Source organism: Astatotilapia calliptera, chromosome 13, assembly GCF_964374335.1.
Source record: "Astatotilapia calliptera chromosome 13, fAstCal68.1, whole genome shotgun sequence".
Classification (NCBI taxonomy): Eukaryota; Metazoa; Chordata; class Actinopteri; order Cichliformes; family Cichlidae; genus Astatotilapia; species Astatotilapia calliptera.
In genome coordinates this window covers 2,507,331-2,578,639 of record NC_137434.1, presented here as the reverse complement: position 1 = coordinate 2,578,639, position 71,309 = coordinate 2,507,331, and the positions used below count along the sequence as shown (strand labels likewise).

Sequence of the window (71,309 nt, the reverse complement as noted above, 5' to 3'; positions counted from 1 at the left end):
TGCCAGCCTCCCAGGGTTATATACCACACTGAGGAGGAGAGATGTACTGCAAGGTTAAAAAGATCCCCCCCTTGGTCTTTGGTGACGGGAGTGACTGGGAAGCTAGCGAAATCTATTTCGACTACCCAACTTTTATTGTTGGGGACACAAAGAGTAATCATTCTAGTCGTGCTTGGGGTACAGGAGGTAACCGTGTCTCGTTTCTTTCTAACTGGATCGGGCGTGGGCAAAACTGGAGAGGAAGTGGTGGGCAAGACCCTAGGGGCTACATTTGTCAGATTGGGACTGTCAGAAGGGGGCGGAGCTTTTGAACTTGAAGGTGTCAGAAGTGTCGGGGGCCCTTCACAGATCAAGATTATGCCAATGGGAATGAGACCCAGGGCCAGGAAGCAAACAAAGACGCAACATCTTTGCCTGCCTGTCATTTCAGGGGGAAAGGGCCAAGACATATTTACTTAGCTTGGATGTCGTCTAATAGAGGATGATGGGGCACAGAAAGGTGGTCCAGTTCCCCCCACCTCGCCAAGGGCGTGTTCTAGGAGTTAAAGAGCAACAAAAAGTATCAGTGACACAACTTTAAATGAGCTTTCAGCGGTTAAAACTATTGCAATGTAAAATGTAAATCTTAAAAACTCAAGCCAATATAAAAGCAAAGTCATAAAAGATGTTAAAAATAAAAAAAATGTTTAGTTCAGTATGAAGAACACCCCCTTTTGTAACCAGCCGGCTTGTAGGTTGAGTCTTGGCTCCCTCAAGTGGTTGGTGATGCTGTTGCAGCTCCTTCTGACAGGTCCTTCTGCACCTCTTTCAAGGTTCTTCCTGGTTCGGTGGCAGCAGCGCACTGTGTGTAATGAAACCAGGTGTCACCTTTACCTTCGAGCCTGACAGCGTGGGAGGTCCGCTCTGTTATGCGGTAAGGGCCTGTCCAGCGAGGCTCAGCCCACTTTCTCTTTGTGACTTTCAGGAGGACGTAGTCCATTCCAGGTGTAGCCGCCTCTTTCAGCTCTTGCTGGTTTCTTTCAGCGACCTGTGAGGAATACTGGGCAACAAAACTGCGGAGCATGTTATAATATGTCCTCGGATCGAGGTCTAAATCAGCTTCATCCGACATTAACAGGCGAGAGGAGGGGCCAGGAAAAGGCCTGCCATGCTCCAACTCAAATGGAGTGTAACCAGAGGTTTGATTTACTGAGCATCTTATGGACATTAATGCAAGAGGCAATGCCTTAACCCAATCTAATTTGGTCTGTGCACAGATTTTAGCCAATTTAGTTTTTAGAGTTTGATTCATCCTTTCCACTTTCCCCTGGGACTGGGGGTGGTAAACTGAGCCAAACTTATGTTTCAAACCTAATGCGGCTTCAACCCTCTGCAGATCGTGGTTCCTGAAATGTGAACCATTGTCCGACCTTATGACCTCGGGAAACCCATGCTGTGGTATATAATGATTAATCAGACACTTCACCACAGTTCTACTGTTTTCACTTGCTGTCGGCCAGGCTTCTGGCCAACCTGAAAATGCATCCACAGCCACCAGCAGGTACCTGTAACCACCCACTCTGTCCACCATGTCTGTGTAATCAATGATTATTTCTTTCCCTGGGCAAAGTGGGATGGGGAAGTACCCTGCTATTGGCTTGAAGGCGGGCTTGATTCCAAATTGGTTGCACTCCTTACAGGTTTTAACCATGTATTTTGTCATGTCTTTTAGATAAGGGTGCCACCAGACGGCTAAGTTTCTCATCATTTGTGCAGGTCCCACATGCCCCACGCCATGTGCCTCTTCCATTGCTGTCTGTCTGACCCCTGGCGGCAGAATGGGCCTTCCATCTGGGCCACGCCAGACATCTGTGTTTGTGGCCCCTCTTGTTACCCATAATGATTTTTCCTGGGGGCTGGCTTTGTCCTGTAACTCTCTGATTGTGGCTAGGCCTAGTTGTATGGGTGGTCTTTCTGGAGGGGGTGTGGCTTCTGGGTCCATTACCATAATCAGGGAGGGTAAGTAACCAGCTGTCTGCTTAGCTACTAAGTCGGCCTGTTTGTTACCTAATGCCACTAAATCCAATCCGGCACTGTGTCCTTTGCATTTTACCACTGCCACCTTAACAGGTAACAACAGTGCTTCCGCTAATTCCCTCATTTCTATCTCATGTTTAATAGGCTTTCCGCTGGCTGTCAAAAAACCAGCTCTTAGCCACTGCTTGAGCTCCACATGCACTGCTCCCACAGCATAAGCTGAATCACTGTATATATTCACTTTCTGTCCCTTTCCCATCCTTAAGGCTTCAATCACCGCTCTCAGTTCAGCTCTCTGTGCAGACTGTTGTCCTGTCAACTGCTCTGCTTTCACTGTTTTCCATCTCATGTCTGTCTGTTCCACTATTGCCCATGCAGCCTTCAACATTCCACTTTCAGTTCTGAAACAACATCCATCTGTGAACCAATCTTTTTCTGCATCCATTAGAGGTTCTGCCTGCAAATCTGGCCTGATTTTCTCCTGTACCTGCACAACCTCTTCACACATATGTGGTTCTCCTGATCCCATGTGATCAGCCATGTTTATGCCTTCATGTGAGTAGGTGATGTGTGGTGCTTCCAAAATGGTACTGAGGCGTCTCTGCCTGAGTGACGTGAGTGTGAAGGCCTGTGAAGAGACGTAGGCCACCACACTGTGTGATGTCAAAATTTTTAGTGGGTGGTTCATCACTATGTGTGCTGTTTTCTGAATGATTTTTGCAAGTCCAGAAACGTGTTGTGTGCACGGTGGGTGGCGTTTTTCAGTGTTGTCAAGCATTACGCTTACATATGTCAACACTTTTCTCTCTCCCCCTTTTTTCTGGAACAGGATACCATTAATATGGGTTCCAGTTCCAGAAACATCAAGATGAAAAGGCAAAGCATAATCTGGCACAGCAAGGTCAGAGGCGACAGAAAGCTGTTGTTTTAACTTTATAAACGCCTGTTCTGTTTCTGTAGTCCATGAGAGGGGAGCAGAGAGGTTTCTCATGCCTTGTTCATTTACCAAAGCGCGCAAAGGGGAAGTAAGGCCAACATAGTCTGGGACATAGGTCCTGCTGTAACCAGTCAGGCCCAAAAATGACAACATGTCTTTTACAGTTAGAGGTTTTGGATGGTGCAAAATGGAGTTCCTGTGTTCTGGGGACAAGGAAATACCGGACTGTGAGACCATGCGGCCTAGAAAAGAAACCTGTTTTCTTGCAATCTGTAGTTTGGTTTTGCTCACTTTAAAACCTGTGTTGGCCAGGTGTTGAAGTACCACTCTGGTGGCCTCCAAACAGATGTCAGCCGTGGGGGCAGACAGCAAAATGTCATCCACATATTGTATTAACATACAGTCAGATGGTAGTGGGCAGGTTTGTAAAAGTTCTTTCAAACACTGATTAAACAGTCCTGGGGAGAGGGCAAATCCCTGTGGTAAGCGAGTGTAACGCCATTGTCGGCCTCTAAATGTAAATGAGAAAATGTCACGCAGTGACTCACGAAGTGGGAGGCAGAAAAAGGCATTAGCCAAGTCAATGCAGGTGAACCAGGCATGAGATGGTGGGAGGTTGGTCAAGGCAACATAAGGATTAGGCACAGGCAAAGTAGGAGTGCCAAGTAAGGCATTAATCCTTCTCAAATCATGTGCCATTCTGAACTTCCCCGTGCCTTTTTTCTCAACGGGTAGGATGGGCGTGTTCCACTTAGAGCAGGAGGGCTCCAGGACACCGGCAGTGACCAAACCAGAAATTGTTTCTGCAATCCCAGCCTCAGCCTCCGGTTTGTGTGGGTACTGAGGCTGCCACAAAGGGGTAGCAGATGACAGTTGAAAAGAGACTGGCTCCACATCAACTAAACCTACATCTGTGGGTCCAAGGGACCACAAACAATCTGGAAGAGAGTCGAGTAAAGGCGCAGCATCACAGTGGTCTGTGTGTTCTCTGCCATGTGACCCGCTGACTACTCCATGTTGCAGTGTTGCGGAATTAAAGCAATCATTTAAAATTTGGTATGTCTTGGTAGATGGAGAAAACAAAACCTGTGGGAGTGTTGTAGGTGTCCAGTCAGTGGCCGCAAGGGAACGTTTAACCATTCCACCCAGCTCCTTAGCCTGGTGTCCAGGATGTAAGGCCAGTGACACATGGGGAGCTGCCTCATCAGACATCATGTACCACTGTAATTGATCTGTTGTAAAAGTAACCGCTGCTGCCACTCCCTCCGGTGCCGCAAAAATGCACGACATGTTCAAAGACCAAGCCCGCCCCTCACACTGCTCTTGGAACATGTGCTGGTACCAGGTGGTGTCATGCCTGTCATAAAACAGTGTAACATGAGGTGGGTCAGGGGGAGGGACATAAGGATGCAGGAGTGAGAGCCACGGCCGCCATTGCTGAAAAGCAGTCCAAACTCCTGGTTCAGCAGGTGTTTCAACTTCCAATAATGCCCAGTAGATGTCAGCAGAGTCCGCTAAACACGAGGAGGGTTGCAGCAGAAACTGACCACCTCCCTCTGGCCCATCAGAACAGGGAAGCACAACACCAGTAGGGAGAGTCACAGTTAGGCCTTGTGAAGAGCAGAGTATTGTGGCTCCTAATTTAATCAACAAGTCTCTTCCCAGTAAATTCACAGGCGCCTGTTTTGAACAAACATAGCTGTGTAACAAAGTCTGATCTCCAACCGTTGTGGGGAGGGGCACGGTGTAAGGCAGAGTTTTAGGTTCCCCAGATATGCCCACCACTGTAATCACTGTGTCAGTAAGTCTTTCACGAGCAACATCCTTAATGGTGGAGTACGTAGCTCCAGTGTCCACTAAAAAGCTGCTTCTTCTTTTATCTACAGTTATGGACAGCATAGGGTCCGCCGTTGTCCCTTCACCGTCCTGGGCAGTCTGTGGGGTGTCCTATAGCTGGGGACCACCCTCGTAGTACTCCCACCCCATCACAGGCATCTGTGGGGCCGGGGGCACTTCAACTAAAGCACCACGAGGTCCACCTCTGTGGCCAGGATGCTGATAGGGCCCACCACGGGCTCCCCTGCCTCTTCCAGCAGCCGGGTTCAAAGGGCACGCTTTAGCCCAGTGTCCAGGTTGTCCACACCGGAAACAAACATACATCTGGCCTCCCCTACCACCTCCCATCTGACCTCTTCCCCTGAAACCACCTCTGTTTCCTCCAAATGGGGAACCTCTCTGCCCATAAGGGGCCGGTGAGTGATAAGCACCATACTGGGGGGGCTGTGGATCAGTTGGCCATGGGTTCGGATACAAATCAGGGGCAACTGGACCAGGAGGGGGAGCTGCAGCGGCCACAAGCTGCTTTTTAGGCTTGTCACCTTTTCCACCCAGGTCGTTTTTAGCTTTCTGCAGCTGAACCTTCAACAGTTGCAACTGTAAATCTTCGACGCTCTCCGCTTTATCATCAGACTTAATCTGCACTTTGTTAAGATTAAAAATCAAATGTTTCTTCCAGATTGCAAAGTCACAGTCCTGCAAATCAGGATTATCCTCCATTTTCTGGCTTACTGACTCCGGAACGCCCCTCAGCACCGCCCTTCTAAACCACATGCTCTGTGAACAAGTCCTACTGGGGTGATGACCTGTATGGTTCACCCAGTCTTCAACAGCCTGATTTAGATAATGGGTGGGATTTTGCTTTTCCTCCCATTTAAATTTCTGTAAGGTGCCTTGATTTTTGGGTGGGAATTGTTTGCGCAGGGCCGGTCCAATAAACCTCAAGGCCTGCATTAGTGGCACCTCGTTCTCATGCGTGGTAGTACCCGCATTTTGTTCCAGATCCGCTGCCTGAGATCGGGATGTGCACCTAGTTATAATAGCTCTAAAATCTCCCAGTGCGAGGTCCTGTCCAGCTGTGTATTTATCCAAACCAGCCAGCCAGGCATTCCCTCCCTCCATTATGTCAGGGAGTTTGTCCACTAGGGCCTGGACATCTCCGAATGAATAAGGTTGATACACTGGTCTACGTTGCGCTTTAGTCTGGACCAGGGGAAACATGCCTGGAGGCTGAGGCACAGGGCCCTTAGATCTAGTCTGATATCCTAAACTGTGAGGGGTAGAGGGGGGTGTATTGTTAAGGTCACTGAGTTCATCATCAGTATCCTCAGTTTTTCCCCCGCCTGGTGGGGTAGCAGTGTCAGCAAAAGCGTGGGCTAAACTCATCTGTGTTTCCGGATCCTGACGGCCCACCAAAGACATGGTAACTGTGACATTTGGTGAAGTGCCAGGCTCAGTTTTTGCAGTAGTGGTCAGATCTCCTTTAACAGCGACAGGAGTGCTGGCAAAGGGGTTGGACTGGGAAAGAGGGGCTGACGCAACACGATTATTCACCTGGACCACTGACCTATGTTCATTTAAGCAGCTGCGTAATGCTGCTTCTAGATCAGTTAATTGTTGTTCAGTGGGTTCCTGTCTGTTCATTCGAACCGCAAATGGTGCGCTCGCAAAGGGGTCAGTTAGGCCCTCAGATCCGGTTCCAGAACAATGGGACATGGAAGAGGGGGCTCTACTACTAGCTGAGGGTGTCGCCGACAGAGAGGAGCTCCCTGGGCAAAAATGCTTGGTATCTATGGGAGTTGGAGCTACGGGCGGTTCTTCTCCAATAGTCATTATTCCACCAGAGATATTAAGTACCGGATATATGCCTGCTGAGGGAGGAGTCTGGACTGAGGCAGAATAGGGAGGTGGCTGAGACCTATTTTTCTTCATGTGTGGTTTTGCAGTTTCCCATAAACACACCCAGTGATTAAATTTAGCTTTGCGGCCTGCGTGCTTATCTGCTTCCTTTCTGTGTCTCACCCCGCTTATCACACCTGCACCTGCTGCTGCTGAGTTGGCTTCTTCCTCTTTCTCTTTTGCCTGCATAGCCTTATTCTGCCAAATTATTCCCCAATTACCACTACTCCCCTCATTCTTTCCCTTTTCTTTCATTAACCTTTCAGCTGTTTTCCTCAATGACTCTTTCTGTTTTTTTGCTTCTTTAGGCTGGTGTGTGGAGTTGATGACTGTCTCAACACATGTTAATTGTTCTCCCAATGTGCTAAGAATAACACCGGGACCCCAACCATCATCATTAGTTTGTCGATCTAATTCTCCATCCATTTTACTGTCAATGGAGGAGTGTTCTTTTATTGATTTTAAAGGAGAATTTGGGCCAGCTGGGTTTCTGCCTCTGTTAGGCACTAATCAGCTGGGGCGCTGCTTTAAAGGTGAGTCAGCACTGAAATATCCCTTCAGGTGTTACCAAGCTTCTACCAAACCGGAGTCTGGCGGGTAACCTTGCCTAGAGCTTCCTGATAGGGGTGCTAGTTGGTTGTCACCTTGTTCACACGTCTCATTCACACTTCATACATTACCTGCAGTCACTCATTACCCTCCTTATGTATGTAATAAATGTGTAAAAAAAATTCTATGTGTGGTGTATTATTTTAACCAAAAGAGGAACCTAGTTCCTTTAATTGTGTAATCTGTGAACACGGAGAACCAAACTGTCCTGCCCAGTGTTCCACAGCAAGCATTCAGCGTGTATTTATGTGTGTCCAATATCAAACAGAACATCAAAACATTTAAAACACTAAAATCATCGGGGTTTTAAGAAGAGATCCGTTTTCTCCTATTGATCAAAGGGACCCCTCCTTTGGACTCCAACCAGTACTTCTCCTTTTAAGTTTTAGAGGATCTTTTCTAATAAAGTCCTCTGGGCCTTCCTAACCCTTCTGTAGTTTAGAGAATATTACTAAAAAATATTCTCAAGGCCTTTAACCTTTTAATTTGTTTAGAAAGGCGTTACTAATAAACCCTTTCAAGGTCCCAGACCTGCACTGAGGTATTTATCCGACACCGGAGAGCAACCCGTCGGCTGCAACCGTGGCCAGACCTCAGTTCACTCTTATCTTTATTCACTTATTTCTTATTCACTTATCTCTTATTCACTTGTCTGATTCTCAACAAGCCTTAAGTAAGCCAGACAATTTTGGTTATGAATTACTAGGAGTTTGGACACTAAGTATTTTATAATGTTCAATATAGCAGAAATAAAAGGTCTGCTTACCTTGTTTTTGTGTGCACACAGCTTTTGTCCAAACTCCGTTCACTCAGACCACTGCCGATGTCCTCCCTCCGTTCCAGTTGCCCTGGAGCGGATCCTGTTCCGTGACGCCAATTGAAGGATATAAAAAAAACAACAGCAATAGAATAATATTAAACACAAAGTGAACCCGTCTTCCTTCATTAAATAGGTTCTTTTAGATGTTAAGGAGGAATTGACTTAACCAGGCTGGCGGAGAATGAAGACAACCGGACACCTGCAGCAGATGGGGGAATCAGTGAACTTTTATTGAGACAGAGACAACCTCTCAAACAGCTCACATCAGGAGATTCCTAATATTTGCTGTGAGGATGGGTATATATTCTCTAAAACTTACAGGAGGGGGTTGTGAGGACAGTGCTGCATTAGCAGAAAAACAACTCCATAAAAGGAAAGCGGCCTTGGGTGTTCTAGTCTCTTCGCTTGCAGATATCTTGCACCTGCAGAATGAGGCGATCGCTTCTTATCGCTCTCAAGGCCAAAGTCGTGAGCATATTTTTATTACACAGTTGCCCAGTAACTTTAAAGCTGAACAATATTTAAAGCTGAATAATGTTTGATCAGATTATATTTTCTTCACTACCCTTCTCACCTGTTGTTGTCGTCACTCGTTTGTAGGAGGAAGTGATACGGAGCAGAAGGTTGGAGAGAAGGAGCCCGCTGGATTAAGCTCTCGGAGGAGAAACACACTTGGATAATCACTTGGGAGACTCACCTGCACACCACTGGGAATTTGGAGATGATCACCGTTGAATTTTTGCACTTCGCTTTGTGTTTTGAGACTGTTTTTGAGCACTGTAAATAAACGCACTGTTTGCTTCGCATCCAGAGCTCCGCGACTGAGTCTGTATTTCCCCATTACCCGTGACACATGAGGTGTTTGCAATGTAAATAAAATTGTACATGCACAGTAGGTCACTTCCTCTTGTTCAACAATGGAGGCACATTCTAGACAGATGTGTGAAGTGTAGTAAATGTACCGTTGGTAGCTATACTCTGGGTTTTGTCCAACCTAAATGCTTTCACACTTGCTGCAGTAAAGTGAGTGTGTTAAAGGATTCTACACGTTCTTTGAAGATAAGTTGGAGCTGGACTAATGTCCAAGCACTTTCTCAGGAATCACAGATTTGCAGGTGTGTGGAATTGGGCTTCTGATAATTGCCGACCACAGAAAATGTGATAGTTTTATGGTTATAATAATACTATGTAATTGATTTTGGTTACACTTTATATTGTAACCAAGGCCTAATTACTGCTCCCATAGTATATTTAGCTTACTTTGTTTTTGTTTAGTTTTTTATTTTTAACAACAGTAGCACAAGACGAGGACATACAGTGGGGCAAAAAAGTATTTAGTCAGCCACCAATTGTGCAAGTTCCTCCACTTAAAATGATGACAGAGGTCAGTAATTTTCACCAGAGGTACACTTCAACTGTGAGAGACAGAATGTGAAAAAAAAAATCCATGAATTCACATGGTAGGATTTGTAAAGAATTTATCCGTAAATCAGGGTGGAAAATAAGGACTTAGACTGAGGTCTGCCAGCTCTATTTTTACTAGAACTAATGGATGTTTTTATTACATTACTTGCATTAAAAAAAATTCTATTATTAATAAAACTGTTACCGCAGTTGTACCAAATATATTGACTGCACTGTTTACTTCTCAAGCACACCATCATACCTACAGTAGAATGGTTGACAAAAGAATGAAAGAACTGCAGTGGTAACGCCTGGTAAAGGTCCAGACCTCTCCTTGAAGGAGTAGTAACAGATCTAACAGTTTATGATAATAATAGTAATAACTGGATGATTGTTTACAAGTGCTGCAGCCTCTGCACTGATAAGGGTAACCCCACAGTGCCTGCATCTGCACTATACAACCTTACTGTCACGGTTCTGGGTCCGTTGGACCCAGTATTTTGAGTTTATTATGTTTTGGTTTATTTTTGCATTATGGATTGTTTTCTGATGTTCTGGTGCTTTGTTTATTATTATCATTATGGATCTATTTCTGTTATTCTTGGTGAGGGATCAGTCCTTAGGTTTTGGGTTCTCATGTGTATTGCAGTTTCTGTTCAGTGTCATGTCTGCATCTGGTTTAGTACTTCTTGTTTCCTGTCTTATTGTGAAAGTCTTTGTCTTATGTTAGTGTGTGTGCAGCCTAGCTCCCCCGTCTCGTTAGCCCTGATCTCCCCCAGCTGTGTCTCCCTTCTGTGGCCCATTCCCTCATTACTACCCTGTGTATTTAAGCCCTGTGTTTTCCCATGCTAGGTGTCGCGTCGTGCCATCAGATTATGCCTGTGTGTTTCGGTTCTCCATATTCCATGTTCACTTCATGTTTTGCTTTCGTACCGGCAATAAAGCTGAGCTCTTTGAGTTTCAAGTTAGTGTCTGAGTCCTGCGTTTGGATCCTCCTCTCCGCCTGCCCGCACACAGAGCCCTGACACTTACAGTCTCATTAAAAATAATCATCACTGGCTCATAGTAAAGCTAGTTTCCAGAAACATTACCAAATGTGGCCACAAGATGGGACTCGTTTACAGGACGGCTGGAGCAATAAAGCACAACAGAATGATTGAGGTTGTCTGCAGCATTTGTTTTGCTGAAAAAAACCCTGCAAGATAAAATTAAGGTGGGCCGCTCTGCAGCTGTCACTATAGAAATGCTGTTTCATGAGTCTTTGTGCTAAATGTTCTGTTGGTTTCCCTTAACATTCAGGTTCTGTTTCCTTTTATTTCCATCTACACATACAAACATCCAAAAAATTCCCTTTGCTATGATCATGTGACATCAGGATCTTGATGCTGCATCTCTTTATTAAAATCCAACACCAGATCATTTCTGTTCACATTCTTCCTGAGCTCCATTTGAAAGCTCGACGATGTAAAGCAACTGGCCAACAATCCATAAGGAAAAACCTTCATCTTGTGTCTTTCTGCCTGGAGCTAAAAGACTGTATGTTATAGAGCTCTTCTCCCTGACTTCAGCTCTATGTCGCTCTGTCTGTATTGTGCTGAAGTCTTGAGAGGACATGATGACTCCATGTTTTTGAAGGGGGACCTCAGAAAGCCAAGAATATCCCCCTGAAGCTCCTGGTCTTAGCGACTAGGGGCTTTCTGGATCTCCACGAGTGCTTCTCACCACTGTAACCGAGTCAGCTGTTCTGGAGTGGAAGAAAGAGGAGAGACGTGTGTTTGGGTTGGTGGCATCAATTTATTTACTTTTTATTTATTTTAACTAAAGACCAGAGATGGGCAGTAATGCGTTACTATAATCCGATTACTTTTTTCAAGTGACAAATAACGTAAGGGATTACTATCGCACACTATAATTAGATTACTGTTGCTTTCCCGTAAGCTGCCTTACTGCGTTACTAAATTGCCATGATTTTGTTTGTGAGAGTGTCATGAGACACCCTCTTCAATTCTTACCTCTGTACAGACACGGCCTGCTCAGTTTCAGCCATATGGAAGGTTTATTGGACAGGTCTTCACGGTGCAAATGACAATGACGAAAAAAGCAACTGGAAAAACATCCATACACTGCAAAAGATGGACGAATCCCCCATGATGTCACAAAGTTATTGCTCAAATCTAGTTGTGTAATCTCCAGGTGAGCATTTTAAAGGCTGTGACTCTGGTGGCTTGACAGGAGAGGTATATTACGGTGGCTGGAAAGTGCAAATCGCAACAAATTAAAAAACTGCAACAAATTAAAAACCCGCAACAAATTACAAAAACCCGTAACAAATTACAAAAACCCGTAACAAATTACAAAAACCCGTAACAAATTACAAAAACCCCACAACAAATTACAAAAACCCGCAACAAATTTAAAATCCTTGACGGAAAGGGATTGTCTGAAATACCGGAAGTGACACAACGATTAGGCTTACTCCATATTTGTAGCTCAGAAAAGTGATTTGGGAACGTCGAGAAACGCACTCCTCACAGCGCTTCCTCATTACCCTGACGGTGCTCGCTGCACTACATAGAGAACCGGAAAATGTTTTGCCCGTTTTGTGGCGTTAGCTTCTGCCTCTTCACCCCTTTTTGTGCTTCCTGTGGACGGTCTCTGGAGCTTTTGCGGGACACAGACCAGGCCGAAGGATCAGACAAGCTACAGTACTGCATTAAATATTTCAACGAAGGTCACTCATATAGTGTTATCATGGACATGATGTTAACTTTGCATGGTGTAAAGACGAGTTTAAGGAGTCTTAAAAGTAAACTCAATAATGCTGGACTTTACCGAAGAAAACATTTTCACTCCAGAACAACAATCATTAACGCAATCAGAGCGGAGCTTCAAGGACCTGGGCGATTGTTTGGGTATCGAACAATGTGGCAGGTACTTAAACAAAAGCATCATCTTAAAGTGAAGAGGGATGATGTGATGAAAATACTCCGGGAGCTTAATCCTCATGGATGCCAGATGAGAACACGCAGAAGATTCATTAGGAGAACCTATCATTCGCTGGGACCCAACTACATGTGGCATGCTGATGGTTATGACAAGCTCAAACCATTCGGTTTGGCCATTTCAGGGTGCATTGATGGATTTTCACGCAAGGTTTTGTGGCTAGAATGTGGACCAACCAATAATAATCCAGTGGTCATAGCTTACTATTACTTGTCATGTGTTGGGAGCCTTGGTGTTGTACCGATGAGACTGAGAACTGACCGTGGGACAGAAAACGGCATTATGGCTGCAGTTCAGTGCGCACTACGTCACCATCATGATGACCACTTCAGCGGAGAGTCCAGTCACATGTTTGGTTCATCAACGAATAACCAGCGAATTGAGTCCTGGGCCCTGTTTCAGGAAGCCGGTTTAGTGGAAAAACTGAGTAAGTATACCCTGAGTTAACGAAAACTCTGGGTTTTCGGTTTCACAAAGCGAGTTCAGCTGCAGCCTGAGTGAGTCACTATGACGACACACTCCGTGAAGCTAACCTGCCCCCTAGCAGGTTTACTACAACTAACCCTGACTGTCTCCGCCCCTTTGTCGGAAACCTGACAGTAGGAAGTGTCGGACATGGCGTGCCACTTCCTTGAAGAGCCAGTAGATCGTGAAGCCCAAATTCTCCGCAGAGCTCTCCGCCGGGAGAGAGTGATCAGAGCGCGTTTGGACATTTTATCATTTCCTGATGATTTTCTGTGTGAACGTTACCGTTTCTCAGCACAATCTATAATTTATTTGGATAACATCCTCAGGCCATATATTACGCATGTGACACATCGCGGACATCCTCTCAGTTCATTGCATATTATTTGTATTGCACTTCGGTTTCTTGCAAACGGGAGCTTTCTGTATAATATTGGTGACGCTGAGCACGTTTCCAAGGCTACCGTCTGTCGGGCAGTCAGGAATGTTACAGTTGCACTGAAACGTCTCCTGTACTCGTCTGTGGTGTTCCCCGGTCATAGACCCACAAGATTTATCAAAGAGGGATGCCACAAAATTGCAGGTAGCAGGATGAACAGAACTTAATTCATGATGTGGTGATACTTGAACTACTACTTAAATTTTACATTTATTCCCACGGTTCCCAGGCGTGATTGGCTGTATAGATGGCACTCACATTCCAATCATTGCTCCTTCAGTAAATGAAGGAGACTATGTGAACAGGAAGTCTTTCCACAGCATTAATGTGCAGGTACATAGTTCCCTGTAGCATGTCAAACTAACAAATTATTTCATTATAGTAATGGATGCTAATTTGTGTTCTCTGCACTGTGAAGATCATATGTGATGCTGCCAACATTATCACAAATGTGGAAGCCAAGTGGCCAGGCTCTGTCCATGACTCACAAATATTCCGTGAATGTACACTGAGCACAAAATTTGGACATGGTGAGTTGAGAATACTTTAAAATATATAAAGACCAATTGCTTCAGGGACATTTGAACTGAAGTGTACCCTTCTGTCTTAGGAGAGTTCACTGGCTACTTGCTTGGTGATAGGGGGTATCCATGTTTACCCTATTTGCTTACCCCTTACCCTGACCCTGAACCGGGCCCACAGCAGTGATATAATCTGGCTAATTGCAGGACAAGAGCCAGAATTGAAATGACTATCGGAATGCTTAAGGCCCGGTTCCAGTGCCTGCAAAGACTCAGGGTCACCCCAGAAAGGGCATGTGACATTATTGTGGCATGTGTGATTCTTCACAACATTGCCACAATTAGAGGAGAACACTGTCCTTCTGAACCAAACATCAGCAGTGATCCAAACCATGAACATCCTGACCCTCCCACGGACATACAAGATGGAAGCGCAGTCAGAGACACCATATGTCACAATCATTTCTTTTGACCCATCACCTCAACATGTTGAAAGAAGAATAAACAGATTTCTTGTTCAACTGGCTTTATTGGTCGCCTGTATTTCCTGTACACAAAGTATTAAAAGATGTAAACCTCATAAAGTGTCTCTGTTGCTTCCTCCTCTGTAACAGCTGTCAATGTTTCTTCATTATTTTCCTGTAGTAAAGAAATAAACAACATTGCTGTTCTACTGTAAACTCATATAATCTGTGGAGTATTACTCACAACTGCATGTTGGTCTGGCTCAACAGGAGGCTGCACCAGATGCAGTACACCATCACCATCAACTGATAGAATATGAGGTTTATACAGGTCACTTATAACTTACAAGGGACCAAATGGCAATTAACAAACATACCAAGCACCTTACACTTCATTGTCATTATGCTCTCAAAGACAACCAAGGCTGAGGGAAGGCAAAATCAGTCGGAAAATAACTTCACTACAAAATAATTCATTATGGTAAAGAGTTTATCAAATGAATGAGTAGCACTGCAAAGGTGACTGTGAAGAAAGGATGTATGCACATCATGTATTATTTTGAATTTACCCCTTATGTAGGCACTTGTGTCTTGCGGGGTTACTGACTCAGAGGATGTCCCCGCAGAGATGCCTTCGGCCACAGGGCGCCCACTGTTTTGGCTGAGGGCCAACTGCTCAGCCTCTGTGAGTGGTGGTGGTGGAGGACCCCCACCTGTTTTTCGGGCCTCCGCTTTTTTTCTGTTGGCTATAACGGGCCACATTTGAGCATACAGAGTAAGCAAATATGTACTTGTAATGTGCTCAGATAATTTCAATAAGTGCTTACAGAAAGAAAATTAATGTAGCCTCTAACTGCAATTGATTTACATGGGACAAACAGACCAAGCACTATGGCTCATAATACAATTACACCTTACCTGTTTGGACTATATTTTTATATTTCATTTTTACTTGCTGCCAGGAACGTTGGGGGCCTGTTGGGTTGCACCTGCGCTCACATCACATCACAAAATAAAATGTATAAAATAACAAATAAAATAACATATGATCAAATAACGTGTTAAATGGGTGGAAATCCCTCGATCAATGTTTAAATTAACACTCATGCATTGACTCTGTCGGCTATGTTTTGCCATGCATGCTTTTGCAGCTGTGGCTGTGTTACTTTTTTCCGCGGAATTTGCATGTTATCAGCATATACTGCCATTAGAATTTCGGCCTCAAGCGCTGTGAAATACATTGACCGCGCCTTCTTTCCCTCCGTCTCCATGGTGACTCGCTTAATCTGTGCTCCGCTTATCAGGGCTTTATGTATCCTCGTCCGCGCGCTTCACTTGGGGTTAAAGCAACTCCGCGTTGACTGAACTAATTGTTATCAGCCTTTCTGAAACGGAATATTCCGAGTTGGACAGTTCGGGGTTACTCAACCGTGAGTGTCGTTTTTCACTCTGAGTTTTCCAAACCGGCTTCCTGAAACAGGGCCCTGGTGGTCCATATATCGAAAAGGAAGGTAAATATAACATTTAAGTTTGCCTGATATTTAAAGGTATAACAAATTTGAATGTTGTGCAAAAGTTGATTTATAGTCAGTCTGCCCCAGGGCAGCTGTGGCTACAACTGTAGCTGCCTCCACCAGTGTGTGAATGTGAGAGTGAATGAATAGTGGAATTGTAAAGCGCTTTGAGGGCCTCGAAAAGTGCTATATAAATGCAATCCATCATTATTATTTATTATTATTATTATTATTATTATTATTATTATTATTATTATTTCAGTAATTCAACTTAAAAAGTAAAACCGATATTAAATACTCATTATTTGCCAAACTAGACATTTTTAGCCCATTTAGTAATTATGATGATTATGATTTTGAACTTAAGAAAACCCAACTTCAAAACCAGAATATTGTGAAAAGGTTAAATATTTTAGACTTAAAGTGCCACTCTACTATGAGCTAATTAATTCAAATCATCTGCAAAGGGTTCCTGAGCCTCTAAATGGTCTTTCTAATTTAGGACGACTCACAGGATGGACATGACTGCTGTCCTGACAGCTGTGGGGGAAAAAACACATAATTGACACCCTCCATAAAGAACACCTTAAAAGACATTGGCTGTTCCCAGAGACTATCAAAGCACATTAATAGAAAGTTTTGTCCAATGTAAGTGTGGATGAAAGGGGTGTCACATAGTGTAGTGGCTAAGACCGCAAGGCTGCTACTGAAGCATCCTGGTCTTCCATAACACCTCAACAGATCCACAGACTGATTGCATCCATACCACGCTGCATGGAGGCAGTAATTTATGCAAAAAGGACCCAAACAAATAGAACAGGTTTTTCATAAGTTCTACGTCTTAATTATTAACATTATAACAAATACTTGAAATGCCTCACTTTGTATGTAATGAGTCAATATCGGTAATTTCACATTTAATTTGAATTACTAAAATAAATGAACTTTTGCACATTACTCAAATGTTTTCGATTTTTGCCTGTATGCAATCCCTTTCAATAGAAAACATTTAAACTGACTGGAGTCTATATATGATTCAGTTAAAATGAACTGTAAAGTGCCATGCGATGACATGTTGTGAAACGATGCCATGTAAACTAACTAAACTATTTCTAAACAATTTTTTTTAAACAATTTCTGTAGGGCTCAGTTTTGGTTGGAGCTGTTTGCGGATCTTCGAGACGCTGGATACTTCAATGGAAGTCATGAGCATCAGTGTCTTTTGAGATTTTGCTTCACTGACATTGTTCAGAAGGATCTTGATGAATGTGTGAAGTTGTGGAACACTCATCGGATTCGTCCCTCAAGAACAGCTTCATGTCCAGGAGGCGTGCCAAATGAACTGTACTACCTACCCCACAGGTAATGGATAATAATGATCAAATAATTACTTTGTGTAAACATATATTAATGCAATTGTCTTCCATTGACCACAGATACGGCTCCAGGGACTGTGGATTCCTGATTCAACAATCTGAACTGGACACTTTTCTTGAGTCTAGGCTGTCAGTAGTTGTATGTGGGGACTCAAACATACAGGAGTATCTGAATTTTGTAATGGAGCAAAATCATTTTCAAAAGCCAGTCTGCTGGGAGTCTGCCACTGAACTCTACATGAAGTTATTAGAAATTGCAAATTTCTAAAAAAAAAATAAAATAAAAAAACCCAAAAAAAACCCACCTTTTTTCTTTTTTTTTTTTTTTACCAAAACCTATAGCATATGCTGTATTTTTGTACTAGGCTACATGAGTTGGCTGAAGATGCCAAAAGTTTAAGTTAGTGTTTGTAAAAGCACATTCTTACTGCAATGTCTTGCTAATTGTGATCCTTGTTTAGCTGATGGAAGTTGAGATACAGTCCTGAAGATTTCGATAAATAATAAAATCAAATCTTGCACTGTATTGTGGGTTTATTACAACTTTTAAGAGTAGAACACGGTGCACTTTTAAATGCCTTTACTTTTAGCAGCACTGTCAAACATTTGAACAAATCAAGTCAAGCCATTGTATTTTAAATCCCCTTTGAACATATGTACCTACATTTTAGAATAAAAAAAAAAACACGCTCAAATACATAACTGATTTCTGGATAAGTCCTGTATCAAAAAACCTACAGAATTTACAATGTAATGCCAAGAAGAAGCAGCTGTAAGTGACTGGGTTATCTAATAAAATTACAATAAACCTGGTAAACCAAAATGGATTTGTGCTGTACCACTAGTATGTCCCACCTTCTCCTATTCATAACATATTTAAAAAAAATCTTGACTTAAAAACTTGAGAAACAAATCAACAGCAGGTTTGAAATACAAGGCCAGACATCCTAGAAACATCCAAATCCTGGGGAGTTTTGAATTCCAAAATCCATGTTGGATTTAAACACAGAATATGAGGTTGTCATGGGTAGTTTCAATGAGTTTAAGCATGTATTTGCCATCGGGAATAAAGAGTCATCCAGGAACTGTAGGCTTGGTAGTGGATCTAATCCAGAAGGTGGCAGTGATATTAGCCCAGTTGCAAACATCAGAACATCGCCCACCGACACAGCAGTTTGTGATTCTGCAAAGAATAAAAAATAAATTAAAAAAATTATATATGTATATGTGAATTCAACACATTGTCTTGTAATGAGTACTAAAAGAAATACTGGTACAGTGGGGCAAAAAAGTATTTAGTCATTGTGCAAGTTCCCCCACCTAAAATGATGACAGAGGTCAGTAATTTGCACCAGAGGTACATTTCAACTGTGAGAGACAGAATGTGAAAAAAAAAATCCATGAATCCACATGGTAGGATTTGTAAAGAATTTATTCGTAAATCAGGGTGGAAAATAAGTATTTGGTCAATAACAAAAATACAACTCAATACTTTGTAACATAACCTTTGTTGGCAATAACAGAGGTCAAACGTTTACTATAGGTCTTTACCAGGTTTGCACACACAGTAGCTGGTATTTTGGCCCATTCCTCCATGCAGATCTTCTCGAGAGCAGTGATGTTTTGGGGCTGTCGCCGAGCAACACGGACTTTCAACTCCCGCCACAGATTTTCTATGGGGTTGAGGTCTGGAGACTGGCTAGGCCACTCCAGGACTTTCAAATGCTTCTTATGGAGCCACTCCTTTGTTGCCCGGGCGGTGTGTTTTGGATCATTGTCATGTTGGAAGACCCAGCCTCGTTTCATCTTCAAAGTTCTCACTGATGGAAGGAGGTTTTGGCTCAAAATCTCACGATACATGGCCCCATTCATTCTGTCCTTAACACGGATCAGTCGTCCTGTCCCCTTGGCAGAAAAACAGCCCCATAGCATGATGTTTCCACCCCCATGCTTCACAGTAGGTATGGTGTTCTTGGGATGCAACTCAGTATTCTTCTTCCTCCAAACACGACGAGTTGAGTTTATACCAAAAAGTTCTACTTTGGTTTCATCTGACCACATGACATTCTCCCAATCCTCTGCTGTATCATCCATGTGCTCTCTGGCAAACTTCAGACGGGCCTGGACATGCACTGGCTTCAGCAGGAACACGTCTGGCACTGCGGGATTTGATTCCCTGCCGTTGTAGTGTGTTACTGATGGTGACCTTTGTTACTTTGGTCCCAGCTCTCTGCAGGTCATTCACCAGGTCCCCCCGTGTGGTTCTGGGATCTTTGCTCACCGTTCTCATGATCATTTTGACCCCACGGGATGAGATCTTGCGTGGAGCCCCAGATCGAGGGAGATTATCAGTGGTCTTGTATGTCTTCCATTTTCTGATGATTGCTCCCACAGTTGATTTTTTCACACCAAGATGCTTGCCTATTGTAGATTCACTCTTCTCAGTCTGGTGCAGGTCTACAATACTTTTCCTGGTGTCCTTCGAAAGCTCTTTGGTCTTGGCCATGGCGGAGTTTGGAGTCTGACTGTTTGAGGCTGTGGACAGGTGTCTTTTATACAGATGATGAGTCCAAACAGGTGCCATTCATACAGGTAACGAGTGGGGGACAGAAAAGCTTCTTACAGAAGACGTTACAGGTCTGTGAGAGCCAGAGATTTTCCTTGTTTGAGGTGACCAAATACTTATTTTCCACCCTGATTTACGGATAAATTCTTTACAAATCCTACCATGTGAATTCATGGATTTTTTTTTCACATTCTGTCTCTCACAGTTGAAGTGTACCTCTGGTGCAAATTACTGACCTCTGTCATCATTTTAGGTGGAGGAACTTGCACAATCGGTGGCTGACTAAATACTTTTTTGCCCCACTGTATAAACCTTCACAGTCAAGCAGATACTTGGACCAGTAGCCCACAGTTTGACTTTCCAGATGTCTCCTGTTACTTCCAGATGGGCTGAAGTCAGGTTTGAAAAGTCTCTCAAGTTCAAGAGCTGTGAGTTTCTTTTCCATGTGACACAGGACCGGGGAAAGCAAAGTAGGGTGTTGCTGGAGCGCACTCAGGAAATTAAGTGCTGAAAGACCCTCTTTAAATCTAAAGAATGAGGAGAACTTTTTGTCATTTACCAGTTACATGCACAAACTATGGACACACTTTGAACTTTGGAAACCTTGGAGAATGTAAAACATTTCAGTTGGAAATTATAGAATTATTGTTATGACGGTGTTGTGCATAGTCTCTTCTATAATAGTCTCACCTGTCAATTACAGAGTTTCGAGCAATTATATACCACCGGAGATAGTCAGACACAATGTCTTTCTTTTCCTCAACTGTGGAAACATGCCTTAGACAACCAGCCACCTGTAGCATAGTACTGTGTTTTATGACAGTGGACATCCACTGAACCAGCACTGTCGATCTGAAAAACCCATAAAAATGGACATACACAATGTAAGCTTATGTGTCTGATTTTCATTCCTGTCACGGTCTGGCTGGCAGACCGTGGGGGATGTTGGAGAAAGGACCCAAACGCTGGACTTAGTGGAATGAGCAGTGGGTTTATTTACAGTGAGGTAAATGTACACCATACAATAAATCTCCAAAGTGCTCCCTCGACTCCCGTGACGTGTCTTCCCCTAAGTGCTGGTATTCCGTGCTCTCTGCTCCCATGCCTACGCACACCCTGTGCGTCCTGCAGTCCCGTGTTCCGCTCTCCTGAGGGAAAAACAACAGACACCGCCGTTATGGCACCAACTCCAGCAGGCATACACTGACCAGTACTTTAAACACTGACATGCAGTCTAACTCAACGATCCTGCGCCGGAGGAAGCTCCATCGCTCTGTTAAGTAGCTCCCCCGACGAGCCCGATCAGAAGCAAGTGTGTGAGAACCTAGGCATGACCGGCAGCCGGCAGGGCCACGCCCATCAGGCCTGCAGGTGGCTGTCCTTCATTCTTCAGTCACACCCGCAGACACCCACACACCCACACCAGCATGGAACACAAGAGCACAGTGCAGCAAACATACATCCAATACACTAATAACAATAATAATAACAATAACAATAATGGTTCACACTGTTCACGAACCCCGAGTCCCCGGAACCGGGTCCGTGACAATTCCTGTTTTTTCCCTACACAAAGAAAGAATATTTTAATTTCATACAGATGAAGAAACTGTAGTTCTATCCTGCATTCAAATCCTGCGCTGTCCTCACCTCTTGTAAAGCTTTCCCTATGTCGTCATCTGTGACTGAGGCAACTGTTGCTTTTACTGAAGTCTGGCCTACAAGATAATGTACCAGCTCTTCTGACAGGAAATGGGGCCCTGGACCACCATGCACAACTGACACAGCTATCATCTTTCCTGCTAGGTAGTAGTCATTCTCCCTTACAGCTGTGAATGAATACAGTAAATGATAAACTCTCTCACACACACACACACCTCTCTCTATCGATCGATCAGAGCCGATCGATGTCAGATCAATCGACCAGATAGACATACTAATGCTGTGTTGAAATAATCCAAAAAAATATTATGAGTTGCTTCTGATAATAATTTAAAAAAATTGATTTACAAGTCCCAAAAATGTTTTTAAATTAAGTTTATCAAACATCTGATCATTGCATACCCTTTGCATTGTAGACGAGGAATCGATGTCCTTCTGGTCCATCAAAAATGGGAAGATCTTTCATGTGTTTCATTAGCAGACTCAAAAACTCTCGTTTTGGGCCACCTGCATCAAGTCCTTCTTCTAGAATGCCAGCATCATCAGTAAATTTAACCAACATGTCATTGGTTTCAGAGTATGACAACCGCCTGAAACCCCTGACTGCTCCATCCCAGACATTTGCTCTTGAGATGTTGAATCTGCTGACACTTCCATGATGAATAGCACTGGATAAGTTTGCAATGATGTCAGGTAGAGTAATGTTAACGTCTTCCCTGTAATCACAAAAATGAAAGACAGAATGCAAGACTATACAATTTAGTGTTGTTATTTGAAGTAGTATTTGATATTTTACAGTGTTTTGGAATCCATCAGTGAAGTAACTTCAACCAGCTCTTCATCCTCGTCCTCAATGCATGGGGCACACAGGTCTGCATATTTACTGTTGAGAAATTATAATTCCAACATTAGAAAAACTTGTGTTGACCCTATAACTATCTTTACCCATTTCACAAACCCAATCCTGTACTGTAGTTACAGGTTTAAAATTACGTATAAGACACAATTTTATTTACCTATAGGGACTCATGACTGGATTTGTTTCGTTTTGGTGATCAAGATCCTCTGTATCAGATATTACAATCTGAAAAACAAGAAAAACAAAGATTGCATACTGTACATAAACATACATAGCATTGTATTATTTCAACAATAGCAAAAAACCTCATGCTGACATAAATTGCCCAAATACCTGACATGGCTGTATGGTAGATGAAGGTCCTGGAGCATGTCTGAAACAGAATAAGAGTATTGGAATTAAAATGTCCAGATAAGAAGCTCATACAGTTTAATATTTTTTATGATACCAACATTATAAAAATGCTATGAAACCAATAAATATTTTTATTAGGGCGGGGCAATAAAATAACAACAATATGTATTGCACTATACTTTTTTCTCAATGGAAATATGAGACTATTGCAATAGAGCTATCCATCCATTTTATATGCTGCTTATTCCTCTAATCCCTCTTTTTTTTCATTGACATAAGAATAGTCAATCAATTCAATTTTATTTATTTATTTATATAGTGCCAAATCACAACAAAAGTCGCCTCAAGGCGCTTCATAGATACAGAGAAAAACCCAACAATCATATGACCCCCTATGAGCAAGCACTTTGGCAACAGTGGGAAGGAAAAACTCCCTTTTTTAGTTATCTGAAACGAATGTAATATGTTAATACATCTGTCTGTCTGAACGTATGACAGGAAATAAATATTTAAATCAAAACAAGCTTCTGAGGATTTCACATCTTACTTATGAGCAACGGCACATTTAATATGCACAAATCTAGCTGTTTATATTGTGATGTATATCAATATTCCCTGAAATAAAACAAAGAAATATTGTGACATATTGTATTGCCCAACTCTAATATATAGCAGAACAAGCTCTGAAATAACTTACTCCTTCTCTGCATGTTTACCATTAGGGGTACTCTGGTCTTGTGGTTTGAAAACCTAAGATGAAAAATATGCACTTTTCAAAGCTTTCAACAACTTCGTATTGCATTTAGATAGTTCATCAAAATAATAATAATAATTTTTTTAAAGAACATACAATCACACAATGAAAATAATCCACCCATGGATGTTACAGAATTATGATCATTATAGAGAAAAAAATAGAGCACTCAGCCTGGGCCACTCACAGGCCTCTGGCATGGTGGAGGGGGGGAAAAGTACACACCAATGTGTCTGCCTGGTTGAACTCAGCTGTGCTTCTTGATGTAATCACAATCTCAGGGTCTGAGTCTGAGGTACCATCCTCTGCAATCAGAGCTGAGAAAATAAACACATTATTAGTTGTTGTATATGTAAATACATCAAAATATAAAATTAACAAACCTTGTTTGAAGTGGCTCTCTGGGCAAATGAAAAGAGAAATCCTGTTGTAGTTCTTTCCTATTTCCTCTTTGTAGTCTGCCAGTCGGAGTGGCCTTTCTGTCCCAGGCACATTTATCACCTCTGTGCAGTCGGGATACAAAAGGACATATGGTCCCTCCACCAAGTCCTTGTTGAATGTTATCATTTTTTCTACAGCCTGCTTTCAGGAGGTCAGGGGCTGTAATTTCGGGGCTAATAAATAAGGGCAGTGTTTTCCCTCTTAGCGGTTTTAAGTCCGTTTGTTGTGACACCATTATTCCTATATTGATCTAGAAACAAATAATAAAAGCAAGATCACTTTAAGAATAATTGCCAAATCCTCGTTTATAAATTTACCTGTGATGGCTTACCTTGACAGGTTTACTCTGTAACTTGAGTTTAAATTTTGCTCCACAGTTGAAGGCTTGACGCTCTTTGAATTTTGATTTTTTGTACTCCATGAACTGCTTGTATGACGGACATGTTTGTTCTGGTTGAATGAAAAACGTTTAACATCAAAACGGGGTTATAAGCACTCTCCATTACTAAACGTAGACGAGAATACAGTATAAGGAAACATAAAAAGAAATCGGAGCCAAAATGGTAAATAAACGTGCTATTTAACTGAAATAGTATAGACTGTCTGAAGAGAAAAAAAGTGAGTAATATATCAAAATTACTTTGTACAGAATTTTTTGTATGTTTTGATGTCCCTGGGGAGTTTGATCCTTCGGCCTGGTCTGTGTCCCGCAAAAGCTCCAGAGACCGTCCACAGGAAGCACAAAAAGGGGTGAAGAGGCAGAAGCTAACGCCACAAAACGGGCAAAACATTTTCCAGTTCTCTATGTAGTGCAGCGAGCACCGTCAGGGTAATGAGGAAGCGCTGTGAGGAGTGCATTTCTTGACGTTTGTTTACATCCTGAATCACTTTTCTGAGCTACAAATATGGAGTAATCGTTGTGTCACTTCCGGTATTTCAGACAATCCCTTTCCGTCAAGGATTTTTAATTTGTTGCGGGTTTTTGTAATTTGTTGTGGGGTTTTGTAATTTGTTGAGGTTTTTTTTTTTTAATTTGTTGTGGGTTTTTGTAATTTGTTGTGGGTTTTTGTCATTTGTTGTGGGTTTTTGTCATTTGTTGTGGGGTTTTTTAAATTTGTTGCGGGTTTTTTAAATTTGTTGCGTTTTTTTTTTAAATTTGTTGTGGGTTTTTGTAATTTGTTGTGGGGTTTTTTAATTTGTTGTGGGTTTTTTTGTAATTTGTTGTGGGTTTTTGTAATTTGTTGTGGGTTTTTGTCATTTGTTGTGGGTTTTTTAAATTTGTTGCGGGTTTTTTAAATTTGTTGCTTTTTTTTTTATTTGTTGTGGGTTTTTGTAATTTGTTGTGGGTTTTTGTAATTTGTTGTGGGGTTTTTTAATTTGTTGTGGGTTTTTTAATTTGTTGTGGGTTTTTGTAATTTGTTGTGGGTTTTTGTAATTTGTTGTGGGTTTTTGTAATTTGTTGCGGGTTTTTGTAATTTGTTGCGGGTTTAGTAATTTGTTGTGCGGGTTTTTGTAATTTGTTGTGGGGATTTTTGATTTGTTGTGGGGTTTTTGTTATTTGTTGCGGTTTTTTGTAATTTGTTGCGATTTGCACTTCCCAGCCACCGTAGTATATGAAGCTGAAAATGAAGACACGAAGTTGCAACAATTTATGAACTTACACTATTTCTCTCTTTTGATATTAACTGAACATGAACTTAGTGTTTTATTTTGTATGATTTGGCACTATTTGAGAATGATTTGAGCCCATACATTAATGAGGTTCCATCTGAGGGAGTCTTTGCAGCTTAATGAGTTACCCCCTGCAGGTCATTAATTGGGATTTTCTGAATATTGTAGCTGCAGAGAAGAATAAAGTGAAGTTCCAAATGGAGTTAGGGTTTTTGAGATGTTTTTAATCCAATTTATTTTGAAAGTGTAATTTAGGGAGCTGAAATCTATAAAATCTAAGCCACCATTGTTATAATTGTTCATAACTACGGATTTGCAAATGTAGTGAATTTTGTTTTTCCACAGAAAATTAAATAATATTTTATCAACAGATTTGCATGCAGAGTTATTGACATGTAAAGATTGAGCAGCATAGGTCAGACGAGACAAACCCTCGGCTTTGGTGAGCAGTGTTCTACCCTTTAGGGACAAATCCCTTTGCAACCAATTGTTGAGGACATTTTGAGTTTTATTGATGATAGGGTTAAAGTTTAGAGCGTTCCTAGAATTCATATCCTTGGTAATAATGATTCCCAAATATGTTACACAACTTTTCACTGGGATACCGGAAACATAGGACACGGTACACTTGTTCACATCTTTAAGGAAGAGCACTGTGTCATCTGCCAGCTGACTGATAAAAATCTTTCTTCCTGAGGTCTGAGTCCAGCTTTCCAATGCCAGCCAGGTCACATGACACAGGGGTGTGCTCTGATGTCAGCAGGCAGGTCAGTGGATCCCTCTGGTGATGGATATATGGCAGTGAAACAGGAGGAGGCCTGAGAACAGATAGCAGGCTTAACTAGCAGGACAAAGTAGCATGTAGTACTTGAAGGAGTCATCACAGCCAATCAGTTCTCAGGAAAATGGAACATCACATAAATATTTCTCTTCTTTGATTTTCATCAATGTATTTCCTTTGATATATTTTCTGTCAATAGTTCTGCCTGATTAGAAGCTCATAGGCACTTCCTGTCACTCTACAATAAAATGATGTAAAGGCTGCCCTCTCTGCCCTCCCACTAGCTGACCTAACTGACACAAGTAAACTGTGCTAAGATACCCTACATGGACTAAGGTTCTTGGCCACATATATATAGATTTGCTTGGCTGTAGAAATCCATGTCATGGAGCTCCCAGCGCACATTTTTGATGCTTCTGTTTGTGGCAGAGGAGGTTTGGAGCTCTGCAGAGCCTTGGTGACTTTTACTGACTGTGCACCCCTACCCATTTATTATGAAGAAACAGCACAAAAGTTTTTGCTTTTTTTTTGTATAATACAGATGTATGATTTAGATTTATACTTATGTGGCAGCTATTTACTGACCTGACAAAGTTATTGGAAATGATTTCATGTCATGAATTACACAAGTTATTTTCCATGAAAACTAAAAGTGGGGAGATTTAGATTGTCCAATCAATGTTGCTACTAATTCCCTGATTGATACATTTCTTTACATTTGCCCATTTTTTTGTTGATTCAGAAATAATTCATTTATCAAATTAAACTCCAATTCCTGCAAGCTTTGACAAAGCTGAGCATGTTCGGTCTGTTGTGTATACAGTCGTGGCTCTAAATACAAACTGAAGTGGCAAAGTGCGCAAAAGCAAACTTTGTACTACTGACAAAACATGAGACCACAACTGTATTCATAACTCAGGCTGACTCAGGCTCTGTTAGAGCTTCTGCTCTGTAACCCTGTTTTGCTTGGCTTCAATAAGTCATTTCAGCCAGGGATGATTCTGAAGTTCCTCTAGGGTGAGGCGGTCTTCATGGTTCTGACAGAAACAACCCAACAGAAAACACTTGTCCTGCTAGACCTTAGTGCAGCGTTCGATACTGTCGACCATAATATCCTATTAGAGCGATTAGATCATGCTGTAGGTATTACAGGTACTGCACTGCAGTGGTTTGTATCATATCTATCTAATAGACTCCAATTCGTACATGTAAATGGAGAGTCTTCTTCACACACTGAGGTTAATTATGGAGTTCCACAGGGTTCAGTGCTAGGACCAATTCTGTTTACATTATACATGCTTCCCTTAGGCAGCATCATTAGAAGACATAGCATACATTTTCACTGCTATGCTGATGACACCCAGCTCTATCTGACCATGAAGCCAGATAACACACACCAATTAGTTAAACTGCAGGAATGTCTTAAAGACATAAAGACCTGGATGGCCGCTAACTTTCTGCTTCTTAATTCAGATCAAACTGAGGTTATTGTACTCGGCCCTGAAAAGCTTAGAAATATGGTATCTAACCAGATTCTTACTCTGGATGGCATTACCTTGGCCTCCAGTAACACTGTGAGGAACCTTGGAGTCATTTTTGACCAGGACATGTCCTTCAATGCACATATTAAACAAATATGTAAGACTGCTTTCTTCCATTTGCGCAACATCTCTAAAATTAGAAATATCCTGTCTCAGAGTGATGCTGAAAAACTAGTTCAAACTTGATGAAAAGCCTTCAGTTAATCCAAAATGCTGCAGCAAGAGTCCTGACAGGGACTAGAAAGAGAGAGCATATTTCTCCTGTTTTGGCTTCCCTTCATTGGCTTCCTGTTAAATCCAGAATTGAATTCAAAATCCTGCTCCTCACATACAAGGTCTTAAATAATCAGGCCCCACCTTATCTTAATGACCTTGTAGTACCATATCACCCTATTAGAGCACTTCGCTCTCGCTCTGCAGGCCTACTTGTTGTTCCTAGAGTATTTAAAAGTAGAATGTGAGGCAGAGCCTTCAGTTTTCAGGCCCCTCTTCTGTGGAACCAGCTTCCAGTTTGGATTCGGGAGACAGACACTATCTCTACTTTTAAGATTAGGCTTCAAACTTTCCTTTTTGCTAAAGCATATAGTTAGGGCTGGACCAGGTGACCCTGAATCCTCCCTTAGTTATGCTGCAATAGACGTAGGCTGCCGGGGGATTCCCATGATGCATTGAGTTTTTCCTTTCCAGTCACCTTTCTCACTCACTATGTGTTAATAGACCTCTCTGCATTGAATCATATCTGTTATTAATCTCCGTCTTTCTTCCACAGCATCTCAAATTCAAATTCAAATTTTATTTGTCACACACACACAACCATACACAGTATGACATGGGGGTGAAATGCTTGTAGCTGTACAATGCCCGACCATTAAATGACAGAAGAAAAGTTTTACAATATTTACAATTTACTACAAAAATTTACAAATTAACTTAGGAATTTACAGTAAAGAATGTGCAAATAGCAGAAGAGATTATAAAGATTATAAAGATTATAAATTATAGGAATTATAGGATTATAGGAAATGTGTGGTGGTGCGTGTGGTGATGTGTGTGAGAGTCCAGTCTTATAGTGACGTGTGTGGGAGAGTCCAGTCCTACACCTGGTTCAGGCCCCGAATAGCCTGGGGGAAGAAGCTCCTCTTCATTCTCTCTGTTTTGGCCTTAAGGGAGCGGAAGCGCTTCCCAGACCTCAACAGTGAGAAGAGTCCATTGTTGGGATGGGAGAGGTCCATCATAATCTTCCTAGCTTTGGACTTGCACCGCTTGGTGTAGATGGACAGCAGGTCAGGGAGCTCTGATTGAATGATGCGTTCTGCCGAGCGCACCACCCTTTGCAGATCTCGTCTGTCCTGCTTGGTGCTGTTCCCAAACCAGGTGCAGATGTTTGACGTCAGGACGCTCTCGATGGTGCAGGAGTAGAAGTTCTTGAGCACCTTCAGTGGCAGATGGAAGTCTCTAAGTCTTCTGAGGAAGAAGAGACGCTGACGGGCTTTCTTAACCAGGGTGTTGATGTGACAGGACCATGACAGGTCCTGAGTGATGTGGACACCCAGGTATCGGAAACTGTCCACTCTCTCCACTGGCGTGTCACTGATGATGAGGGGTTTGTAATTCCTCGCCTGCTTTGTAGTGAAGTCCACGATCAGCTCCTTAGTCTTGCTGATGTTTAGGAGGAGGTTATTCTCCTGGCACCAGGTCTCCAGGTTCCTAATCTCCTCCAGGTAGGCCGTCTCGATGTTGTCAGAGATCAGGCCCACAACAGCAGTGTCGTCAGCAAACTTGACAATGGAGGTGGTGTCGGATGTGGCTACACAGTCATAAGTGTACAGTGAGTACAGCAGGGGGCTTAAAACACAGCCCTGAGGCACTCCAGTGCTGAGTGAGATGGAGGGGGAGACTTGTTTTCCCACCCTCACTGATTGGGGTCTGTCTGTGAGGAAGTTGAGGATCCACTGACACAGTGATGAGCTGAGTCCTAGATCCGTCAACTTGGTGAAAAGCTTAGAGGGAATTATTGTGTTGAATGCTGAACTGTAGTCCACGAACAGCATCCTAACATAATTCCCTCTGCCAGTGTCCAGGTGACTCAGGGATGTGTGGAGCAGGTGAGATGGCATCGTCTGTGGAACGATTAGTCCGGTAAGCAAACTGAAGTGAGTCGATGGTGGCAGGAAGTGAAGAAGTGATGTGATCTCTCATCAGTCTTTCAAAACACTTCATCACAATTGAAGTCAGTGCTACTGGACGGTAGTCATTGTGGCAAGCGGGCTGTTGTTTCTTTGGAACAGAGCCAATAATGGACTGTTTGAAGCACGTGGGAACCACAGCTTGGGCCAGGGAGAGGTTGAAGATCTCCGTGAACACCGGTGCTAGTTGATCAGCGCAGGCTCTAAGGACCCGGCCAGGGATTGCATCTGGTCCTGCTGCCTTCCTGGTGTTCACCCTCCTGAAGGTGTTCCTCACGGCATGCTCTGTGATGACGAATGCATTTTCTTCACTGGTGCACTCCGAGCGCGCGCAGCCGTTTGTTGTTTTTATTGCTGCGGCGTCGAAGCGAGCATAAAACATGTTCAGCTCATCAGCCAGTGAAGCATCGGCATTCATCATTGAAGAAGCTGGTCGTTTATAGTCCGTTATAGTCCGCAGTCCTTTCCACAGGCTCCTAGAGTCACACTGTCGTAGCTGTGACTCTAGTTTTTCCCCGTAGCTCCGCTTTGCCTTTCGGACCGCGCTGCGCACGTTGTAGGACGCAGCCTTGTATAGGTCCATATTACCGGAGACAAGCCCTTCATTGTAGGCAGCGGTGCGTGATCTCAGAGCGTCGCGGATGTTTTTATCCACCCACGGCTTCTGGTTGGGAAACGTTCGGATGATAGTTCTTTCTGCTGTGTCGTCCGCTAGTTTCCCGATAAATCCCACAACCGCTTCTGTAAACATGTTGATGTCATCAGAGCTGCGCCGAAACATGTCCCAGTCTGCGTCATCCAGTGCGTCCTGCAGCGCGGCCACCGATTGGTCCGTCCAGCGAGCGACCTCCCTCCTGATTGGTGGTTGCTGCTTTAGCCTTTGTTTGTAAGCAGGTATGAGGAAGATGGCGGAATGGTCCGATTTTCCAAATGCCGGCAGGGGTTGAGCCTTGTAACAGTTCTTGAACGGGGTGTAGCAGTGGTCTAATGTCCTCGTGCCCCGGGTGGGGCAGTTGATGTGCTGGTGAAGGTTGTGAAATGTCCGTTTGAGATTCACTCTGTTAAAATCTCCCATAACAATGAGTGCGGAGTCCGCGTGAGGCGGAATGTAAACAGTGCAGGCAATGACCGCAGTGAATTCCCGAGGGAGATAGAAAGGGCGACATTTAACGATCAAAAGCTCCAGATTGGGCGAGCAAGAGCGTGTGAGTGGGGAGATGTTTGTGCTGTCGCACCATCTGTTGTTCACCATCAAACACACTCCACCACCTCTTTTCTTCCCCGACTCCATTGTCCTGTCCATGCGGTAAACCGAAAAGAACCCCGTCGGCTGCACGGCGTGGTCTGGTATCGCTGGGTTCAGCCAAGTCTCGGTGAAGCAGAGGAGGTTGCAGTCCCGAATGTCTCTCTGGAACTTGATTCTGGCTCTGAGGTCATCAAGCTTGTTCTCGATGGATTGAACATTGGCTAGCAGGATACTGGGCATGGGTGCGCGGTGTGCACGAGCCCGTAGCCTGTTCCTGATGCCGGTTCTTTTACCTCGAGGCCGTCGCTTAGGGTCGCGTCCTTTGTTCTCTCTCAGGATCTCCTTTGGCCAGGTTGGGTCCGGAGTTAAACATGGTGAAATGTTTGTGTATTGCAGACCAATAGAAACCAAAGTGTCTCTACTGTAGCGGATTTGTGTGTTTTGCATGATGCCCATGCAAGATTATCGCAGATATAGCAAAAAGTGACGAAAAACTGCAAAAAGTGGAGAAGTTAGGGCAGAGCATCCAGCACGGCAGCCGACCTCACCGGCGCCATTTTTTTCGAGATCTCGAGATCACAATTCGGATTGTCAATATAACACCCAGCCAAGAAGGCAGATGAAACCTCAAACTGTCCCACAAGGAGGGGACACAACACTGGCTCAGAAGACAGGTCAACATGGTGGCTGACTGGGAACGTGTCTCGATGACGCTGAAACTAAACGTTTGCAGTCGTTAGCCCAGAAATACCCTCACGTGGCTGGCCTGTCGACTGTGGGGCAGTCCGTGGAGGGCAGGCAGCTGTGGGTGATGCGGATCGCCAGGGACCCCGACAGAAAGTCACTGGGGAAGCCTAAATTTGGATACGTTGGGAACATGCACGGCAACGAGGCCGTGTCCAGACAGGTGCTGGTTTGCCTGCTGGCCAGATACGGGGAGGAAGAGCGCATCACTGAACTGGTTAACGGCACAGATGTTTGCATCGTTCCCGGCATGAGTCCCGACGGCTTTGAGAGGTCCACAGAGGGGGACTGCAGTGGTGATCACAGTGGTCGAAATAACGCCAAAAATAAGGACCTAAGCGGAGGCTTTCCTGACCAGTTCGACAAGTCTAACGTGGATCCAGCTGATATCCCCGAGGTGATGGAGGTGATGAGATGGATCCAGGAGATGGGATTTGTGCTGTCGGGGGGCCTGCATGGTGGCACTGTGGTTGCCAGTTACCCTTTTGATGACTCAGCCTCCCACGAGCAAGAAGGTCACTACAGCCCGTCGGCAGACGATGGTCTGTTTCGCCAACTGGCCCTGGTATACAGGGAGTGCAGAATTATTAGGCAAGTTGTATTTTTGAGGAATTTTATTATTGAACAAGAAACATGTTCTCAATGAACCCAAAAAACTCATTACTATCAAAGCTGAATGTTTTTGGAAGTAGTTTTTAGTTTGTTTTTAGTTTTAGCTATTTTAGGGGGATATCTGTGTGTGCAGGTGACTATTACTGTGCATAATTATTAGCCAACTTAACAAAAAACAAATATATACCCATTTCAATTATTTATATTTACCAGTGAAACCAATATAACATCTCCACATTCACAAATATACATTTTTAATTGCACCTTAGAACACACATGCATCAACACTACAATGAGCGGGTGGAGGGAGGTTTGGAGTCTTCTCTCACCCCCGTTCTCTGCGGCCTGCTGGAGCGGGGGGGCTAGGAGGAGGAGTTGGCCGTCCGACTGCGGTCTGGAGTGTGGGGCCTCCCTGCTGCTGCGGAGTCGGGGTGGTCTGCCTCTCCCCACCGCAGGGAAAAGGGTAACACCACCTGGGTCTGGGTGCAGTTTCCCCCCTCCAGGGGCAAGGGTACCTAGACCCGGTTTGTAGAGTACGCTTGGGGAGTGTGATCGTGTGTACAGTGTCTCTTTACGTCTGTCTCCACGTTGGTTGAGTGTGGAGTAAGTGCATATGAGAGCATGAGGGTGGGAATGGATGTTTGTATCTGTGTGTGCCTGTATGTCTGTATCTATATGTCAGGTTGAGTATCAGACGCCACCTCTCTGGGGACATCTCAGGCCCTCCAAGGTTTGGAGGCCTATCTCCACCCACCACCACTTCCCCTGCCAGTGGCGGACTCCCTCAGACATCGGTGCATTGGTGGTTCTTTGTGGCTGGGGATGGGCATCCGGATACACACCGGCTCACTCCTTGGCAGCCGCTTATCGGGGCCTGGAGCCTGGGGCTCGCTCGGGCCACTTCGGAGGTGGGGTGCCCCCGGCCTCTCGGCCTGGGGCTCGGTCACTCAGGCACAGCTGGCTGCCGGCGGAGCTCACGGGCGCGTCACTGCAACTCCCCCTGGCTTCTGCTCCGCGGCTGCTGAGTGAGCCCTCATCTGGGACTCTCCTCAGCTCTTACTGGGACAGTGGCACGGCTGCCCCTCTGTTGGTCTTCCTTGGTCTCTTGTGTTCTGGGGGCCTCTGCATGTCTGGAGTTTTGATCTCCTCCATACCTGCTTCATACCCTGGAGGACGGGGCTGTGTCTCCCCACACTCCCTAGCAGATCGTTACATGGAGAAACCTTTGGAATGCAAGCATGCTGATCCACACAGGTATCCACACAGGTGTCCACACGGGTATTCACAGACGCAGACTACAGCTTTCTTGGCTGCTGCCTCAAAGCACACTGTGCGCTGTCTATCTTGCGTGCTGCACAATATCGTTTATTATTTAGTATCTACTGATATCTACTGCTAGCTAGTTTATTGTGATGGTGCTTTTTTTTTTTTATTATGTTGCTCTTTGTTGTTTGCTTTCTCTTCTGTTTTTTTTCTCCATACAGGTGACCCAGGTGTTTTTTTGTTTTGTTTTTCTTCTTTTTTTTCCTTTTCTTTCTTCCCCCCTTCTCACCGTCTCTTCTCCCCTTTGGTTTTCTTTCTCTCCCTCTTTCTTTCATTCTTTCTCCCTGTCCTATCCACCAGTCATGTCTGCATGTTAATGCAGCACTACGGGCAACACCTACAACCACGATTACCGACACTAACAAGCTGATCTACAATACGGCAACAGTGATCAGTGAGATGCTTGGCTACAAGTTGAACAGCGACAAGGGGCAGTACCCTCCATGGAGAAGGAGGCTAGAGGGCAAGATCAAAGTAGCATGGAGGGAGGTTAGCCAACTAACGGAGTTGCAGAAAGGTGCGACAAATAAGGTGCCATACTAAATACAGCAAGCTGTCCATACCTGAGGCCTTGGAAACTGCCAAGCAAAGACTCACAGCCTTGGCCAGCCGCTTGAGGAGGTACACCAGAGAGATAGAAGGCAGGAGAATAAACCAGCTGTTCTCCACAGAACCAGCAAAGGTGTACTCTCAGTGGCAAGGGAACAATAAGAGAACAGCACCACCAAGGCTGGAGACGGAGCAATACTGGAAGAGCATATGGGAGAAGGATGCAACCCATAACGGCAATGCTCAGTGGCTAGAGGATCTGAGGGCTGACCACAGCGACCTCCCTGAACAGGGTCCAGTAACCATCACAGTGGCAGATATCCAAGAAAGGGTCTCCAGTATGAAGAGTTGGACAGCACCAGGGCCTGACATGGTTCACGCCTACTGGCTGAAGAAGCTGACTGCACTCCACGAGCGTCTGGCAGCACAAATGAACCAGCTGCTAGTTAACGAGAGACACCCGGAATGGCTAACTGAAGGCCGGACGGTCCTGATCCCCAAGGACCCCAAGAAGGGACCGGTCCCATCCAACTACCGACCAATAACCTGCCTCAGTACTACATGGAAGCTCCTGTCAGGCATCATATCGGCTAAGATGAACAGGCACATGGGTCAATACATGAGCGGGACACAGAAAGGAATTGGCAAGAATACCAGAGGCGCAAAACACCAGCTACTGGTAGACAGAACAATCAGCCGAGACTGCAAGACCAGACTGAAAAACCTGTGCACTGCCTGGATTGATTACAAGAAGGCCTATGACTCAATGCCCCACAGCTGGATACTGGAATGCCTAGAATTGTACAAGATCAATGGGACCCTAAGAGCCTTCATCAGGAACTCAATGGGGATGTGGCGTACAACACTAGAGGCCAACTCCAAGCCCATAGCACAAGTCACCATCAAGTGCGGGATCTACCAAGGAGATGCTCTGTCCCCACTGCTGTTCTGCATAGGCCTGAACCCCCTCAGTGAGATCATTAACAAGACTGGCTACGGATACCGACTACGGAACGGAGCAGTTGTCAGCCACCTCCTGTACATGGATGACATCAAGCTGTATGCCAAGAGTGAACGAGACATCGATTCACTGATCCACACTACCAGGCTATACAGCAATGACATTGGAATGTCGTTCGGACTGGAGAAGTGTAGTCGGATGATAACAAAGAGAGGGAAGGTAGTCAGAACTGAGGGGATTGAACTACCAGAAGGCAACATTGCAGACATAGAGGACAGTTACAAGTACCTGGGGATCCCGCAGGCAAATGGGAACCATGAAGAGGCCGCTAGAAAAGCTGCAACCACCAAGTACCTGCAGAGGGTCAGGCAAGTCCTGAGGAGTCAGCTGAATGGTAAGAACAAGATCCGGGCCATCAACACGTACGCCCTGCCCATGATCAGGTACCCTGCTGGGGTAATAGGCTGGCCAAAGGAGGAGATAGAAGCCACTGACATAAAGACAAGAAAGCTCCTTACCATGCATGGAAGGTTTCACCCCAAATCCAGCACCCTGAGGCTGTACGCTAAGCGGAAGGAAGGGGGCCGGGGACTGGTGAGTGTCAGCACCACAGTCCAGGATGAGACAAGGAACATCCAAGAATACATTGGGAAGATGGCCCCAACTGACCGAGTGCTCAGTGAATACCTCAGGCAGCAGAAACCCAAGAAAGAGGAGGGAGACGAGGAACCATCATGGAAGGACAGGCCCCTGCACGGTATGTACCACCGGCAGATAGAGGAGGTGGCTGATATCCAGAAATCCTACCAGTGGCTGGACAAAGCTGGACTGAAAGACAGCACAGAGGCACTAATCATGGCAGCACAAGAACAAGCTCTGAGCACAAGATCCATAGAGGCTGGGGTCTATCACACCAGGCAAGACCCCAGGTGCAGGCTGTGTAAAGATGCCCCAGAGACAATCCAGCACATAACAGCAGGGTGCAAGATGCTAGCAGGCAAGGCATACATGGAACGCCATAACCAAGTGGCCGGCATAGTGTACAGGAACATCTGTGCCGAGTATAACCTGGAAGTCCCGAGGTCAAAATGGGAGATGCCCCCAAGGGTGGTGGAGAATGACCGAGCTAAGATCCTGTGGGACTTCCAGATATAGACTGACAAAATGGTGGTGGCTAACCAACTGGACATAGTGGTGGTAGACAAACAGAAGAAGACGGCCGTAGTGATCGATGTAGCGGTTCCGAATGACAGCAATATCAGGAAGAAGGAACACGAGAAGCTGGAGAAATACCAAGGGCTCAGAGAAGAGCTCGAGAGGATGTGGAGGGTGAAGGTAACGGTGGTCCCCGTGGTAATCGGAGCACTAGGTGCGGTGACTCCCAAGCTAGGCAAGTGGCTCCAGCAGATCCCGGGAATAACATCGGAGATCTCTGTCCAGAAGAGCGCAGTCCTGGGAACAGCTAAGATACTGCGCAGGACCCTCAAGCTCCCAGGCCTCTGGTAGAGGACCCGAGCTTGAAGGATAAACCGCCCGCAGGGGCGTACTGGGTGTTTTTATATATATATACACTCAACAAAAATATAAACGTAACACCTTTGTTACTGCTCCCATTCCCCATGGGATGGACGTAGAGACCTAAAATTCATTCCAGATACACAATATAACCATCCCTTCCAAACAGTGGTCACAAATCAGTCCAAATGTGTGGTAGTGGGCACATCTGCCATATTGAGATAATCCATCCCACCTCACAGGTGTGCCACATCAGGATGCTGATCTGACATTATGAGTAGTGCACAGGTGTACCTCAGACTGCCCACAACAAAAGGCCACCCTGGAATGTGCAGTTTTTTGCGCTATTGGGGGTCTGGGGACCCAGAACCGGTCAGTATCTGGTGTGACCACCATTTGCCTCATGCAGTGCAACACATCGTCGCATGGAGTCTATCAGATTGTCAATTGTGGCCTGTGGAATGTTGGTCCACTCCACTTCAATGGCTGTGCGAGGTTGTTGGATATTCGTGGGAACTGGTACACGCTGTCGTATACGCCGGTCAAGCACATCCCGAACATGCTCAATGGGTGACATATCCGGTGAGTATGCTGGCCATGCAAGAACTGGGACATTCTCAGCTGCCGTCTGCCCTGAACAATGTGAACCATGATTCATCCGTGAAGCGCACACCTCTCCAACGTGCCAGACGCCATCGAATGTGAGCATTTGCCCACACAAGTCTGTTACGGCGACGAGCTGGAGTCAGGTCAAGACCCCGATGAGGACGACGGGCATGCAGTTGAGCGTCCCTGAGACGGTTTCTGACAGTTTGTGCAGAAATTGTTTGGTTGTGCAAACCAATTGTTGCAGCAGCTGTCTGGGTGGCTGGTCTCAGACGATCTTGGAGGTGAACCTGCTGGATGTGGAGGTCCTGGGCTGGTGTGGTTACACGAGGTCTGCGGTTGTGAGGCCGGTTGGATGTGCTGCCATATTCTCTGAAACACCTGTGGAGACGGCTTATGGTTGAGAAATGAACATTCAATGCACGGGTGACAGATCTGGTTGACATTCCTGCTGTCAGCATGCCAATTGCACGCTCCCTCATTGCTTGTGGCATCTGTGGCATTTTGCTGTGAGACAAAACTGCACATTCCAGGGTGGCCTTTTGTTGTGGGCAGTCTGAGGTACACCTGTGCACTACTCATGATGTCAGATCAGCATCCTGATGTGGCACACCTGTGAGGTGGGATGGATTATCTCAATATGGCAGATGTGCCCACTACCACACATTTGGACTGATTTGTAACCACTGTTTGGGAGGGATGGTTATATTGTGTATCTGGAATGAATTTTAGGTCTCTACGTCCATTCCATGGGGAATGGGAGCAAAAACAAAAGTGTTGCGTTTATATTTTTGTTCAGTATATATATATATATATATATATAGAAACAACCCTTGGTTTTCTCCTCAGCTCTCCAGTCTACTAAAAAAAAAAGGGATGCTGCCTGGGCTAAGTGTCACGGTCCTGGGTCTCCTGACCCAGCGTTTTTAGTTCTTTGTGATGTTTGTATTATTGTACTTGTGAGTTATTCTATGGTTTCTAGTTTCGATCCCTTGCCCTTCATGTTTCTCTGTGTCCCCTCTGTTCTGTGTAAGTCTTTGTCTGCATGTTGAGTTCCCCTCTGTGTCTTTCAGTTCTTAGAGTCCTCTGCCTTATGGTTTATATCTCTGTGTTTCTTAGTTGCTGTCTCCACTGTGTCAAGTTCGTGTCTCTGTGTGAAACTTCCTGTTTTACTTTGAAGGTCCGTGTCTTATGTGAATGCGTCCTGCTTTGCTTGTCTCGTCAGTCCTGATTTCTCCCAGCTGTGCCCTCCTTCTGTGTCTCATTCCCCTCGTTACTCCCCAGTGTATTTAAACCCTGTGTTTCTCTGAGTCAGTGTCGCGTCGTCCCTCATGCTGTGTGGATCTCCCTGTGTCTCTTAGTCCATTGGGTCCCAGTTTAGCTTAGTTTACTTTGTATGCTCATTTTTCTGTGACCAGCCAATAAAGCTGTGATTTTGAGTTCATCCCCTGAGTCTGAGTCCTGCATTTTGGGTCCAACTCCTGCCTGCCGCACAGCGATTCATGACACTAAGGCCAGAAGATCTAAATCCGAAGCGGACTGGCTGATTTTTAGACAGCTCAGAAACCGTTCAACTCCCTTAATTAAAAAGGCCAAATCAGAATTCTATCTTTCAAAAACTACTAAACATTTGAACGATCCTAAAAAAGTCTGGAAAATAATAAAATCTTCTTAAGGGGACATAACTACAAATGAGACGCCAACTTTTGTTGTAAAAGACTCTTTTACACTTTAACAGAGAAATGCGACATTCTAAACTGCTTTAATGAGCATTTTGTTTCTTCAGGATCTCTATTTGAATCTTTATATCCAGATTTAAAATAGCTTAATCAACAAGAGGCTCTCTCTGCAACCGCTCAAACTGAATCTGTGGTCCAACCCTTCAGTTTTTCTCCGCTAAATGTTTTTGAGGTCCACAGGGCTTTAAATCTGTTGGCTCTAAATAAATCTGCAGGACCAGATCAACTTGATCCCTATTTTCTTAAGTTGGCTGCAGATTTTATAGCAGAACCGATAACTTACATTTTTAATCTTAGCCTCTCGAACAGTGAGATCCCTGTAATATGGAAATCTGCCTATGTTGTCCCTTTGCTCAAAGGAGGTGATCCTTCAGATGTTAATAACTACAGGCTAAATTGTGTGTTCTAGAAAAGTTCTAGAAAAGTTCATTAGTGAACAACTGAAAGACTTCTTTAATTCAGTTCTTTCCCAACATCAGTCAGGATTCAGAAAACAACACAGCACAATAACTGCTGCTATTAAAGTGGTTAATGACATTGTTGATTCAATGGACTGCAAAAAATACTGTGCTGCTCTTTTTCTTGATTTGTCAAAAGCTTTTGACACAGTTGACCATGCTATTTTATTAAATAGACTAAACAATATTGGTCTATCTGTAAATGCTGTAAGTTGGTCTTCAAATTACTTGTCAGCAAGAAAACAGTGTGTCCGTGCTGCTGGGTCTTCTTCCTCTTTTCTCCCAGTATCCAAAGGAGTTCCGCAGGGCTCCATATTAGGACCATTGCTATTTTCTCTTTACATAAACAACCTTTGTGATAATTTGTCAAATGCAGCATTTCATCTTTATGCAGATGATACAATTATTTATTGTTCATCCCCTTCAGTAGCACAAACCCTGCAATTTCTGCAGTCTGCCTTTGATGTCGTTCAGTCCCATTTAACTCAACTTAAGTTGGTGTTAAATCAAGAGAAATCCAAGTTCATGTTATTCTCAAATGGCAAAGAGTTGTTAGCTACGTCTCCTAAGATTAAAACAATTCAAGGATCTGAAATTGAAATGGTCACATCTTACAAGTATCTAGGGATCAACATAGATCAGAATTTGTCATTTAAGACTCACATTCAAAGGCTTGTGTCGAAGTTAAAACTAAAACTAGGTTACTTTTTTAGGAACCAATCCTGTTTCTCCCTCCAAGTGAGAAAACATTTGATTCGTGCAACCTTTTTACCTTTATTGGATTATGGTGACCTGCTTTTTATGAATGCACCTGCCCACTACCTAAAGAGGTTGGATACTGTGTACCATTGTGCTTTAGGTTTTATTACTGGCTATGGAAATCGTGTACATCATTGTTCTTTGTATGCTGCTGCTAAATGCCCATCTTTGCATATTCGCAGACTCTCCCATTGGTTGATCTTTATCTATAAATCTCTCCTTGGGCTGGTTCCATCTTATTTATGTGTTTATATGTGTAAAAACCACAACCAATACAGCCTTCGTTCGCACAATATCATACAATTTATTGTCCCGAAAATCAGAACAGAATTGGGGAAAAAGGCTTTTAAATACGCTGCCCCTGCTTCCTGGAATAATCTGCAGAAGGAACTGAAATTATCAGAATTGGTTACCTTGGGAGAGTTTAAGTCTGTCTTAAAGGAACGAGAAAACAGCTCTTTTACTCAGTGTGATTGTTTTTAATGTACTCTTAATTTGATCTGTTATTGTATATTTTACACATGTTGGTATGGCATATTGTATTTGTTTTAAATGTTATATACCTATGTGGTATGTGACTTTTGTTGCCATGATGCCAGGTCTCTCTTGGAAATGAGATTTTTAATCTCAATGAGATTTTTTTTACCTGGATAAATAAAGGACTAATAAAAAAAACAAAAAGTCTTTATCCTGTCTTCTTTCTCTCACCCAACCAATCACAACAGATGGCCCCGCCCCTCCCTGAGCCTGGTTCTGCCGGAGGTTTCTTCCTGTTAAAAGGGAGTTTTTCCTTCCCACTGTTGCCAAAGTGCTTGCTCATAGGGGGTCATATGATTGTTGGGCTTTTCTCTGTATCTACTGTACAATATAAAGCACCTTGAGGTGACTTTTGTTGTGATTTGGCGCTATATAAATAAAAGTGAATTGAATTAAACACGGTGGCACGGTGGTTAGCACTGTTGCCGCACAGCAAGAAGGTCCTGAGTTCAATTCCACCATCAGGCCAGGGTCTTTCTGTGTGGAGTTTGCATGTTCTCCCCATGTTTACGTGGGTTCTCTCCGGGTACTCCGGCTTCCTCCCACTGTCCAAAGACATGCACTTATTGTGGATAGGTTAATTGGTTAATCCAAATTGCCCATAGGTGTGAATGTGCGAGTGAATGTGAGTGCAAATGGTTGTCTGTCTCTGTGTGTTGGCCCTGCGACAGACTGGCGACCTGTCCAGGGTGTGCCCCGCCTCTCGCCCTATGACAGCTGGGATAGGCTCCAGCGACCCTGAAAAGGATAAGCAGACGTGAATGGATGGATGGATGAATTAAACTTGTAATCTGTTCAGAAATACAATAGAGTGGTTTGAGTTTATATGTTGGTGTGTGTATATAAGTCTGCGTGTGCATTAGTGATACAGATAACACTGAAAACAGAATTCTCAATCCTTGTAATGCGACAGGTTAAAGAATTAACATTCAGCTTACCCTCTGAAATGTCAGTGTGCATCTCAGATGTGTTGTTGTCATCAGGGATGATGTGATGTACCAGCCAATCCATCACCGCACCCAGCTGCAAAACTGACGCAATCTGCTGTGGTGGCATTAAAGTCCTGCCAGTTTACAGCGGCTGATTTGGTCCCTAAAATCCAGAAAGTAATTATTCATGGTAAGGAATTCATGTGGACACTAAACGTGTGGGCAGGCAAGGACATTTAAACAGTGAGGCTGACAACCTACCATTTCTTCGTGTGACTGCTTCTGGTCTAAAAGGGACTCCAACACCAAAATCGATGAATTTGACACATAGAAATGCTGGATGATCAGGCAATGTGTCAAACACAATATTGTCTGGCTTAATGTCTCGATGGTAGACACCCTTGGATTGCATTTCAGCGGCTGCATGTACCAGCTGTCTCATTATGACCAGACAGACAAATGAAAAACATGTTCAAATAATCAGATTTACATTATCCATTAAAGTTTGCCATATATGTCATCTTGACCTTAACCTCCCTCTCGTGCACAAAGATTCTTCTGTTTGCCAGGTAGGCTTCCAAGTCTATGTTTTTTTGGCCTTTAAAAGAGCATAATGAGTTCGTCTTCCAAGTCATACCAGTCGTTTAAAATGGGCGTCACATCGCTGCTCGTACCCTCTGGTCCTGCCCCCACTTTTATTAGCAATGCCACCTCCTTGGGAATCTCGGTCATTTTACCATTAAGAAGCTTGAGAAACAGAACATCAAGGTCAGTGTTCAAACATTAGGCCCTTTGAGGTACACGTTGGGGGAAAACAACAGAAAAAGACAAACATTTCTTACCACTGGTAGGTAGCTGACTAAAAACTGAGCAACATGCTTAATCACCACCTGCATTACAGAGAAAATGTGTTATAGAAAAAGAGAACAGGAGGAACTAGAAGAATTGTAAAGTGCACACATAAGAAGCCTGTTGGGTTTGTGTTTCCACAAACCCCACTAATTCTAGAGACTTATTCATCATGAAGAAAACAAAACAGTCGATCGATCGATTATTTGCACAAGGGAGGCCTGTGTCCACCACGAAAATGACCCCCAGATCTGACCTCCTCTTGCTACCTTTTATTGGGAGACAGTTCACACAAAACACATCAGAACAAAGCCACGCCCACATGGTTCTAAGACAAAGCATTTTATGTATATGTGTGAACTTCTGTAAGTGTGTGTGTGTGTGTGTGTGTGTGTGTGTGTGTGTGTGTGTGTGTGTCAGACCTCCTGCTGACCAAAGGGTCGTAAACGCAGGAAGCTTACATCAAAAGAAACAAATCTTTCAGATAGGATGTATCTGCAATAAAACCTCCCCCAGCACAGAGTGGTTGGAGAGGTGGTCAGGATCAAAGGAATGGCTTTGATCCTACTGCTTGAACTAAGACTGTACAAATTTAAGAAACACAATGGCAACATTCAACAATTAGACTTAACAAAGCCATACTGGGAAATTGTCTTCTCTGCGTTTTCCAAAGAAGACAGTCCCAAAGCCTCCTTCGCCCAGCTTACCCTGCTCTTCGTATTTTTCTTCTAAGTCCTCTAAAGAGAGACAAAACAAACACAGGGGTTGTGATTAGTTGTATGTAGGAAAGCTGACTTTGCCTCAATGTACACATTCATACAGTCTTTGTTAGAAGCTTCCTAGTGATTAATTCAATTCAATTCAATTTTATTTATATAGTGCCAAATCACAACAAAAGTCGCCTCAAGGCGCTTCATAGATACAGAGAAAAACCCAACAATCACATGACCCCCTATGAGCAAGCACTTTGGCGACAGTGGGAAGGAAAAACTCCCTTTTAACAGGAAGAAACCTCTGGCAAAACCAGGCTCAGGGAGGGGCGGGGCCATCTGCTGCGACCGGTTGGGCTGAGAGAAGGAAGACAGGATAAAGACATGCTGTGGAAGAGAGACAGAGGTTAATAACAGATATGATTCAATGCAGAGAGGTCTATTAACACATAGTGAGTGAGAAAGGTGACTGGAAAGGAAAAACTCAATGCATCATGGGAATCCCCCGGCAGCCTACGTCTATTGCAGCATAACTAAGGGAGGATTCAGGGTCACCTGGTCCAGCCCTAACTATATGCTTTAGCAAAAAGGAAAGTTTGAAGCCTAATCTTAAAAGTAGAGATAGTGTCTGTCTCCCGAATCCAAACTGGAAGCTGGTTCCACAGAAGAGGGGCCTGAAAACTGAAGGCTCTGCCTCCCATTCTACTTTTAAATACTCTAGGAACAACAAGTAGGCCTGCAGAGAGAGAGAGCGAAGTGCTCTAATAGGGTGATATGGTACTACAAGGTCATTAAGATAAGATGGGGCCTGATTATTTAAGACCTTGCATGTGAGGAGCAGGATTTTGAATTCAATTCTGGATTTAACAGGAAGCCAATGAAGGGAAGCCAATACAGGAGAAATATGCTCTCTCTTTCTAGTCCCTGTCAGGACTCTTGCTGCAGCATTTTGGATTAACTGAAGGCTTTTCAGCGAGTTTTTTGGACATCCTGATAATAATGAATTACAGTAGTCCAGCCTGGAAGTAATAAATGCATGAAGTAGTTTTTCAGCATCCCTCTGAGACAGGATATTTCTAATTTTAGAGATGTTGCGCAAATGGAAGAAAGCAGTCTTACATATTTGTTTAATATGTGCATTGAAGGACATGTCCTGGTCAAAAATGACTCCAAGGTTCCTCACAGTGTTACTGGAGGCCAAGGTAATGCCATCCAGAGTAGGAATCTGCTTAGATACCATATTTCTAAGATTTTCAGGGCCGAGTACAATAACCTCAGTTTTATCTGAATTAAGAATTAAGAAGCAGAAAGTTAGCAGCCATCCAGGTCTTTATGTCTTTAAGACATTCCTGCACTTTAACTAATTGGTGTGTGTTATCTGGCTTCATGGACAGAGAGAGCTGGGTGTCATCTGCATAGCAGTGTAAATGTATGCTATGTCTTCTAATGATGCTGCCTAAGGGAAGCATGTATAATGTAAACAGAATTGGTCCTAGCACTGAACCCTGTGGAACTCCATAATTAACCTCAGTGTGTGAAGAGGACTCTCCATTTACATGCACAAATTGGAGTCTATTAGATAGATATGATACAAACCACTGCAGCGCAGTACCTGTAATACCTACAGCATGTTCTAATCGCTCTAATAGGATATTATGGTCAACAGTATCGAATGCTGCACTAAGGTCTAGCAGGACAAGCACAGAGATGAGTCCACTGTCAGAGGCCATAAGAAGATCATTTGTAACCTTCACTAAAGCTGTTTCTGTGCTGTGCTGAGCTCTGACACCTGACTGAAACTCTTCAAGTAAACCATTACTCTGGAGATGCGGCGTGCAGCTCGGATCTCAGCTGACCCTTCTCACCCTGGACACAGTCTGTTTGACCTGCTCCCCTCAGGCAGGAGGCTCCGGTCCATTCGCACCAGAACCTCTCGCCATAAGAACAGTTTCTTCCCCTCTGCTGTTGGACACATGAACAATAACCATATGACTGTTCCCACCACTAACACATGACCCTACGCTGTGTTACTGCATCATTCCATGTTTGGCACTGATCACCACCTGCACTCATGTATATATCTTTCTACGTAGCACTCTTAATTCTTATTCTCATGTATATATCTCATGTATAGCTCATGCACATATCTTTCTACGTAGCACTTTTAATTCTTATCCCTACTTTTATTTTTTCATGTCTATTTAAGTGCTATTTATGACACTATTTAAGTGCTATTTATGACACTATGTTTGCACTGAAGCACCGCAGCAATTTCCTAATGTTGTAAACCTGCTCAACATTTGGCAATAAACCCCTTTCTGATTCTTTCTGATTCTGATTCTGATTCTGAGATGATCTGTTAGCTGTTTGACAACTACTCTTTCAATGATGTTTGATATAAAGGAAGGTTGGAGATTGGCCTATAATTAGCTAAGACTGCTGGGTCTAGAGATGCTTTTTGAGTAAAGGTTTAACTACAGCCAGCTTGAAGGCCTGTGGTACATAGCCGATTATTAGAGATAGGTTGATCATATTTAAGATCGAAGCATTAATTAATGGCAGGACTTCTTTGAGCAGTTTTGTAGGAATGGGGTCTAAAAGACACGTTGATGGTTTGGAGGAAGTAATTATTGAAGTTAACTCAGAAAGATCAATTGGAGAAAAAGAGTCTAACTTAACATCAATGGTACTAAGAGTAGCTGTAGATAATATTACATCTGTGGGATGATTACTGGTAATTTTTTCTCTAATGATAAAAATTTTATTTGTGAAGAAGTTCATGAAGTCATTACTAGTTAACGTTAAAGGGATTGTTGGCTCAAAAGAGCTCTGACTTTTTGTCAGCCTGGCTACAGTGCTGAAGAGAAACCTAGGGTTGTTCTTATTTTCTTCAATCAGTGATGAATAGTAAGATGTTCTGGCTTTGCGGAGGGCTTTCTTATAAAGCAGCAAACTATTTCTCCAGGCTAAATGATGATCCTCTAAATTTGTGACACACCATTTCCTCTCCAGCTTACGAGTCATCTGCTTTAGGGTATGTGTTTGAGAATTATACCACGGAGTCAGGTACTTCTGATTTGAGACCTTAGTTTTTAAAGGAGCTACAGTATCCAGAGTCGTACGTAGTGAGGAGGTGAAATTATTAACAAGATAATCGACCTCTGTTGGGGTAGTGTTCAGATAGCTGCTCTGCTCTGTGTTGGTACAGGGCATTTAAGATGATAACAGTGGGTGGATTATATTCTTAAACTTAGTTACAGCGCTTTCAGAAAGACATCTACTTTGACAAAGTCTACTCTCCACCGCTGTGTAATCAATTATTGTAAATGTTATCAGGAAATGATCAGACAGGAGAGGGTTTTCAGGAAACACTGTTAAATGTTCAGGTTCGATGCCATATGTTAAAACAAGATCTAGAGTGTGATTAAAGTGGTGGGTGGGTTCTTTTACATTTTGAGAGAAACCAATTGAGTCTAATAACAGATTAAATGCCATGTTGAGGCTGTCATTTTTAGCATCTACATGGATGTTAAAATCACCCACAATAATTATTTTATCTGAGCTCAGAACTAAATTAGATATAAAGTCTGAGAAATCAGACAGAAACTCTGTGTAAGGCCCAGGTGGACGATAGATGATAACAAGTAAGACTGGTTTCTGAGTTTCACAGCTGGGGTGGACAATGTTAAGCATCAGGCTTTCAAATGAATTAAAAGTCTGTCTTGGTCTTTCAATAATTAATAGGCTGGTGTGAAAAATTGCTGCCACACCGCCCCCTCGGCTTGTGCTTCGAGATTTCTGGTAGTTAGAATGATTCGGGGGTGTTGATTCATTTAAACTAACATAATCATCCTGCTGCAACCAGGTTTCTGTAAGGCAGAGTAAATCAATTTGTTGATCAATTATTAAGTCATGTACTAACAGAGACTTGGAGGAGAGAGACCTAATGTTTAATAATCCAAATTTCACTGTTTTACTCTTTGGTTCAGATGTGGATGCTGTATTGTTCTTTCTTTGTAATTGTTTATGTTTAAGTTGTTTGTTGCTGGTTTTTAGTTGGTTTTTTGTCTTTTTGGAAGCTGACACAGTCTCTATGGAGATGGGTTTTTGGGGGGGTAGCAGGAGGAGAGAAGCTGCAGAGAGGCGTGTAAGACTGCAACTCTGCTTCCTGGTCCCAACTCTGGATAGTCATATTTTGGGGGGTTTAATAAATTTGTCCATATTTCTAGAAATGAGAGCTGCTCCATCCAAAGTGGGATGGATGCCGTCTCTCCTAACAAGACCAGGTTTCCTCCAGAAGGTTTGCCAATTATCTATGAAGCCCACATCGTTTCTGGGACACCACTCAGACAGCCAGCAATTTAGGAGAACATGCAGCTAAACATGTCACTCCTGGTCTGATTGGGGAGGGGACCAGAGAAAACTACAGAGTCCGACATTGTTTTGGCAAAGTTGCACACCGATTCAATATTGATTTTAGTGACCTCCGATTGGCGTAACCGGGTGTCATTACTGCCGACGTGAATTATGATCTTACTGAATTTACGTTTACCCTTAGCCAGCAGTTTTAAATTTCCTTCAGTGTCGCCTGCTCTGGCCCCTGGAAGACAATTGACTATGGTTGCCGGTGTCTCTAGCTTCACATGTCTGAGAACAGAATCACCAATTACCAGAGTTTGACCCTCGGCGGGTGTGTCGCCGAATGGGGAAAAACGGTTACACACATGAACGGGTTGGTGGTGTATCTGGGGCTTCTGTTTAAGACTATGCTTCCTCCTCACCGTGACCCAGCCGCCCTCTTTCCCCAGCTGCTTGGGTCTGCCGGGGAACAGCTAGCGGGGCCTACACTATCTTCGGCTGCACCAGCTACAGGGGCCTGGCTAGCTACGGGTGAATGAAGGTTGCGAAGCAGAGTCTCCAATTCAGTAATCCTGGCCTCCAGAGCTGCAAATATGCTACATTTGTTACAGATATCATTACTGCTAAAGAAGGCCGAGGAGTAACTAAACATCTGACACAATGAGCAAGAAAGTGCAGGAGGGACAGGTGAAGTAGCCATGGTGCTAACGAGTCGGCTAACAGTACAGAGACAGTGAGTGAATACTTTGGCTATAAATTAGGTAGTGAGTACACAGAAAGTGTGCTTCGGATGAAGCACGTGAAGATCTTATGAAAAAAGAATGTATTTAAAAGTTGTTAATTAAATTGCTAAGCAAATAAGCTACTCAGAAACACCACTGTGTTTGAGCAGGAACAGGAAGTGATACTCTACCGCAGAGCGAGCGAACACCAAGTGACAGCGCCACCAAGAGTGCAGGTGGATACCAGCTAAACTCTGAGAGCCTGGGAAAGAGGCTCTATCACTGCAGGTGTGGTGTGAACTTACCTATGTACTTCTTACCTTTAGTGTGACTTTTGTATGTGCTGTGTGTAGATACACCAGGGGAACCAGGGATCAGTGTGGCGGTCTGCAGGTTGTACAAAGATCACTTGGTTACTGAATCAAAACACCTGAAGTAAAAGCCCAAAATTAAACAAATTGAATTTAACAGGTAAAGGAGACTTTACTCACCTAGATTTTTACGCACACCCACAGCACGTGGTGTGGTAAAGGTCGGCCAAGATTTTGACCACATGTCAGAAACTGGTTCAAAATTGGACTAAACTCACTTGAACTCTGACTTTGTCTGCACTTAGAACTATCACAAGACATTAAAACAAAACATCGGGCATTGATGACATCACAGGAATCTAACATTCTAATCTATGCAAACTGTCTCCAAGGCTACATAATATCAAATTAAATCATAGCAAAGGAGTAAAGAGCAGGATCAGTCTTAGAGTGTATGTTACATGTTTGCCAGTTTGGATGAGTGAGTGCAATACTCCATCGGCCTGTGTTGTAGCAACCTGTTGAACCTGCTGAGAAACTTTTCTTTGTCCACTCTGCCCCAAACTTCACATGCTCCATAAAAGTCGAGGCCTAGAGACCTCTGCATAGTTATTGCAATTAGCATTAGGTTATCAGTATCATCTGATATATGACATTTATAGTACAGTACTCACACATGACATACGAGGGAATAAATATGAACTTTTTGACATAAATTTGATCATATGAAATTGGATTTTTTTAAAAATGTGAAACTTTTCGAGAGAGTTCGTCCGTTAGTCGAACCTCTGATACAGGAGGAACAATGCGGTTTTCGTCCTGGTCGTGGAACACTGGACCAGCTCTTTATCCTCTCGAGGATACTTGAGGGTGCATGGGAGTTTGCCCAACCAGTCTACATGTGTTTTGTGGACTTGGAGAAGGCATTCGACCGTGTCCCTCGGGGTGTCCTGTGGGAGGTGTTGCGGGAGTATGGGGTGTCTGGCCCATTGCTACGGGCCATTCGATCCCTATACAACCGTTGCAAGAGCTTGGTTCGCATTGCCGGCAATAAGTCGGACTCGTTCCCGGTGGGTGATGGGCTCCGCCAGGCTGCCCTCACCTATGGCCACGAGCTGTGGGTAGTGACCGAAAGAACGAGATCGCGGATACAAGCGGCAGAAATGAGCTTCCTCCGAAGGGTGGCTAGCCTCTCCCTTAGAGATAGGGTGAGAAGTTCGGCCATCCGGGAGGGGCTCAGAGTAGAGCAGCTGCTGCTCCACATCGAAAGGAGCCAGCTGAGGTGGTTCGGGCATCTGACAAGGATGCCCCCTGGGCGCCTGCTGGGTGAGGTGTTCCAGGCATGTCCCACCGGGAGGAGGCCCCGGGGCAGACCCAGGACATGCTGGAGAGATTATATCTCTCGGCTGGCCTGGGAACGCCTTGGTGTTCCCCCGGACAAGCTGGAGGACATGGCTGGGGAGAGGGAGGTCTGGGCCTCTTTGCTTAGGCTGCTGCCCCCGCGACCCGGCCTCGGATAAAGCGGATGAAGATGGATGGTGAAACTTTTTTTCCTTCCGTCATACTTCAGAAATATAATATATTAAGTTTTGCTCGTTGTATTTATAAGATCCTACATGGACGTGCTCCACAATCATTGGTCAGTCATGTTAAAATCCATTATCAGTGGAAAACAAACCTGATCCTCTACTAGAGGCGATTGTGCAATACCTTTTAGACATAACAATCAGGAAACAGTTATTATTAGTTAAAGTCAGTGAGATTTGGAGTGATACATGACACATGACGGAATAAGACTCGCAGACTTAACATGACGAACCGACGAGGAACACGTACACTGTGAATACATACAGAGGGAAAAGGGGACTGGAGATGAGACATGGACATAACTAAGCACAAACAGAACATGATGGCTGGGGGGGAAACACACGTGACAGAAGGAATGGGTCACAAGGGCAAAACATGTAAACGAGAGGAGGAGACGGGAGAAAAAGACATTACTGAAATACATGAAGGGCCAGGGCTGGGGCAGCCAACCAGTCACAGAGCCACAATTTTTACTGTGTCACCGCAAAGAGCCACATCATACACCTGGGCACACATGAGCATCACCCCAAGCCGGGTTTGTTTGTCCTTGTTTCCCTCTCCTGCCGAGTTCCTCCTGACGGAGTTCATAAGCCAGTCAAAGATCTGCACGTCACAATGGACTGAGATGTCAACTTCCTCCCACCAAAAAAAAAGAAAAAAGTAAAGTCGTCATGAAGCATGAGAACAAAAAGTCATACTACAGCTATATGTCTGTGAAGGTTCTCAGTCATCCAGGTCATCGTAGTCAAAGGAGCTTGCAAAGAAAAGCGTCTGGACTTCTTTAAGTTACTTGTAGACGTTTCACCTCTCATCCGAGAAGCTTCTTCAGTTCTAAGGTCAAATGGTGGAGAGTCCCAGATATAAACCTAGTGGGAGTTTCCCCCCACAGAGGGACAAAGGGACCCCCTGATGATCCTCTAATCGCCTGAGCCAAGGTGTGAAACTGGGTGTGGGTCCCAATCAGCCAGAGTTTCGGGTGAGTTCATTGTGAAACCTGGCCCCACCTTATCATTCCTGATCTCAGGAATTCGCATGACAAGGTGGTAGTATGGTCAAGCTCTTTTGACCATACTACAGCTACTGCACCCCTCGAATTTGTTAGATTCTTTCAATTATGTGTTTCATAGGGGCCTCGGAGCACTTCTGCAAACTAAATGAGCTGTGCTGGAACTTACACCATCATGTAACACAAAGGAAATCTCTTATTCAAAAAAAGAAAAAAATGTTTGCTTTGATTACTCCTTGAGAAACTGAATGTCACGGTCCTGGGTCACTGGCTCAGTGTTTTTTATTTTGTTTTACTAATTTTTGATTTCTTGACGTGTCTTTGTTAGTTCTTAGGTTTTGGTTCTGTGTCCCCGCTGTTCTGTGTTAGTACTGTTGTTACGTCCCCCCCGAAGGGGTCTAGGCATGCGAGTGAGGGGACCAGTAACAAATGAGTCCAGAACAGAATGAAAGGAAAACAGACAGGTGTTCTTAGTAAATAACAGTCTTTATTGTAGATAATCATAACATAAGGAGCCGGCAACGTCGTATTACCAATAACATGCCGAAAAAGGGAAAAAAGGTTGCAACAACAAAGAACACAACAACCAAACAAAAACTCCACACCACGAGGAGGCACTTCCAGGGGCCCACAAGCTCACCCTGTCACTAACAGCAGCTGGCTTTACTGCTGCCAAGGCCCACAAGCCTACACTACTCACGTAAAGCAGCTATACTGCTTCCACAACTCCACACTTCAGGCAGGCTACCTACACACCAAGCAGAGACACCCCACACACTCTGCTCACAGCTCATCCCCAGCTTATATGACCTCAGAGAGGTGATTGCTGACTGGGCCCAGGTGGTAAGTGAGTCCAATGAGCAGCAGCTGTGTCCTGGGGAGAGAGAGAGCAAGAGAGAGACAGGGGGGTGGAGCAAAAGAGGAGGAGGCGGAGAAAAACACCACGCCCACACAAGGGCAGTATCAGGAGGCCCAGCTAGGGCCGTAACAACTGTGCCTCTACATAAATAGCGTCATAATTTCATATTTTGTCAGCACTTCCTAGCAGTATGGCCTGCCTGCATGGCCTGCATTTTGTATAGCGCTTTACTAGTCCCTAAGGACCCCAAAGCGCTTCACACTACATTCAGTCATCCACCCATTCACACACACACACATTCACACACTGGCGATGGCAAGCTACATTGTAGCCACAGCCACCCTGGGGCGCACTGACAGAGGCGAGGCTGCCGTACACTGGCGCCACCGGGCCCTCTGATCACCACCAGTAACCACACAATAAATGTCAGGGTTTGCGTATCGAGATATGAATGGAGGACCCAAGATGCAGGCACTGCTGATGTGAGTGAGCTTTATTTATGGAGAGTGACATACAAACAAAGGCGAGGGAGGCGAGAAACAAAACTAGGAAAACCTAAACTGGGAAAGCTGAGAACCAAATAACAAACCTGGACACGAGGGAATGGAGTTAAAACACAAAGGCTGACAAGCAGGAAAAAAAGCATGGAGGAACACAGACGGACCAGTAACGCACACAAGAGGACGAATGCTATAAATTAGTGATGGCCAGCTTGAAGCTGACGCTCCGGCGCGTGTGTCAAAAAACACCAACACACCGCTTCAGAAGCACTCTGTCGATGCTTGATTCGTTTGGCCACAGTCACGTGATCAGTGACATCCAATTGTGAACTGAGGATCTTAACGTAGTTTGCTGGGACGAGCCGGTGGTCTCACCGTCCACGCTGGCCAGGAGCCAGCCACGCACACGGGGCTGTAGCTCTAAACACGAGGGAGATAGTTGTAAACATGGGGCACGCACACACAAAAGAAGAGCCCTCATCTGTTATTTCTAAGATAAGGAAAACAAAAATAGAAGGTTTTGGGTCCAAGCACTCAGAATCAAATGTCCTGCAACTAGTAAAAAGCTCATCACCTTTAGGAGCGAGGTTGAGCATCTCTCCAGCTCGCATAGAAAGCTCCTCCTGAGAAGCAGCTGTAAAGTCATATTCTCCTCTGGCCACCACGTGGTTGTCCTCCTCGCTCGCCCAGTTAGTGTCTAAACCAAGCAAGGAAACTGAATGAAAGACATTCATAATTTTAACTGGTCTTAACCAAAAACAAGTCCTTCTGCTTTTCCTCACACTTTTAAAGTAACTAATGGCATATGGAGCTTATTTATTTGTCACTGAGTTACACAAAGGCACATATGATGTCGTACAAGCAGACTCATCTTTACACGTGTACTGCAGCCCTGAACATTACCAGGTTCGGATTCTATTATCAAACTTTGCAACAGCATCCTTAATTACTTTTAACTCAAAACAATTAGCACCTGCAGCCACTGTCCTGTGTTGAGTACACCTCTCAAAACAACAAAATGTACTCATATGAATATGTGAGTGCTTGCTGTTCCATCTCTTCAGCCTGCTGCACAAACCTGCTGGGGGGATGTCCTCAAGGTGAGGTGTGTGTCTGTATCCTCCCAGGCTGCAGCCGCCACCGTAGCTGTAGCTGTAAGGCCTGTGGCCACCACAGATGGAGCTCCCATAGGGGCTGTAAGAGGGGAGAAGGAGCTGTTGGATGGACAGTAAGACTGCTAGACCTGACGAGGGGGCACCGGGGGCGCCATCCTGGGCAGGACAGAAGAGCCAGCGGAGGTGGAGGAGCCTGTAGCTAATCCCAAATCTGTAGATCTGTTTGGTGACAACATAAAGATAGAATATCAGTAAAATCCACCCATAATTCATTGCAACATTAATTGAGCAAAGCATTAGTTCAGAAACGTCATGGAGTCAAGCTAAACCACAAACTGAATGAACAGCTCATAGAGTGGCTCTCTTCCACAGCGTGCCCTTTGTCCTTTCTCCCTCCCCTCAACCCCAACCAGTCCTCAGAGGCTGCCCCTCCCTATACCTGGTTCTATTGGAAGTTTCTTCCAGTTAAAATGGTGTTTTTCCTTCCCACAGTCACCAAGTGCTCGCTCAAAAGGGGTTGTTTTGATCATTTAGTTTTCTCTGTATTACAATAGGGCCTCCACCTTGCAGTATAGAGTGTCTTGAGGTGACTGTTGTTGTGATTAACGCTATATAAATAAACTGAAATTGAATTGAGTCAACTTTTCCTCCTGCCTTATCTCCAGCTCTGCTACTCTTCATCTGTACAGACTGTGGAAACACACAATAAATTCACCATCAACCAGCAGCTAGCGGCAACTTTTAGCATGGGATGTTTTCTCACATGAGCTGACGTTATGAACCAGTCAACACACCTTAAATATCCTTAAATATCATTATCACAGCTCTGATTGGTCAGCTTCTCCAATCTGATGACCATATTCTCTTAACCTTAAAAAGATATGTTGATATGTCCAAAAAAGATAAAGATGTGTCCAGATTTAATTCCATTTCCTCACTTAAAGTGGAAAAAAGTGTCAGGGTGGGGGGACTGATTGAACTGTGATTGTGGAATTTGCCTCACACAGGTGTGTTCGCTGTTGCTTGTTTGAGAATACTGCTGTATATATACAAATGCTGACTGCATAAACAAACTGTTGTACATATATTTTTAAAATTATCTGAATATATTAAGAAAAAGACAATAAAAAACAATGACTTGCAGCATCAAGCGGAGGAGTTTAATCTTCTCTTGTTTACGAGTTTGGGGACAGGTGAGCAGAGGACTGACAGATGAAAAACACGAGCTTTCTCTAAGGGTGTTGCCTCTCCCTTAAAGACAGGCTGAGGAGTTCAGTTACTCAAAAGGGGCTCAGAGTAGAGCTGCTATTCCTACACGTTGAAGAGAGGCTGATGAGAAAAGGAGAAAGAGGCCCAGGGCAGACCTAGGACACTCTGGAGAGGCTATATCTCTCAGCTGGCCTGAGGATGTCTTGGTGTTATCCCAGAAGAAGTGGAGGAGGTGGCTGGGGAGAGGGAGATGTGGGCTTCTCTGCTTAGGCTGCTGCCCGGGTAAACTAGTCCTTGATAAGCAGAAGAAAGTGGATGGATAACAATAATAAGCAGAAGAAGCTAAAAGACACAAATTTAGAATAAAACATTATTAGTTATGAATTGAAAGATATAATTATTCAGTTATATAATAACTCAGCTTATAAATATATATGTAGGCATTTTTTTGAAGTAAATTATCGGGTTTGTTGGCAAACAGCACCAGGAAGACAGCAGTTACATTTTCTTCTGAACTGACAGTTAGCAAGTACAGAACAAACAGAAATGCAACGAAAATATTTCTGCAGCTTTTATTAATTTCACTTATTAACCAGAACTGCACAAAACAAACAAAAACTCTCAATTAACAGAAGAGAGAGAAATCTAGTGAGACACACTGACTAGGACACGGCCTCAGAGGACCAAACTAGCAGTCAGCCACTTGTATGGCTGTGCAGATAAATAATTAGTTGCTTTTTTATTCCTGGGACTTCTGATCCTCTCCAAATACACAGGGAAGTACCTGATGCAGATAGTTTTGGGTACTACCATCACCAAGCATTTAAAAAATCTATTAGAGGATAATAAAGTGTTTTCACCAGCTTGGCCCAGAAGAAAAACATATTTTAGCGTATAAAATAGCAGTCTCTTCCAAACAAGTCCTTTAGCATGCTGATGTTAAAAAATATCATGTAGAGTGAGACGGGCATAGAGAACAGCACTGACTGGGAGAGGCTTTGAACAGATGACATACTCAGATCACTTCAACATATAAGACTTTAACAATGCACAAGCATCTATCAAAAACCTATTTAATCTATCATCTGTGATATTATTATATACAATTATAATGTATTGTTCATCTCCCTTAAATAAACAGGCAGCCTTAAGGTATAAAATATTAATTTGTCTACTGTTTCAGTGGCTGATAATGCCCCACAGGCCTCAATGTACGGAGCCCCGCAGGGGACATGGGAGAAAAAAAATTAAGACTGACTTTTGCGAGATCTCGCAAAACTAACTCGGGATCTCGCAAAACCCGTTTTCTCCTGTTTTGGGTTAGTTAAGGAGGTCTTTATTTTTGACTTTGTTTTGGTAAGGTCAGGGGTGCGGGATTTGTGTAGATTTGTTTTGTTTATTGTTTTGGCCTTGGCTCACCCTGAAGTGTTGACACTCCCATTTTGGTTCCTTTATTTCACATTGTAAATTAATCACCTTGTATCTAACGGATTTGTTTCTTGTGGCTGCTTGGGTCTTGGGGGGGAAGCGAGTGCCTCACTCATGTTATGGCCTGGCCCTAGACGGGTCGTAACATGAATTGGGGGCTCGTCCTCTGCCGTGTTTTTTGGTCTGTTTGGCAGTTTTCTTGGTGTGGGGGTGGTAGGTGTGTGGGATGATGGAGTTTTCTTTGGATGATTTTGTTACTTCGCCTTCATGGGATAAAATAGTGAAGTGCAGGAAAGCGGATTTGCTTATTATTGCTAGTTGTTATGATATTCAAGTGTCCTATGGATGGGATCAGCCACCAACACAGGCCCTGGTGAAATGTAATTGGCCTCAGCTATGACCACCGGCCCTGGTAAACTGTAAATATCCTAGGCCAGGCACCACAGGCCCTGGTATGGTGAAGATGGCCTCACAGGAAGCACTGTCCCTGGTGTAAAGTGTATGGCCTCAGCCAACAACACTGGCCCTGGTGAAATGTGGATGGTATTGGCCAGCACCACAGGCCCTGGTGTAATGTGGATGGCCTCATCCAACAGTACAGGCCCTGGTGTGGTGAAGATGGCCTCACAGGAATCACTGTCCCTAGTGTAAACTGTATGGCCTCAGTCAAAAACAGTGGCCCTGATGAAATGTGGATGATATTGGCCAGCACCACAAGCCCTGGTGTAATGTGAATGTCCTCAGCCAGTAACACAAGCCCTGGTGTATTGTGGATGGTTTCGGACATCACCACATGCCCTGGTGTAATGTGGATGGCATGAGCCATTAACGCAGGCCCTGCTGAAATGTGGATGGTATCATCCAGCAGCACAAGCCCTGGTGTGGTGAATATGGCCTCACAGGGAGCATAGGCCCTGGTGGAATGTGGATGGCCTCAGCCAGCAACGCAGGCCTTGGTGTGGTGAAGATGGCCTCACAGGGAGCACTGGCCCTGGTGTAATGTGGATGTCCTCAGCCAAAAGCACAGGCCCTGGTGTGGTGAAGATGTCCTCACAGGAAGAACTGTCCCTGGTGGAATGTGTATGGCCTCAGCCAGCAACACATTACACCAGGGAAAATGTGAAAAATAGCTCTAACTTTTGATAGAAGACTCATACATACATATTTATGGCTTTATGTTATAGAATTCAATATCCCCGTGCTGGGCAAACAGGTTTTGCAGTTGTTTGTGCTGATATTTTCAAGTTATTCACATAATGAAAATCTATACTTTGTTTCGGGCGAATTCCCCATTTAAATGCATGTAATCGTAAGAAACACACTGTCTTGACGAAATGAAGTGCTTTTGTACAACTTCATATAAATAGCTGTAACTTTTGATAGAAGACACACATATTCATGGCTTTATCTTATAGAATTCAATTCACAGGGAGCACAGGCCCTGGTGTAATGTGAATGTCTTCAGCCAGTAGCAAAGGCCCTTGTGCATTGTGGATCGCATCAGCCAGCAACACAAACCCTGGTGAAATGTGGATGGTATCAACGAGTAGCACAGGCCCTAGTGTAATGTGAATGGCCTCATCCAGCACCACAGGCCCTGGTGTGGTGATGATGGCCTCACAGGAAGCACTGGAAGTTGTGTAATGTGGATGGCATCAGCCAGTATCACAGGCCCCTGTGTTTTGTGGATGTCATCAGCCAGAAACACAAGCCCTGGTGAAAGGTGGATGGTATCAGACAGCAACGCAGGCAGTGGTGTGGTGAAGATGGCTTCACAGGGAGCACTGGCCCTGGTGAAATGTTGATGGCATCAGCCAGTAGCACAGGCCTTTGTATATTGTGGATGGGATCAGCCACCAACACAGGCCCTGGTCAAATTTAAATATCCTCAGCCAGTAGCACAGGCCCTGTTGTAATGTGGATGGCATCAACGAGAAGCAGAGGCCCTGGTGGGGTGAATATGGCCTCACAGGAAGCACTGTCCCTGGTGTAATGTGGATGGCCTCAGCCAACAACAGTGGCCCTCGTGAAATATGGATGGTATTGGTCAGCACCACACACCCTGCTGTAATGTGAATAGCCTTAGCCAACACCACTAGCCCTGGTGAAATGTGCATGATATTGGTCAGCACCACCGGCCCAGGTGTAATGTGGATGGCATCAACAAGCAGCAGAGGCCCTGGTTGGGTGAAGATGGCCTCAAGGGAGGCACTGTCCCTGGTGTAATGTGGATGGTAGAAACCGGCATTACAGGCCGTGATGTTTTGTGGATTGCCTCAGCCAAAAGCACACTCACTGGTGTGGTGAAGATGGCCTCACAGGAAGCACTGTCCCTGGTGAAATGTGGATGGTATTGGCCAGCACCACACACCCTGGTGTATTGTGAATAGCCTTAGCCAACACAACTGGCCCTGGTGAAATGTGGATGGCATCAGCAAGTAGCACAGGCCCTGGTGTTGTGATGGTGGAATCACAGGAAGCACTGGCAGTGGTGTAATGTGGATGGCCTCAGCCAGCAACACTGGCACTGGTGAAATGTGGATGGTATTGGCCAGCACCACAGGCCCTGGTGTAATGTGAATGTCCTCAGCCAGTAGCACAGGCCCTTTTGTATTGTGGAACGCATCAACCAGCAACACAAGCCCTGGTGTAATGTGGATTGCCTCATCCAACAACAGTGGCCCTGCTGAAATCTGGAGGGTACACTCAAAAAAATAAAACATTAGATTTACTTAAAGTTATGTCAAGTGGTTCCACACAACTGCTTTAAGTAACTTTTAAGAAATGTTGTTACTTAGTTTGAACTCAATACTGTTAAGTTAGATTTACGTAAGTGTATTGGCTAAATGTAACTTAATTGCAATGCTCAGCTGATACTTATCTTTGTTGCTTTAAGCCTACATAACTTGTTTAGGCAATATCTTTGTAATACTGTTACTTAACTGGTACATAACTTTTCTGCTTTAGAAGGACATAACCTGGTTAGGTAGTATCTTTGTAAAACTGTTATGTAGCTGCTACATAACTTTGTTGCTTTTGAATTATATAAAATTGTTAAGTAATTTCTATTCATTACAATTACAAATAAATCATTTACACTGGTTACTTCCATACAAAATAGCAAAGTTTCTTAAAAGTTACTTAAAGCAGTTATGTGGAACCACTTGACATAACATTTTTAAGTAAATCTTAGGGAGATATTTTAGGAAGAAATGAAGACAGCACCCAAATTATCAAACACAATCCTGCCTTTAATAAGCACATTCAGTGCATATAAAATACTTTTTTCCAAGCACAACAGCTTAACACAAAGTGCAATCAATGCAACTTGTTACAAATTCCAAGTGAATATTTTGTGCAGAAAATGTAGATCAGTATAAAGTGCTAACCAACTTGTCGTCAAACTAAAATGATTTAAAAAATGATCCAACAAAGTCCTGTCTTTACTAAGCACATTCAGTGCATATTAAATACTTGCTGACAGACCGAAAAGACTGTAGAGCCGTAGCTTAACACAAAGTGCAATCAATGCAGACAACTTGTTACAACTTTAACTAAATACTTTGTGCATAAAACAATATTTTACTTCAAAGATCAGTGAAGTGCTAACCAACTTGTCTTTCAACTGGTCCAGAAAGCATCCAAATTATCAAAAAAAATCCTACATTTTACAGGACGTTTCAGGAATTATTTTCAAACACTGATAAGCATGAAAGAGCAAACTAAACTCATTTAAAACAGTGAAAATTGGCTGTTTTGTTCAAAAACTGTACTGTAAAACAGTGCTACTCAGTTTTTCAAGTTATGGTTACATCCCAAGTTGCAGACAGCTGCCAAATGTCACATTCTTTGAAATATCAAAGCACAGCGGCCTAACCGCTAAAACTTTTAAAAATGTCTGTCATTTTCTGTATGTTGTCAAGTAGCAGTAGAAGAAGTGCAACACCAATTTTTTAAGTAACAGTATTTTGCTAAAATGCAAATGAACATTATTGTTCTCTAAAACTGGTGAATGTTCCCAAGAAACAGTACTGACAATGAAAAAAAGTGTTTATGAACAACTTAACTATACCTGAACGTAAAGCATTCAAACTAAGTTAAGCAATAAGGGCCTCCCGCTTCCTCCTCTTTATTCAAGGAGTTTGTTTCTGAGCACTTGAACTTTGTTTGATAGCTTCTTAGCATCAAGTCCCATCAGTACTTTCTGAAAAAACTCAAAAGTGTACCTGAGGTTGGATGGGTAGCTCATGTTTAAAGTGTAGATCAGGCCGAACAACAACACAACAGCAGTGGCAACATCAGGAAGATCTCTGAGCACAGCGACACCCTCAATTATGATACCAATGTCTTCTGCCGGGTCAAGGTCACGCTCTCCTTCTGGTTTGATGACGTAGATGCCAATGAGTGTCTTCTCCATTTCACTTTCGGCCTCATGGAAGTCCACATCCTAAAAAAAAAAAAAATAAACATAATAATACAAGTTGCAGGGTTTCTTATCAATTAAAGGGATATTCCACCCAAAGTGGAAATTTGTCTATTACCATATTGCCAAGAGTTAGATAAGTGAGAAAAAAGCATTTTGTAACCAGCACAGTACATTTCTGATCTTATACCCATTGTTCCTGGTGAGCTCAATAATCATGTCGACTGCAAATGAAAAGTTTTGCAAGGACAAATGAAAAAACAGTTGTAGTACTAAGCCAGGGTTTCCCAAAACCCTGGTCCTCAGGGCCCACTGTTCTGCATGTTTTCCATGTCTCTGCTTGAGTTTGGGTCACTGAACTCGTGTGTTGCACAGTGTGTCACGTCTCTAGAGTCCTAAGAGTGTGTCATGGGCAGCCGTGTGCGACGGCCGAAAAAACGCATGGTGTGATCCCGGCACAAAACAACCAACAGCAGAGGACATCCAGGACCACAATCTGAATATTACAGACAACACCAACAAGTACCAGATTCAACACTGTTTGTAAGGTAAAGCATGTTGGTGCAATAGCTTTACTTTTGAGCTGATTTTATAAGACAGACCATCGCATCATTACAGAGTGATAAATCCGAATCTGTGAGCCGCGTAAATGCGGCAAGGCGCAAAAGTGAAAAGTGATAAAACTCAGCTCAGAGACCTCCCTTTATCCCGTCTTGGTTTGAAAGGTGCCTGATGGCAGTTTATTCTAGCTTCAGCTTTTCTACTGTAAATGCCAAAATTCTCCCCAGGGAGCCGCGGCAAATCCCGTTTTGGAAACGCTACGTTCCTGTAAAAAACAGCTTTTAATTCTGGCAATTTTTTTTATGAAGTATCCAAATCAACTTAAAACTTTATTACTGTGACAACACTATCATGAAAAGGACAAAGAATAAACAATCCCATAATACCAACATTAAACTTTACCTTACAATAGAAGGAGACAACAAAATCATATGTATTAAAAGAGGGAATGAAGCATTCAAAAAAATTAATTCCAAACCTCATCAATTGCAGCCATGATTTCTGTGATCTTGCGTCCAGATGTTCCTCCCTTGTTTCTGAAGACTTTGGTCAGTTTGGTTGTGTTGTTGTCCAGCTGTGCCATAAATGTGGATGTTAGCGGGACCGTAGTGATGCGCTGGAATTCAGCATTTATCTGTAAAATAAACAAATGTTTAGCGTGATGGGTTTAAAATATTGCATGTGGAGTGCATTTGCAGATCAACTGATTCAGTTACCTCACGTGGAGAAAAAAGAGCTGGCCATCGGCTTTTAAAGTCAGCTACGAAGGGCATGTCCTGAAGAATTTCTTGCCTCCGGTGAGGAAAGGTTTGGGCCATTTTTGCTTTGATGGTTTCATCGTTGTTCTTCTTCTTGAACTCTGAAAGCAGCACCAACCTTTCTTCTTCCTGACTCTCTCGGGTTTCTCCAGCTGGATAATCAGGGCAGAAATTCACCTCCGCTCTCCTGGGTTTCTTGACTTGGTTGGGATGCACATTACTGTTCCCTCTTCTTTTGAGAGAATTGATGACCAACTCACTACACCCTAAGTTCTTCAGTTTTCCACGATAGTTTGACATTTTATACTTCAAACTGATCTTCCATGCAGAAAATCCAGTTTCTGAACCCTTCTCTTTCAAGCATGGATGCTTTACAACCAAAGCTTGGCAAACATCACTAAGATTGCTGTCTGAAGGGTAAGCTTTGTACTTCATAATTTCTGAAGACAAGCTCTCTAAAATGTCAGACTTGAGCTTTGGTTTTAGGGTTAAAAGTGTTCCATTGGCTTGGAATTCCTGGTTGCCTTTTGTCAATTGCAGCTCTACATCGAAGCTAAACTCAGGTATGCGAAAGTCCAGTGGCCAGGCTTCTGATCGCAGCGTGGAGTTTGCTGAGCTCGAGGAGCTTGATGACCTGGATTCTGGCGATGACAGTATATCTGTGTCATAATCAGGGTTGTGGCCAGAGCAGGGGCTACCCAAGTTAAATGAGGACACACTGCTTTCATTACTACCAGTGGATGTTTCTGGTACACCTGTTTTAATCACTTTTATTTTGTCCATGTCTTTTAGATCAAATGTGGATGTCATGTTAAGGAACTGATTAAAATCTGTGTCCATGTACTGCAATCTGAACTGTTCAGAAACTCCGCACTGATTTTCAATCTCCGCTTTGAGCTCGTTAACATTCTTTGGTATCCCCAAAGGAAGGGTTAACTTGAGTGCGTTGTTCTCCCCCAGGATTATCAGAAGCTTTGTTGGGGCTGTCATTTCTGATGTCCCAATCTCCAACTGTTACTCTAAAAAATAAGTGCAAGAACATGAGCAGGTGGTTCCCAAATTCAGTACATGTTACAATGGTGAAGCAGGTATTTTTTTTAGTGGTATTCAGAATTTCGCAGCACAATTTTTTTTCTAGTATTTTTACAAGGCTTGAAACATATCTGAGTAGATTTAAGTTCTGGTCCAACTATTTTTAAGAACCAAACTTTGAGAAGAACTGCTATACAGCACAAAAATTAAATCGGCAACATGGACATTAAAATTACCTGAACAGTGTATGTATCTCTTTAATGTAACCATGCGAGAAGCTCCGACTTGGTAGTCACAAAGTGGATAACAATCCACCAGATCCTCATGTGCAACAAGAGAAATTTCCTTTGGAGATGGGTCAATTTTGAAGGATCCATAGTGTTCAGTGTACCACGAGCTCAGTTTTTTTTACTATAAACACCAACGAATCTGCCAAAATACACATCTGCAGGATTTCAGCAAACTCTGGCAGACCCCCCAGTGATCCATGTACTATTAACATGCCCTTCCTGTAGTAGATGCCCGCAACAGACACACTCTGGGCAAGGCTAACTACAGCTGTGTCAGGGTACTTTTCAGCAAGACAATGTGCAATTTCACGTTTGAGAAGTTCTACTGGGACTGCCGAGACTCGTGAAACCTCAAAAGTGGCTTTGCTACAGCCTGATGAATGCATGTAATGGCCAATCATGAGCTGGTGTTTGGTTGACAAAGACAGGGTTATGTTTTTGAAGCAGTTTGTGTGTCTAGCAACTTTTTTAAAAAATGTGTGCTTTGCCTCGAATCTGATTGTCCATAATAAGGCAAGTGGACCAAAATGGCGAATTATTGAGGGATAATGAGCCAGAAAGTGATGTTTTGGCAATGGTCTTCTATCTGGGCATACTTCTCTGTACCTTTGATGGTGGTCTAAAATCTTACTCTCCAGGTATGCAACTGAGTCACTGTTATGAACAGGACACACAACAAGCTCAACAATATTCTTCAAATCTAGTAGAAGTTCCCAAGCTGGTTCGTTTTCAGGTATGTGTTGTCCAATAATAAGTGGCAGAAGTCTTAGTAAACACCAATTTTCATGTGCATTGCCACCAACAGTTTTTTTACTAAGAAAATTGTGAGGCAATTTCTGAGGGCGATTAGTCTGATCCCCTCCTTTGTAGGGAAATGACTGAACAAGTCTATTTAGATTTTCAAAAGTGATGTACTTCTTGCCTATTAGTATTCGAAGGCACTCAGCTATCTCAAAAGGCACAATACCTTCAAAAAGGTCATGTGCAAGATCAGGGGGGAATCCTGCAGTGACCTTGAAGAAAGACAGACTGTCTTGCCAAGACACACGAGCTTTTCACACCACAACAAGCTACCCCTGTCTCACGTGCAGTTGCTATGTACACGATGGAGCTCCTCAGTTCTCAGAGAAAAGTCACTATTTGTAGCTTTTGATTCAATCTCTGAGCGTGTAGCAGTACAAAACCTGCAAAAGTAATCGCCAGAAAAACTTTCCACAAAACCGGCCAATCCATGAGCTCCGAGGCTGTCTGCCACTACATATTGGACAGTGCCTTTAAAGTTGACCCCTAAATTGTCAATGAACACTCCCTGCTGCTCTAAAATGACAAGGTCTTGCAAAAGTGGCTCAAATATTTTTGGATAGCCAAAGGTCCTAAGGTCCTCACTTTTGCACAAGAGAGCCAAATAAATAGAAGAGAGGGATGAATGACTACCTGGTGGCAAGTTACCTAAAATCCAGTAAACTGAGCAAAGTTTATGCTTTTTCCGTGATGTCCCCAATGGATTGCAAATTTCGAAATCATCAACATAAAGACAAATAGAGATTCTTAGTTCACCGCCTGAGAAAAACTCATTATTTTGAAAATGTAGACCATCTTTATATGATGTATACTTTTCCTTATTTACAAAAGGATTCTGATTGTGGCTAGTGACAAATTTGTTCAGTATGTTTTCTTGTTTAAATATCTGCTGTAATGATTTTAGAATAGGAATATACTGAAAGGTCCTCTTGCTTTGGGAGTCGAGAATGTATTCAATTGGATCAATTACTTCAAAATGTTTTCTGTAATACTGTCTGCGTTTGAAGGCAGTGGCAAGTGTGCCGTCCTTTTCTATGGCTTTTAACAAAGGGTTAAAAGAAACTGCCTTTGTCAGTTCTTCAATAACAGGCTGGTCTAGACAAAGGTTATGATTCTTGAGTATGTCTACAATTACTTGATTTGTCAAAGGCACTGATGCACAGCTTATCAGGTAGTGCAATTCTGAAAGCAACTCGTCAATTGCTATGCTGGGAACATGAAAATAGTTTTCCAACTTAAGTAAAAGAGATGCAAAATTAAGTTCTATTACATTTGCCAAATCTTCAGTCTCACTTGTAGTTGTATCGTGATCAATATTTGCACTTATGTCCTCTTCTACAATAGTGTCTGTACTGTCATCAGGTGATGTTTGGCCTACAATAGTGTTAGCAATACCGATTTTAAAGTCTTTTAAGGTATAAGGATTGTGTTTCCTATTTCGATGAGACTTGAATGTACCATAGATATTTGTTTTGAAAGAACAACCCTCAAACATGCAATGCACAGTCTTGTTACATTTTAGATGGTTGTTAATGTGAGAAAAATACTCCTGCTCTGAAGCTATGTTGCAGCAGGAACACAAATGGCAGTTAAATGTTGCCAAACTCACAGACTTGTCTAGAGTTCTTTGGGTATGTGATCTGCTTAAGTGGCTATGTAGAGCATTCCATGTTTTGAAAACACAGACACAATCAGAAAAGGCACATGGATACTGCTGTCTACTATGAACTAACCTGTAGTGTTTTAATAACAGAGCTCGTGATGACACCACTTTTTTGCACAATTTGCACTGCCACATCAACGTATCTGGGGGAGAAGCACAAAAGACATTTTCATTACACTGTCCCTGAAAAAACTAAATAATTTGCACATTGTTAATGTTTCATATTAATCAGTTTTATTTTTAATATTGTATGCTACAACAATGAATTTATTGATCTACATCATCACCACTGCATATTGTGTAAATGTGTGTGTAATCTGACATTAAAAGTCGAGTGAGAAATCCCATGGACATTGTACAACATTAATGCAGTTCATCTTACACCAGCTTACTAAATGCTTTCTGCAAGCTACATCAAAACGTAAGCTGAAATATTAGACAGAAAATACACCCTAACCTGTCTACTAGCAAGGAGCGCTTCTCCACTGTTGTTGGCTAAAGTGCAACGCAGTCAGGCGTCCGAGTATAAACTCGGCGCGAAAGTGCGTGCCGGACCGAATGCGCTGCCTGTACCGACGCATACCGACGCTAGCGCTACACTACATTTGGGCTGAAAACAGAGCTTTGCTATTGCAATGGAGTCCCCTCCAAAATCATTTGGAAACTCACGTGCAGCAAGTCCACGTTAGCAAACCTTTACCGGGCAAAACCCTGCCTGTACTCTTTTCTTAGTAGCACTTGCGACATTAACTGACGTGTGAACATATATATGTAGACGGGCTTTACAAGAAAAATAACTTCTTACCTGATTTTTGGACAAAAATGCGGCTGAACCAGTCCACATGGCGAAGAAAAAGCAAGCTTGAGAAAGAGGGTGGTGCGCATGCGCATTGGCCCTTACTTAGGCGGGCTCTGAACGCAGCAGTATGTGCAGAGGGACAAACCTGTGAATTTACTCAACAATGTTACGTTGACACAGTTCAATGACTTTGTGTAACGACAAAAAGTAACAACGTTTCATTAAATTTGCACAAACACTTTAAGAATTTTTGCAAAATCGAGTTTATAAAGAACAAACAACAAAATCTACTTTTGTAAAAGCAGAGATAGGCTGAGTTCATTTTTTTGAGTGTATTGGCCAGTAGCACAAGACCTTGTATATTGTGGATCGCATCAGCCAGCAACACAGGCCCTGGTGTAATGTGGATGGCATCAAGGTTCAAGGTTCAAGGTTCTTTATTTGTCACATGCATAGTTATACAAGTATAACACACAGTGAAATGTAGCCTGACATGCTCCTCGACATGTGCAAAAATGGGGGGGGTAGAGGAAGAACATTATATATATATATATATATATATATAGTATATACATTGGGTGAATGTGCAGTAGTAGCAGCAAGCAGGTGAATTCTGTACATTAATATGAATAGACATTGACTATTTTACAGGATAGACAATATAAATGTGATGGCCAAACCCATGGCCACACTCTAAAGTCGGTAACTTTTGTATTTTCATTCATTTGAACATAGTAATACATTTTAGTTTCCAATAACTTTATTGATTGGTTTGGATACATTTGTTCTATTTGTAAGCGCGCACATTTAGTTTACTTATGTATTCATACTACTTCATTTCTTTGCTTTCTGACTAACCTTTGTCCTTTTATTTCTTACCTGCCATCATCCCTGGGAGTTGCTGGACAAAAGATGGTAGCCAGGGTTTGAAACCATTAAATACAAAGGAAGATAATTGGACCACACCATCACTTCCTGCTGAAGGGGGGAATGTGTGTTTTCTTTATTTTAAAAACAAAGTATTTGTATTTAATTAAATATTTGAGTTTAGGGTTTAATGGGGTTTTTGAGTTTCTTCTTTAGTGTTTAGTTTATTAACAAACTAGATTGTACTGCATCGTTTGTGATTTATGATTGTGTTTGTTTGTTACCCCTCATGTGTCACAATGGTCTGATCAGCCATTATATATACCCTTGTATGTCATTTCATGTTTAGGTCAATTATGTATGTTTGGGCAGTCATTTGGTTTGTTAAGGTTGCAGTCTGTGCCTGAGTTCAGTTTTGTTTCTTTGACCTCTTTTATGAGCTCAACATTTATTAGTCTTGTAAATATAATTTTTGGGGGTTAAATAAATGGAAACTATATTTTTCTAATAATTCCTGGGCTCCTCCTGTTTTTCAACTCGGTCCATCACATGTGGTGTCAGAAGTGGGATCCTTCAGTTGAGGAGACAGGATTTTATTTTGCATTTTTCTGCCCTTTTTTCTCCCCTGACAAACTTTTTGAGCCATGCAGAATGCTGTGCGCCCAAAGAGAGGAAATAAAATGGAGGCCAGAGAGGCCTTGCAGCAGCCAGAAAGGGAGAAGGAGATGGAAGAAGGAATTTCAGTTGTGGCTGGAGACACTGAAGGAGAGGATACCAGGGAGCCAACTCTCCTTGATATTGCTGGGATTCTTCAGGCTTTCATGGGACAACAGGAAGTTCGAGATAAAAAGCAGAGAGAGGATGCTATACTGCAAGAACAGCGTTTTAAGAGTTTGCAACACCAGTTTCGGCTTTTGCAAATGGAAGTGCAGGCCAGAACCACCCCACTTCCAGAGCCCACATCAACTGATCCAGAGTCTGTTGAAACTCCAGCTGATTATCAGACACAAGCAACATCTCAGCATGAGGGTTCTGGCTCAGCCTCCATATTAACAGGTCAGTCTGTGCATATTCATCATCCTAAACTGGAGAAACTAGCTGTTGAAGATGATGTTGAACATTTTCTGACCACTTTTGAGAGAATTGCAGCTGCTTGTCGTTGGCCAGAGTCAGACTGGATTTTTCACCTCATTCCTCTTCTCACTGGTAAGGCTCGAAGTGCCTATGTTAATATGGATGTGGACGAATCACTGCAATATGATAAGGTAAAAGCTGCCATTTTGCAAAAATATGATATAAACCCAGAAACAAATAGGCAAAGATTTCGCTGTCTTGACGTTTTTGATGAGAGTCCCAAGGAACTGTATGCGAGACTGAAAGAACTTTATGAGAAGTGGATTCAGCCTAAAAAAAGAACTATAAAAGAAGTTGGTGAAATTATTATCTTGGAGCAGTTTTTAAGAATGCTGTGTCCTGAGCTTCAGGTCTGGACTAAGGAGCATAATCCAAAGTCTGCTGCAGAGGCCGCCACCCTGGCTGATGTGTTTGTAGCTGCCCGAAGTAAGAGTCAGCCATGGAGCAACAGTACATGGAAGGCTGCCAGAGATTCACGTCGGTCGCAACCCCCTCAGCATCCTCAGAGGTCAGCGACGGGTGTGGGTAAGCCCTTTACAAGGGAAACGCAGCCTCTGAATACCTTGAAGCCAGGTAAAAGGCCACCAGTGTGCTACCTTTGTGGACAGGAAGGTCACACTAAGCCCATGTGTCCTAATAATCAAAGAAAATGATCTCAGATGTGTTTTGTGCCTCACCAGAATGTGGATATTAAATCTGAGAGAAAGCAGTCAAATAAAATCACCACAGTTAAGATTAATGGACAAGAAATTTATGCTTTAATAGACACTGGCAGCACACAGACTCTGGTACACAGAAAATATGTGTCAAAAGACTACACATGCCCCTCTGAAACCATATCAGTTTGCTGTATACATGGTGATGAAAGACCATACCCTACTGCTGATCTGTTTATTGAAGTGCAGGGGACACCCTATCTGTTAAAGGTTGGTGTAGCTGATAATCTGCCCTATCCTGTAGTTCTTGGGGAGGATCTGCCAGTCATCTATGATCTGTTGAGGGAAGTACATGAGTGCAATGTTGCTATAACAAGGGCTCAAACTAAAAATCAGGATGAGCATTATGCAACCCTCAGTGCTTTACCCTTCTTTGAGGCTGAACTAGAGACAGATCCCGGGAAGTCTCGGAAGCCACGCATTCAAAGAAGACGTGAAAAATTTCAACACACTGTTGGAAAGACATCAGTTCAGGCTGCTGCAGATATGCCTTTAGGTTTTTCAGTACCTACGAACATCAGACAAATGCAGCAGGCTGATCCAACTTTGTCTGCCATGTTGCTGAGGGCTAAGGAAAAGGACTCTGTTGAATCTGACATAAATAAAGAGCTGTACATTATGCAAGATGGCATTTTATACCACCAGCATGGCCAGGTTAAGCAGTTAGTAGTCCCTAAAGTAGCCCGTGAAACAGTGCTTACTTTGGGGCACTCCATTCCCTGGGCTGGCCACCTGGGGAAGCATAAGACCACCGCTCGCATCAAGCGATACTTTTTCTGGCCTGGTTTACGCTCAGATGTTGCTATGTTTTGCAGGAGTTGTCCTCAATGTCAGAAGACTTCAATTAGAGTCCCCACCAAAGCACCACTCCAACCTCTCCCAATCATTGGTATACCATTTCAGCATCTTGGCATGGACGTAGTTGGTCCTGTAGAAAAAAGCAAATCTGGAAATCGCTTTATGCTAGTCATTACAGACTATGCTACGAGGTATCCTGAAGTCTTTCCATTAAAAACTGTTAAAGCAAAAACTGTAGCTTCCTCATTGATTCAACTGTTCTCAAGGGTTGGATTCCCACAGGAGATTTTAACTGACCAGGGCACTAATTTTATGTCCACACTGTTGAAAGAGGTCTATAAGCTGTTAGGCATCAGGAGTGTGCGGACAACCCCTTATCACCCACAGACAGATGGACTGACGGAGCACTTCAACCAAACTCTCAAACAAATGCTCCGAAAGTTTGTCAATGATACAGGGTCTGATTGGGACCAGTGGCTGCCATACCTCCTTTTTGCCTACAGGGAAGTTCCTCAAGCCTCCACTGGCTTCTCCCCGTTTGAGCTTCTTTATGGCCATGAGGTGAGAGGCCCATTGACCCTGCTAAAGGACTCATGGGAGGGAGAGCAAGGTGAAGAGGAATCGGTCAATGTTATTTCATATGTCATTCATATGAGAGAAAAGCTTCAGCAGATGAGTGAACTGGCTCAGAGTCATATGGCAGCTGCTCAGAGGCA

General features: G+C 43.5%; 2 protein-coding genes, 3 long non-coding RNA genes and 1 pseudogene across 7 annotated transcripts in view; 2 read left to right on the top strand and 4 right to left on the bottom strand.

Annotated features, from left to right (window-relative positions):
* The window catches only part of LOC145419752 (uncharacterized), a 12,712-nt gene extending 3,700 nt beyond the window's left edge, over positions 1-9,012 (top strand). The window contains exon 2 of the long non-coding RNA XR_013901092.1: positions 8,718-9,012. This is a non-coding gene — a long non-coding RNA (uncharacterized LOC145419752). The remainder of the gene's footprint in view (positions 1-8,717) is intronic.
* Positions 187-8,673, bottom strand: LOC145419580 (uncharacterized). The gene is made up of 3 exons (XR_013900873.1): positions 8,285-8,673; positions 8,064-8,157; positions 187-1,052 (listed from the first exon to the last, which is right to left on the bottom strand). It is a non-coding gene; the product is annotated as an uncharacterized LOC145419580 (long non-coding RNA).
* A 6,738-nt stretch (positions 9,013-15,750) lies between the features above and the next one.
* On the top strand, positions 15,751-17,829 carry LOC145419753 (uncharacterized). Its single transcript, XR_013901095.1, has 3 exons — positions 15,751-15,924; positions 17,071-17,289; positions 17,364-17,829. It is a non-coding gene; the product is annotated as an uncharacterized LOC145419753 (long non-coding RNA).
* Positions 17,830-20,840: 3,011 nt separating this feature from the next.
* On the bottom strand, positions 20,841-24,297 carry LOC113035372 (uncharacterized). Its single transcript, XM_080288135.1, has 6 exons — positions 23,724-24,297; positions 23,442-23,494; positions 22,724-22,763; positions 22,548-22,615; positions 21,097-22,414; positions 20,841-21,017 (listed from the first exon to the last, which is right to left on the bottom strand). The coding sequence occupies exons 1-5, from the start codon at positions 24,063-24,065 to the stop codon at positions 22,324-22,326; spliced, it is 594 nt and encodes a 197-aa protein (XP_080144261.1). The 5' UTR covers positions 24,066-24,297; the 3' UTR covers positions 20,841-21,017; positions 21,097-22,323.
* A 3,074-nt stretch (positions 24,298-27,371) lies between these two features.
* LOC145419718 (serine/threonine-protein kinase pim-1-like) lies at positions 27,372-61,393 on the bottom strand (annotated as a pseudogene).
* LOC145419751 (uncharacterized) lies at positions 59,982-67,181 on the bottom strand. Of its 3 annotated transcripts, XM_080288138.1 has the most exons (4): positions 67,085-67,181; positions 66,350-66,422; positions 62,452-63,512; positions 59,982-62,369 (listed from the first exon to the last, which is right to left on the bottom strand). In XM_080288138.1, exons 3-4 carry the CDS (start codon positions 63,481-63,483, stop codon positions 62,202-62,204), a joined length of 1,200 nt encoding a protein of 399 aa, XP_080144264.1. In that variant the 5' UTR covers positions 63,484-63,512; positions 66,350-66,422; positions 67,085-67,181; the 3' UTR covers positions 59,982-62,201. The 3 variants fall into 3 exon arrangements, with proteins under 3 accessions (XP_080144264.1, XP_080144265.1, XP_080144266.1); XM_080288139.1 differs by lacking the exon at positions 67,085-67,181 and having other exon boundaries at positions 66,350-66,718; XM_080288140.1 differs by lacking the exons at positions 66,350-66,422; positions 67,085-67,181 and adding an exon at positions 63,762-63,911.
* Positions 67,182-71,309: the final 4,128 nt, after the last annotated feature.

What these genes read in the sequence shown, in the direction of transcription:
- LOC113035372 (XM_080288135.1), bottom strand. Translation starts at nt 24,065, where the DNA reads ATGATAACATTCAACAAGGACTTGGTGGAGGGACCATATGTCCTTTTG. An exon ending in TCAACCAGGCAGACACATTG is followed by an intron (nt 23,495 to 23,723) that starts GTGTGTACTTTT and finishes TTTTCATCTTAG; the next exon opens with GTTTTCAAACCACAAGACCA. An exon ending in CCAGTCATGAGTCCCTATAG is followed by an intron (nt 22,415 to 22,547) that starts GTAAATAAAATT and finishes ATTTCTCAACAG; the next exon opens with TAAATATGCAGACCTGTGTG.
- LOC145419751 (XM_080288138.1), bottom strand. Translation starts at nt 63,483, where the DNA reads ATGACAGCCCCAACAAAGCTTCTGATAATCCTGGGGGAGAACAACGCA. An exon ending in CTCTTTTTTCTCCACGTGAG is followed by an intron (nt 62,370 to 62,451) that starts GTAACTGAATCA and finishes TTTATTTTACAG; the next exon opens with ATAAATGCTGAATTCCAGCG.